Below are 72,089 nucleotides of genomic sequence, written 5' to 3' on the forward strand. Positions count from 1 at the left end.
CCAAAGCACTTGGTTTATGTTACCTTCATTGCTCATTATTCCACTTCTAAAAAAACAAAAAAACCACAACCCTGTTTTAACAGTGGTTTTCTTCTTACTGTAGTTATTTCCTATACAGACAGGTTCCTAAAGTGCAAAAGCATATGAACACACCGGTATCAATCACACCTTACCCCTGCCACTTGTTATGGAAGAATATGGGCACATATCTGGCCAGCTCTTTTTTGCAGCTTTCTTCAGGGGTGAAGTGCAGAGCTGGTTTACATGATTGTCAGCATATGCAGAAGGCAAAGGACGCAAAGCAACCTTTAATTATATTTTTATTCTTTTGCTTAAAGTTTTAAAAAAACCAGAAAAATTGGATCTCATCTGGATGAAATAATGTAAGTAATTCACAATAAACTCTGATAAGTTTTATTCTATTAATTAGGTAGACTGTATCATTACTTGTGCTGTGAATATCCTTGATCTACATAAACTTATCTTAGATCATAAATCTTGTACCATCACAAACAGAAGAAAAAAAAATGAGACAAATAAGGGAAAATATATGTTCTAAATGATGAACAGTAACATCCAATTTTGAACTCATAGTGCTTTCAGGATCATTTCCTCGAGTATTCCCTTGTATTTTAAAAATTCTTTCCAACATAGAAAGTTAACTGTGGAGACCTTAAGCATACTTCATTGCATTCACAATATTAAGAAAAAGAGTTAGTTCTTTTTCCAAACCAGGAAGCTTGGTTTGTCCTTAGGCTTGGTATAGGCTATTTTTTTTTTTTTTTTTTTGCTGAATAGTAATAAATGGGGTAGAGTAAAACTTTTTTTTTTTAAATACAATGTAGTTAATGCTTCTTGCAGGAAGGTCTGGTATGGAAGTACTAAAAGGTGTCCAGATTCTGCCAGAGCTGCATTTCTTGTTTGTTTGCCCTAACATCAGTATTTATTTGCTCTCTTGATAACATTAGGAGACTTCATGACATTTCTGAGGAGGAAAGATTTCCTTATTTCACCTCTACTTACTTAGCTATCCATGACTCAGATCCATCTTCACTGTCAGAAAGAGACTTGTTTTCCCTGCCATTCCCAAAAATCTAGTTTCTCTGTGGATAACAACCAGACATGGTGCTTTTGTAAGGACAGTACAGAGTGCCTTTTTCCGTCTTCCATGTGTATGCTGAGAAACCTCTCTTCCTGAAGGAGGTGGTACGAAACCACTGAGACTACATAGTCCATGAAGCTCTGATCCTCAATTGACATCTTTCACTTAATTCCCAAGAGACTGAATTTAGTTCAGTAAGTACCTATAAAAAATGAATGGCATCAGTGTTTGCACAGAAGAGTTCTATAAATGAAAAGGAAGGACTTGATATCAACCCATATTTATCCAGATTTCAAATAAATTAAAACATTCCACTGTATTCAGCTTTCTGGTGTCAGATCTAATTACAGAGTTACTTTCTTCACATCACAATAAAAATGATAATTGTTTCAATCCAAGGAGTTGGGATACTTAAAAAACAATTTCTTTAATAGCGTTACACATTTAAATAAATCAAAACTGTTAATTTAATTCAGGCAGTGACAATATAAAAAAGTTATCATTGTGGCAGTCTTTCAGAAAAAGAAATTTTGCAACCGGATGTGCAATTCGACTTATCTTTTCATATCTACTTTCATTGTCTCTTACTTCTTAAAATATATGTCTCCTGCTATAAATTTGCTCATTAGGTGTATGTAAGATATCTGATGTTAAGATGATAAGAATCTATAATGATAATAAACGTAAATGATAGATTAGGATGGAGTTTTTCTCCTAGTAGATAATTGTCTCATTAGTCCATCTATACCATTTCTATATACATTGACTGTAGTCAGAATGATCACCATTAAAACTCTCGATTTCTCTAAATACAGTAGTTTTCAGTTTACAGGAATGTTTTTTCATCTTGTAGCTCATTTTTAATAGGAAGAATTGGGAAGTGTTCCAAAATTAAACTATCTATGTCTGTCTGTCTAAACTGTAACCATAAATCATTATCTGAAATAATGACTATAATTTTAAGGTCAAAAGCTGTATCCTTGCTATAATATATCATGTCAATGATTATAGATTACAAATTAATGGACAAATTGAGGTAGAAATTGGAAGAACAGAAGGAAGTGTTTAAAAATACTACAGTAAGTGATACTCTGTATCAGTAAAATGGAGGAAAACCTGATTTAAAGACTATTATTTGCATTAATACAACACTAAAAATGTGTTCCACAATCTGCAAATAGTGGTATTCTGGTAAAATGAACACTTTGAATATACCTATGTTAAAGAAATCGCTTTTTTGGTAAATTGGGAGTTATACTACTTGGTTAATTTTCCTTCATCACCATTTTGTCTCTGATCCCCATCTCTGTTCCTTCTAATGCCACGTGCTGAAAGCAAAGCAATCACTGGACTCTGGGGAAGAGCTCCCTTTGTTACCCTGTCTAGCTGATACTAGACGAGTGAGGGTTTCGTTCGTTTGGTGCTTCTAATTGCCAATATGTTAAAAAGCTATTTATCATTATTTCAGTAACACTGTTGCCTGAAAACAATTTTTTTTAAAAAAAGAAATAGTCAAGTATAATTATAATCTGCATTTTACATAAATGCTGTGAAGCATGTGTATGTATGACACATGGAACCCTAGAGTATCCAGTATATAAATTTATAGATGAAGATAAAAGTACAAGGAGATAAATATTCAGAATATATATGTGGTAGACCAAACAAATTATTTACCATCAATGCATTAAAATTATTTTCTAGCAGTGGCTTTTCAACAGAAGCAAGTCCTGTTTTGACATCAACATATATTTTTAATGTAATACAAAACTGTAGCGGCTATCCTAACCAGCTTGATATAAATGCATTTTTAGGGAGAAATATTTTCAGCAGCTTAGATATCTTACAGTTGTTCACCCAGCCTTCGGGTTACTGGGGTGTACAGACTAACAACATTAATAAATATTTTCTTGATGTCAATAAATGCTTTACAGCTGAATTGAATAGGGTCAGACAAAACCTAGTATCTCTTCCTGACAATGGCCAAGAGGATGCCCTGTCTGTGTGAAATATAATCTGCTTTTGTTGCTTTTAAGTATATGGCCTACTACATTTGTGTGATACCCTCAGAGTAACAACTGCTGTCTTCTTCACCCTGGGAGGCTACGACACAGGAAGAAAGCGTTTTTCCCAGTATTGCATACTGGGGGGTGGCTGGTAGGCTGGAAGTTAGAAACAGTATGTATTACTGCCACTGGCTCACAATATATGAATATACCAGTGGAAAACCTACCCAGCTGTCCAGCTAGATAGTGTTGCTTCATACTACGATCCTCTCTTTGAGAGTTTAGGCATAGAAAAGATGCTGTGACAATTTTTAACAGAGTGATTAATGTGTGGACTTAAGTGTCTGTGATATAGTCAGTAGTCAAGGGGACAACATTTTAAAAAGACTACAGGTTTGCTATTTTGCATTTCTTATGCCATTTCTTTACCATTGTTCCAAGTTACAGATGAGTGTTGTGGTACTGTAGAAAGCAGGGCAACAAATACTGAATGTTTAAAGAGATGCTTTGCATAATGGAGATTGGCACCAAAAGGAAGCGAGATGAAACAAATTCAGTGGCAATGGTTCCAAGCTGGCTGATGGCTTACATGATGGTATGGGTTGAATCTCTTTAGCCAGTATGTCTCAAATGAATAGCGATATAAAAGATTTGAAAATATTAGAGGAGGGAAGAGTTTGTTTCGTGTAATGTTAGTAATTTTAAAAAATACCTATTCTAGCATTACTAATTCAGTATAGCTTTCTAGGGCAGCAGTGTTGGACAATAATGAAACAAAGGCTGTGACTTTCGTACCTTTAAAAAACAGAGGCTTAGAAACAACAGTTCTGCAAGAGAATTTAGATGGGTTTGGGCTAAAGATTTTTTCTAGAGATTGTAAATGCAATCATAGTATGTATTTCAAAAATATTGGAAAGGAATGCAATTTTTCTAAATTTTGCGTTATTATAACATATAAAAATCCCTTTACAGAAACAACAATTTACTTAAGTCTGGAAATCTGGTTACTAGTGCCTATCCTGTGAAAGGTTTTCTCATGACCTGATTTTGATCTTACATTTAATTCCGTGTTAGAGCAGGAAGACTAATTCTCTTTTAGCTAAAACTCAAATCAGGGGAAAGATACTCTGCAGTAGTGGAAGAGAGCTCTCTTTAAAATACTTTAATATATTATAGGACTGGTTTGCAACTAGTTACTGCCCAGGGAGTGCACAGGTAGGAGCTGGATATGCTTGTGTTGGGTTGATTTCAGTGCCTGGTGCTTGAGTTGAAAGGACACAACAGGAGTTGGCCTCACTGTTGATAATCTCCATTTTGAAGTGTGCATTGTGTATAATTCTTTGAAGGATTTTTGAGTTTTACTGTTTTAGTAGAGGTAGTACGCACGCATTCACTCAGATGGTAAAAAAATGTAAGACTACTCAATTCAAAAGACTAGCTTAAAGCTTGTCAGTCATACTTAAAAGACAAGATGTTTGGGAAGATGAGAGACAAAGAGGATGTATTTCTGTATTAAATGTCTTTGGCATATGTCAGACTACAGTAGGAAAAACAAGGCTGTACTAATGTATATGTCTGTGCCCGGTGCATGAGTATACTTGGAGCATGTTCTGCACGAGGGTGAAAAAAGGTACTTGAATGCTTAATGCAGAAGTATTTGAAGGAAGATGAGACTGTGGAAGAATTTTACCTGTTTATTTTAGTTAAAATCAGTAATTTTGGAAGTCTATTATAGTTCATAACAGCTCAGTTTATTATAGTACTTTTCTAGTTTATTTTACTCCTACATTCAACCCTTCTTTTGTTTACTGAGGAATACAAAGAGTTTTTTCTTCCACTTTTATGTTCTTCTGATTTGAAATTCCATTGAAACTTAATTTTCTTTGCCTCTCGTATTCTGTTTGGTTTCTTCTGATGTTAACCACTTTTTTCAATTATCAACTTAATGAATATATTTCCTAATTAGCAGTGGCAGAACCTTAAATGCTACATATTTCTAAAGTGTTTAGAAACTTTCAGCATAATCCTAAATCTTACTGTAGTGTAGTAAACTTAAAACACCTTTCAATTATGTAAATATTGTTCAAAATGTAAGCAGACTGCCTTTTGTATAACATACAAGAGAAACAGCATGCATGAGAAAAACAAACTTATTACAATCCAAAAAGTTTTTCTTTCTGAGATGGATTTAACATATACAGTTTTCAAATAACACTTGCTTGGAATACTTATCTTGATAGAAGATAAGCCGATTGATTTCTGCCTTACTTCTAAACCAGACAAATTTTGTAAGGATGTCCTTTTGTGAGAAAATACTCCATTTTATTTTTATTTCACTAGGACATGAATGTTGAGTTGCTCATGGAAAAAATACAATAACCATCTATTTCTGTGGTATTTGTCAAATCTACATTATCATGCTTCAAAATGAAAACAAGTCACATATCTAAAAGTGGGGGCTTTGTTCTTATTTAATTAGCTATCGTATAATATCGACAATTTATAAAATCCCAGGCATGTTTGTGAACTGTTGAATTTCAGTGGGAAACTTCTAGAACTGGTGGTGATTAAGGAAAAAAACCTGAATTATCCAGAGTAGGCCTTGTTTCTGTTTTGTCCAAAAACCTGGCAGGGATGTGATAGAAAATGAAGTGATGACTGGCAATACCAAAACCAATTAGCTCAAAACTGGAGTTTTCATGAATGAATGAAGCATGACTTGTGCATTTCAGTGAGTATAAAGGGGCGTATCTGGAATTCACTACTGTTAGATTTAATTCTGTGATAAGACTAATCTAAGAGTTTCAGGGAGGGAGGAGAAAGTAGCTTTTGTAACACTACTTTTTTGAGGCTACTTTGTTAAGGCATCTGAAGTCTTGCTTCAAAATCGTGTGCAGAAAGGAGCTAATTGATGTGGAATTGTATCTCTTCTGGGATCTTCCTGTAACCTAACAAGCTGGCACCTAGCTGCTCAAACTAACCTGGCATCATCCTTACGTGGGTAAGAATAAGCTACCATGGAAAAGAAATGATAAAAACATTGTAATGTTGAGGCTGAATGTTGTCGTAAATCTGACATGCCTCATCTGTGAGTCAGAGGAACATCCCCACTGCAGGCAGACCCCTAACACTCAGCATATCAAGGGGCAGAAATGGGAGTGATGATGTAAATCAGTTCTGTAGCAGCCTGTAAAAATATTTGATGCCGTATCTGGAAAGTGAAAGTCTCCTATTGACCTCTGTTTCACCTGCCTGCAGCAGTTTTGATGGGTTTACCAAGATCTCCAGACCCACCCAAATCCTTAACCCTGGATGATTTACCAGCTTGCTAAACTGACGCTTTCACCAAGTGTGGTGTCATTGAGGTAACTGGCATGGGGATTACTGAGGTCTGGGAGCCAGAGTATGGGTTTATGTCCTTCGTTTCAAATGTTGTTAAGTGAATAAGGAATGGGAGAGAGACCTATAAATACACTTGATATTTTTCAGGTATATCCCCTTTTATTCTGAAGAAATATGCACAAGACATTCCTGTGACAAATTCCTGATACAAACAAGTTTGTATAAAGTTTTATTTGAGGGTGAAGTGGAGATCTCGTTGTTTGGTTTTTTGTTGGTTTTTTTCCTTTGGTTTTGGGTTGTTCCTCATCTCCCTGTACTACAAAATTATTTAACGTGTTCCTAAATCTTTTTAGAAAAATCTCAACAAAGTTACTCCCTAGAAAAAAGGAGGATCTGTCTCTCTTTGGCATGTTATTCTGAGTTTTACTATCCCATAGTACTTACAAAGAATTTATAAGCTGAGATGCTCAAATGATCAGTGAGTTTAAGCAAGTGTGTTAATGACTTTCAAGCAACAGAATAATGCAGAAAATGAAGTGTCTTTTCCCCCTTCTTTGTGAAGCAAACATTGAATATGACAGAGCAACCCAGGAGTGTGTTGGTTGTCATATCACTCTGATTCTTGGAGAAAGCTAATAGTCAACGACTCCTCAACATCTTCTCTTCCCAGCTAGTGAAAAAGGAGGAAGAAAATTCTTCTCTCCTGTCCTCATGTTCCTAAAGCTCACATTTTCTTTTTTTAATGATCACTGTCCAGAGATACAGTTTAATCCTCATCTGAAACTTAGTGTAACTGAGCCCAAGAGCAATTTTGTCATAATTTGTTTAAATTAATTAAATTAGATTTTTAGGAATATTTGGATATGTAAACATTTAAAAATTTTCATTTTTACAAGTCTTTTTTTTTTTTTTTATTTCTTGGCTTTAACTTTGGGCTCATGGGAGAGTGACAAAAGAGAGTGAGGTAGCATACTTTTAATTTTAAGCAAGCTGTTGTTATTAATTAAATCTAACCTAGATTTTGGTTGTTTTCTAATTGTTTTGGCTCAGGCCAATGTAAATTGAAACTAAAATGTCTTTTTGTGAATCCGATGCAAATTAGCAAGGCCTTGAATGGTATCACTTCTTTAGAATTTCATTTATTGTTTTTAATGGAGACAATGCTTTCTTTGGTTTGTTTTGTCCCTTCCCTCCCCACTCTCCTTTTTCCATTATAACCCCCCTAAGGTACAGTTCAACTTTGTGATTCTCCATCTTTCAGTGAAGACAAAAACCTGTGGTTCTGGATATTTATGATTGTTAAAAATCCCATTGCAACTTTTTCCTGCAAGTAGATGTGTTACCTTTGGAGTCCTGTCTTAATACCAGTTTAAGTAATTACAGTTGGTCCTTCTAGAGCCTATTTACAAACTTAAATAGATAATGAATTCTTCATTTCTTGTTCTAAACATGAATGCCTCTACTTTGTGCTGTAGACTCATTATTTCTTGAAATGATTTCTTCTGTCTATTCTGAGCTTTGTTCCATCCATTTGTAAATATGTGTATGATTTCCCTATTTCATTAATATATTTCACATAAAAATTGATCACATACAAATACCTATGAAATTAACTAGAAAACATGAAATACCATTCAGGTGGAAACCAAGTACACAAATAACAAGCAAAAAGCCCAATGAAAAAATTTTGATTAATCTGTTCTGGTGCTGAAAATACATTTTCATATAATGATTAGAAGAAAGCCATTTCAGGTTCCTTTGGAACATTACACTAAAGATCTGTTTTAACCGCATTTATCTTGAATTAATTACATCAGAGATGTGATTTGTGCAGTTCAGCATTACTTAGATCCTTATTCTTTTCCTTGTTTTTTGTGCATCTTTGGTCAATTTCTAACTAAATCCATTTTTGTACTCAAGTCACAATTTTTTCATGAACTTGTGAAACTGTGAAGTGGGATTATTATTGTTTTATTTCATTCCACTTTATCTATCCCAAACAAAGCCTTTTTTGAGTTGCATACGTTTGTACATTTTTATGTAGCAGCTGATGTAGCATCTGTGCAAGTTGGTTGTACCTTCCAGAGGCAGTAGTAATGCACACGTAATCCAAGTCCTATTCAATTGCAGAGGCTAAAGAAAATTGAAAACGCTTTTAATTACAGCAAAGAGAATCTTAGTAATTTTTTAATTCCCCCAAATTTGTTGAAAATAACATATTTGTTTTTTCTTCTGGTCATTTAACAAATTCATATATATAAGTAACTCAAGAACTACGTTTTCATCTATGATTTGAACTTGTTCATAATAAGGTACCTATAGTCATATTGCTCACAACTTTGAACTCATGAGAATGGAAGTTCCTGGTAAGCTATAGATTTGAGGGATGGTGGACAGCATGTGGGAGCTGGTGTGATTACACATTGTTGGGAGTAATGTGAGGAATTTGACTATATCATCCCACCAGGTCAGTCTTATTGTTCATATGAATACTTTGATTTGTCTCTGGTGTATTTTTTAATCAAGCAGCTGGTGTGTTTAAAAATAGCAAAACATTCATGAGGTTTTCATAATACATAGTATCCTATTGGTGATTACTTAAATAGCAATCTACAGCCATCTCAGTTCTTCCTAAATCTATTACTTCTCCTATTTTTGTTCAAGTTCTCAAATCTGGAAATGGGTCATAGCTCTAAGTTTGAAATGGATGTTTACTTGATTTTTTTCATTTAGGGAATGTTAACGGATAGATTCTTTGTATGTTTAATTCAGCTGACATATATCCTCTGTTAAAATGAGAAATTCACCCTTCAAGTGAGGAAATCTTTGTATGAAGGGACTACTGAATGTCTGCACAGCCGTGGTACTACTCTTTCATAGTTACCCTCTGTGACACAGCAGAACGTGCTAACGGGATGAGTGGCATATTGCAGTGTGTGCATGTTCTGCAGATTTAGTATTAAAATTGATCATTAATTATCTTTAAAGTTAAGCAAATTGTTTTAAAGGAAATTCTAGAATCTTTCATGTTGGCGTTTGGAGAGAAAGTGGTTGTACTGCAGCACAGAAGCTTTACAAGACCCACTGGACCATATTGTTTATATCTGTTTTGCAGCATGGTAGGTGCAGGAGTTAGTTTTCATTTGAACTGGTCTTGGCTGAGCATGCAGTAGCTTTATGAGGGTTTCAGATACTGTATTCTCTAATATGTCTGACTTCAGGCGTTTGACGAAGTTTGCCTGTCACTGTAGGAGAGATGTCAAAACAATCCAGTAAGAAGAGACTGAAATGCTAGAATAAGCTGAATGTTTAAATGTATTATTAAAGGACATTTGTTATTGAAGTTGCATGACAGACATCCAAATAAAATGAGTTTAGTTGGGATTATTTGAATGAATTTCATCTTTGCAGTGTCTTTGACTATTGCAACTTCTTGCAGTCCAGCAAAACTGAGTTGCCACTATTGTGGTCCATACTGTTATGTAGAATAGTACATAGGTTATTGACAAATATTTTATCCATGTCTGCTCCTTGAAATAAGGTTAGCACACTGGGAGGAGTGGTTACTGTTCTCTCCTCTTCGAATTTAGACAACCGAACTCTGTTCCCCAACTTCCACAGAGGATGAGGACTTCCAAATTTGGAAGGAGACCTTGGTCTGAGCCGCAGCCATCAGGACCTCCAACAATTAGATTGCCTCTTTTCTACCCAGCTGGAAAGAGAGTTTAAAACGTGCTTGGTTCCTGTTCACATCTATTCTTTATACTGAGGCAGCAGACAAAGGGGCTGGTGTGACAGGGACTTGAGCCATTGGACTTGAGTCACCGATTAGCTCATTTCACATCAGCCATGTGGCTTTTAGACAGAAGTCTGGAGCCAAATATCTCCCAATTACCTGGAGTAAATTGCTTCATAGCTTGTTACCAAAATTCTGAGCAAGGTTTTGGCTGCTGCCTGATATTTAATTAAACTCCATGCATCTGATAACTTCTCTGCATGATGTGGCAAATAGCAAATGCTTAGATAAAAGTTGGTTTCAAAATATGGAGAGGAAAAAAAACCCCAAACTTGAAAATGTGTTGCTTTATTGCAGAGGAAGAGAGGTTTTTGCTATATAAAAGCTTAAATAGAATCTGAAGCAAACTTGCATTTTTTTGCAGTTAGAGAGTAAAAGAACAGAAATAGTGATGTTATGATTCCAGGCATGATTCAGACACATTTTAACTCCATGCAAGTATCTCTCCAATCTGACATCTTATGCATTTGTGTCTCAGTCATCAGACTTTAGGAAATAATTTCTTATTTATGATCCTAGCATCTAATAGCTACCTACCTGCTGGAGAAAACACAGAACAAAAAGGCAATTTTCATCTCAGAGTTGATGGTCCTGCTGTAAGACAAAAGATAATAATTAGAGGAAAGGAAGAAACAAGAATAAGCTGCTGTTGGTCAGCAAAAGGAGCAGTAAAGTTAATGGCAGACGTCCTGGAAAGGGAGATGGGTTATGAAATATTTTCGAAGATGCTTATGGGGAATTTCTGTTCTGTGAGAGTCTAACACAGAAGTCAGCATTAATATTTATGTGAGAAAATTTAAAAAGTGGATATGAGAGGCTGGCATCGTGGGGATGAGGCAAGTTAATGAGATCTCATCTGTGAGTGTGAGATAATCGTGTGTGTGGGAAGGGTATGGCGAGGAAAGCACTGACTGGAAATAGCCTTGACCCAGAAGACTTAAGTTCCTAAAGTTTGATGTGATAGAAAGGGGACGTGTGTGGTGCCTCCAAGGAGAGGGTTTATACTAAAATGTGTTCTTTTGCTATGACTAATAGGCAGAAATTATTACCAAGTTATATTTTATGCAAAGGTATAATGCTATGTGACTTGTAATCTGAGGCATCTCACTCTTGTATGCAATCTGTAGGAGGTTTAGCAGCTCATTAAGACTGAAGACTGTTACAGGCTCTTATGACTTCTGAAATCTTCCTGTATGTTTGGATTTCCAATTACTTAAAAAAAAAAAAAGTGACACTGAATGAAATTTCAGGTCTTTGTGCATGTGATTTAGAGTACTGTGAATATCACAAATTACAACATAAATTGTATCTTGCAATGACAGTCTTTCTTATTTCTTTCTGTTGTTTATCCTAAAGCACAAGCTCAGAAACACTAGTAAATAAAATAAATTCTACTTCAAGTTACTTATGCAAGTTGAAATATGTTCCCTAAAGAGGGTCACAGAGGCACAAACTGTCAGAACTGCATGTCTTGCTGACAATCTCAAACCGTTAGTTAAAGTGTAAATGTATATTTGTCATTCACTGACTGTTATGAGGCAAGGCAGATATCAAGTACATTTTGTCTAAAAAAAGAAAAAAACAAAGATAAAAGATGTTTGATGACAGATGAATATTACTGACGTGTCATAATTCTAAATTAGGAACTTGCAAAGAACAGAGCATGTGGCGTTGTCCCACAGCTAAGTAATACCACATATGGCCATCCACCTATGTTAATGGTGTTACTCGGAGAGGGGATAACAATCTATGTGTTGTCAGTGGCTCTTAGAGGTTTAATTCAAGATTCTAAGATTTATTTTATTTTTTTTCAAGTGTATGTTCATTCATAACATTCATATGTTCAGTCAGTCATGCATAAAAAGTCAGGGCAAAAGGAAAGGGAGGATTATATAAGAACATTAAGAAAAGCAGTTTTATCTTCTGAAACATTAAGCTTGTACAGTTCCATATTTCTTACTGTTATACATATATATGAGTATGTATGTAGAATAGGTATGAGTTCATTTTGCATTTGGCTTTATTTGTATCTATTTACTTAAATTTTGATCCTACATACAGCAGGTAAGAATCAGAAATTAACTGTGCAAATGAGACAGCACAACAAAGTATGAAGTTCCTTGGGTTCTGGAGGCAAAAAAGTTGAATATAGAAAAGGTAAAGTCTAAAAGCTAATAGCCATTACCTTAAGGTAAGAAGATGGATAAGTGAGGAAGCCCTTTCTTACTTCAGCTTTGTAATGCACTTTTGTGGTTTTGAAGAAAACTTCTTCAATCTGTTCTTTCATTTTTTTTCTACAAGTAAAACACTTCTTGAGTACATACTTGCATACTCAAAGGTTCTTGGACAACCTTGTAGTAAAATGGCCAGCATATTTTGAACATGTTAACTACCTATTACAACTAATATTCCATACTAACAGGATACCAAACACTGTAAAAAAAACCCTAACCAAACAGAAACCAAACACCACCCACACCCCCAACAACTAACAACAAATGCCTCAAACCAGCAGTTCATGTTGATGCTATCACAGGATAGTGCTGCTTGTTCTTAGCTTTTTTACTGGTTTTCTTATGGCATCTTAGCGGGCAGGAATAGAAATAGCATCTAGTTCTCATGGAAGTTCCAGAGACTTTAGGAGGTCTTAGGTTGTAGATAAAAATAATTACTTCTGTTCCACAGACAAGCAAATCAAGGAGCATAAAAATGAATTTACTAGCTAAAAGTTGCCAAGCAGGTCAATAATGGATTAAAGGCACCTGTGTCCTGTACAATTATGTATGATATTTTCCTTAAAATTGGCCATTAAGCTATGCACATGCCTTTTAAAAACAAAACCTAAAGGAAGTATGTTTCTAACACATTTTTTCCATCTTCAGCTCAAGATGGGTCCATCTGCGCAACATGCCCTGTGTCAAACTTCTTTAGTTTGGATGGAGAATAATTAGCATGTTTCTCTCTCTTTGCCCTTTCTTCCTTTTGGATCAGTACAGCATTTATTAACTCTAATTAACCTTGCACTAGGATGACAAGTGTAATGAGAATCTTGAATAACATTTAATGATAACAGAAACACAAAAATGAATGTTTGCTTGCTTGCCAGATGGAGTTTTACCACTGTCTTACTTCTCTGACTCACAAAAACAAATACGTGATTTCTGCAACTCCTGGGTATATGTACAAAAGTGCCATTGGTGGTAAACAACTCTGTAAAAGCAAGACTGAAGAAATACAGTATTTTTTTCTGAATATTTAGATGTGCTTTAATACAGACAAGCAAAATAAACTCCAAAAAGACTCCTTTTAACTGTCTTTGGGAGAAAATAATAAGGTGCAGACAATAGGTCTATATTAAAATGGAGCGTTTCAGTACCTGTGAATAACTACTACATTGCGAACAAAATTAAATTCTAAGTGTAATCTCCTTGGCTAAGTTTCTAGATAATCATGCTATGAAATCTATCGCCACTCCTAAATATATATATACACACACACTCTCCTGTACCACTTCAGACTGTTTGGATATTTGTCTGTCTCTCCAACTTTCTTTGTCAGTGCACATGCTTTAGGACAGACAGGACTATTTTGTTTTCCCAGATTAGAAATGTGTTAAACTACGCTGAAAGACCTTAGTATTGACAAGTGTTCATACCTGCAATGGCAAATACTGTAACACTAGCATCTCTCTCAGTGGTTGCTTCCTGACCAGGTTGCATTTCCTGAACTATTAATTTGTTATGAAGGTAGAGGAGTATATAAACAAAAGTTACCATGTGGTTGCCATTAAAGGGAGCCTGATGTCTCTTCACTAGCTGATACCTGCTTTTGACACATTTCTTCGCTAGGGAGTCTGTTCTGGATACACTGTCTGCAGAGAGATCAGTGCCACTAATGCCAGTGAAAGTTGCAGGCATGAACTGAAGAAGTACTAGTTTGCCTTTGTCTTAATGCATTGCAGTTCCATCTGGAGAAATATCTCCCAATTAAGGACTTGACCTATTAGGACAATAAAGTATTAACAGGGACTACTTGTTCAACTGAACTTGAATGAAGTGTCCTTGTGGCTGCAAAAGGTGGGATGAAGGCACTTCAACATAGGCATCTAGTGCTTTTTTAGATTCCCCACAGTGTATGTGATGTATGGATGGTCTGGTGCAACATAGGGCCTTAGATCTTTCAAGCTGAAGCTGAAGACCATATAGTGTACTTCAGGACATTTAAAACGACATCTGACTGCTCAGTGTCACATGTATATGAGAGTATGTATATTGATGTATGGCTAGGATCCCCAAAGTGCAGGTAATAATATTTCTGCCTAGATCTTTTACTGAACTGATCTTGGAGCAGATCTCCAAGAGAGGCGATTTTATTACGTTCATTTTAAAGGCTGGGAAACAGAGGACGTGGTCTCTATGCAGGCCCGTAGCAGAGTCAGAAATAAAACACACATTTAAGTATTGGCTCAGTGCTTTCATCGCCCTCTCCGTTGCCATGTCCCCTGCGACGTGGTTTGTGTCTTCAGGAGCTCGACTTGAAAATTCCAGCCCATAAGGATAATACCACAGTGTATTAGAAACTTGGTCATCTCTACTGTATTTTATGATGCTGTCACATTATGCTAGAGAAATCTATTTAAATCAAAAGGTGCTGTGTGGACCATGACTAGCCTGAGGCTGGCAATCCATAGCAGTGGATTATTTTTCTACACTAGACGGGAAGCGACTACTAATCATTGAAGTAACTGTTCCTGTCTCTTGCCTATCACTCAGATAAATTATTCCCCTCTTCTCTTTTCCCACAAGAGATACATCTTCAGCAATAAACCAAATATTTTGAAGTTTATCTGAAGAACTACCAATCTATCTGATTCCACTGAACCTGTATAAAGAATAATTCAGATTACATCCTCACTTGTGCACTCCTGCACTTGCTTTGGTAAGAATACTGAAAACCAAGGATGCAAGAACAGGGCAAGGCATTTAATGCAATTTGAACATAACATTTATGTCTGGGGAAAACCATTTTTAAGAGTTGGGATTTTTGCAAAATAATTTTCAAAGGTGTATGTTCATTTCAGGTGTTTTTTGCGGTGGGGGTGGGGTTGGTTTTGTTTTACGGGAAAGATATGAAGTTCCACATAGTGAACTGTGTCCGTTGACTGAAACTTAGGACCTTTGTAACTTGTTTTAAATGCTTCTGTGCTTAGAAACCTGCAAAGATTTACTGTACCTATGCTGCCTTCTTCATATAAATATACTAGTCTTTAGAAATTACTGCAATTGTATAAAATCTGATTTATGAGCCTTGATGTTGAACACTGTAATGGAAGATCTGTGATCTGCATTCACTTTGTATGAATACAAGGACTACAGATGCTGCAAAGCATTGATGAATAGGCCTCATATTTTCTAATGCTACAGAATACAGCCAGATGCTGTATATAAATGCGAAGAAAAAGTATAGTGAAAAAACCCACAATAATCCTATATAATGTGCAATAGAATGATACATATATTTGTTACTTGGAACGTGTATTTTCACCTTTTTAGATGAAAATTGGTATCACCAGTAGTCTTTCTAGCTTTAACACTGATGTAAAATGTCAGATGCACAACATACAAAGGTATGGAAAAGTACCCAAAGTGCCTCTTTTTCACAAGATTTCCTATGATTTACCTTGACACAGTACTTTTGTTTGAGCATCAGATGGCACTTAATAATTTCTACTGCTATTAAGCACCCTACCGAAGCTTTTACAGATTTAGCAACACCTCCATAGCAGTTTCTTTCTTGTTAAGTGGTTTACAGTGGAAAGAATTGGGTGAGAATAAACCACCTCCTCAGGAATAAGAAAAAGTGAAAGATAAGGGAGGGGGGAAATCCACAGCTGAAGTGAAATAGCTAGAAAGGAGAGGGACAAAGTTTCTGCCAGAAGGCCTGTGTTGGAAAGTTACTTTAATGAATGACTGACTCAGAAGGCAGAGCTCGATGCTTTTCTCTGACTTCAAGTGATGAGCATCCCAAAATTGCTTACAAAAGAAGTGTATTCACTGTGATAGATGGGGGAAAAAAACAAATCAACCACCACCACCACCATTCTGGTCCATGGCAGCTGGATCAAATGTCTGACAGACAAGCCACAGGGCCATAGATATTCAGAAACAGCTCAGACACACTTGGGTGAAAATTATTGAGTAATTTTAGTAGGAAAAGGAGGTGAAGAATTTTATGCTCTCTTAAGAGCTTTTATGTAAAAACTGTCTATCAGGAAAAATAACAATTATTATATTACAGGCTTTCTGTTATTGAAGGAAAAAAAAATTGAAAGCAGTTATAGATGTGAAGTACAGCCAAATTTCAGCTTTTTCCAGTCATGAAGTCAGAGACTTGCCTTGATCTGAGATGGAATAAAATAGGATTCCTGTGTCACTGACATTCTTACCAAAACCAAAAAATCCCTTCATACCAACAGGTGTATATAATTTTTATCAGGAAGCAAATATTCTTCCTAACAGAGTTTTACTGTTGGCTATAGATGTAACATTTAGTTTATTTTAAAATTGTTTGAAATACTTGACTGCTGCACAATAACTCTAACATTGCTCTAGCTATTGGCAGAATCCAGTGTGAAGTACCTGAGCAATGTTAACTTCCTAATGTGAAGCTGACGTGTAGATTATAATTTAGATTTCTGATTTCCATTCAGAAAGACTGATATGTTCAATTATGTTCTTTGTTTTCATATTGTATTTAGGATAATGTTAGAATAAGAATCATCTCCTTAGGAGCTGCATATAGACAAGGCTGTCATAGGTGAAAAAAACAAATAGGGAACTATCTAACTTCTACTCCCCTACCTGGAGTGTGCTGCCCCTCACCTGGATCAAAGGAGAGTGGCAATCATGGGATACCTACTGTGTCACTTGGATGATTCAGGGAACCAACACGAGTCAAATGTGGCTCTCCTGTCCCCTTCCTTTTTTGAGGAGAGTAGTAAGGCAGGGTTGGAGGGACTTGGACCTTTGAGCCTTCAGATGTGAGAGAAACAAGAGGGACTTCAAAGATGGTTTAGATGTACTGGTTTATGTCTGCAGGTGAAAAAGTCTCCAAAGAATGTTGGAGAAAACTAGTTGTTGCTGTTCTTTCTCTCACCTTCTTTTATAAGAGAAATACAGACATTTTCACCCACCTAAGAATCCAATAGTTTCAAATTTTTCTTTTGTCCCCCTCTAATGACAAATGTATTACTCATCATAATCATTCCTACTTGGTCACAGACTCTTTTTTACTCCTGCTTCAGTTCTAACAAGTCAGCCTACACACAGTTGGTTTTTCCTTCATATATCAGAGGTAGAAATTCAGAGATGGAATAATCTGCTTCCACGAAGCAGTCTCCTTTAGTCACCTGCATCCCCTCATCCCTTTGTATGAGCCTGACATGCACTAGGCAGGCACCAAGCTCTGCACAGGATTGCTCTGAAGGAATCTGCAATTCAATATAAAGAATCACATTAAATGGCATAATACAACAATAAGAAGTTTAAGGAGGAATAAGCTCTGGACTGGCAATCTAGGTTATTTTTTTAGAATTAATGATCACAAAGTGACTACTTTTGAGTCGCTATAGTAAAAATAAACTCTACTACTGCCTGCTTTGTTTTCTAAATCCCTTTGATTAAGTGGTTAAGCCTGTTTTAAAGCAGTCTGCCACCAACATGTAACAGGACTTGAATATTTTTGGTTCTGAGGGTCAGGAAAACATTTTACTTGATACCACAAATAAGATGTTTGTCCTCAGTAACAAATTATTCCCAGAGAAGGTACAAAAATGCCCTTCTGGTGTTAAGGCAAATTACCTTAATGTAAAATTGCCTTCCATAATCTGGAAAGCAATGTAACATGGTTAGTTTATGAAGAATAAACTGAACTCATGAACACAGAAATGCGTTGAAGATCTCCTCTAAGATCTAATGACAATGTACAGCTCTCTGGTGAGAGGTTGTGCTTCAGGCACAATTTCCATCACATTTGCAGCATTCAGCCTGAATTGCTACCGTACGAAAAAGAAGATGACAACAGTTATGAGTTATCACGTGAAAATGGTCAATACTGGTAAATTTTACTGCCTACTGTCAAAAGAGGGATGCGGCTGCTCTCTGGGGACCTGATTTTACTCCGGGAGATCAGTAGGCTCTCTTTATTTGAAATAAAAGTACATTGCTTGAAAAGTGCCTGAGGCATCACAGACTTCCAAGAGCAAATGGAAAACACTGTTGTTCCATGTTCGGTGTGTGCAGTTGCTCTCAGGCTATAAAGTATGAAGGGGGCGGGGGGGGATGTGGGTGGAAATTCCACTGTATTCACTAAGTTCAGCAGCTCTTGGGAAATAGATTCCACGAATGTTACAACACTACGTCTGGGATCAAATGTACTGTAGTTGTGACTTCCAGATCAGACACCCAAACTGACTGCCAACCCTTCTCATCAGTCAGCAGTAATGGTTAACAAAGAAAAGAAATCTAGGGTTAGGATTTTTAATAAATTGATATTGATGGCATTATAATGCTATTTGTAAACTAGGCTGCCTCTGGAACACAGCTTTCAGCTCTGTTTATTTTATTTCTAAAAAGACTATAGGGAAAATAGAAGGGGTTCAGAGATTAGCAATAAGAATGCTTAGAGAAGTGGAAAAACTACCATATGAAGTAAGATTGAAAAGACAGGAGCAGTTTACTGCAGAATAGAGATGAACAAGATGGGACATGAAAAATAACCAAGTAAAAAAGATGGTGCATAAAAATGAATTTATAGAGAAGCTAGGGCAAGCTTTCTGCTTAGCTTCTGATATAATATTGGAGGAAGGCAGTGTTCAGAGAAATTGAAAGACAGCAAATTTAAAATCGACAGAAGGAATTATTTTTTTCGGCCAACAATAAGCTAACAAAAGTCATTGCCACAGTGTATTATTGGAGTCAAGAGCTCAGTCAGATTAGAAAAGGAAATGGATGTTTGTATAGATTATAACAACAGCCAGAGTTACTAGGGTTTTAAAAATAATCAGGGATCTAGAAATGATATAAATTCTCATGCTTCAGGGCAAAAGACAATGATAGTAGCTAGAAATATTATTTTTTATGGACAGCACACCTTTTAACTGTGCACTGTGAGGGTTCTTGAATTTTCCCCTGAAGCATCAGAGGCCAGCTGTTGGGAGGCAGGTGGTCAGAAGGACCTCTAATATTTCCTAAGAACAGTTTTAATGTCTAGTTTCAAAAGGGTATGTTGGAAAATATTTGTTCTGCTTGTCTGAACTACTTGTCTGGAATGCTCAAAAATAGTTTTATTATTTTGTAGGCCCAGGGCCAACACACAAGAGTTTTATTTATATATCATAGAATGGTTTGGGTTGAAAGGGACCTTAAAGACTATCTTGTTCCAATCCTCCTGCCACGGGCAGGGACACCTTCCACTAGACCAGGTTGCTCAAAGCCCCGTCCAACCTGGCCTTGAACACTGCCAGGGAGGGGGCAGCCACAGCTTCTCTGGGAAACCTGTGCCAGGGCCTCACCACCCTTGTGTATGTGTGTGTATATATATATGTATATAAGCTGAGAAGCTGTACAGCCTAGCACATAGCTATATTTGTAACCTAGTTGAAGCAGAAACAGATATACAAGAACGTGTACCCCAAGAAATGGTTGGGATGGCTATCAAATACATGAGAAAACTGTAAGGTCAATTGGCAAAACTGTAAAGCAAGATGCTAGAATATGTTTTGGTTTTACTATTGTTCCCAATTAATGGGTACATTGTTCCTTATTCTCTGCTAAGGTTGTGATGTTTTGATGTTTGCCCCAATGTGCTGAAAGGAAGAAGCCTGTGTGATAATTCTAGTTTTCCACTACACATGTCTTTGCAGCTTCAGAGGCTCTAGTTTTCCAGCATAGATGGAAGTGATACATACCAATAAAAATGTGTGCCATCCAAATTCATTATTTAAAAACAACAACAACAAAAAAACCAACCCAAAACTCCTCACTTTAACAAAATAGATTTTATTTTACGTTACAGAAAAATTTTCCTTAACTAAATCTGTGGACTCATTTTTATGACTTGGGATAACTTGGTCAGCAAGAAAATTAAGAGATTTGAAGGCAAGTGTTACATGGAGCAGGTTTACAAAAATGCAGCAACATTTATACTTTAGGTTCCTATGAAAGTTATCTTGCTGAATACATATCTCTATAGTTATATGTATGTATGATTGGAATTCCTGTATTTTTCACAGCTATTTAATTTCTCCTGTTGCAGAATATAATCTTATGCAGGAATTTGTAGAACAATGTATCTTCTCTTGAAAAGGGATTCCGTGAAGGAATCAAAATAACAGTGTAGTTCAATGGATTAAATAAATAATCAGAATATCAAAACTACTGAATCTGATAACCTAGGCATTCCCTTAGTATTCTCCCGATTACTTTATTCACTTACAAGATTAGAAGTAATGCCCGATTTACCCCTTAATCTTCATGAAGGCTCTCTCCCAGACGACTAGCTTTTAAGTCAAAATCTCTTTTCTCAAATTCCCTGCTTTATTTCAGGGGTCTTACGATAACACTGGAAACAAACAGCTCGCTAACTAAACAAAATCTGGCTTTGATCTTGCTTCCACAGGCAAGCAGATACGTCCCTTCTCGATCCTTATAGACAAGGCCATTATGCACAGAGTTCCTATTCCTACAATGTAATCTTCACTTATTTGGGGCTAATTAGTGGTTTAAATTAAGGTTCTGCTTATTTTCTTTAATAGCACTAGTTACCGAGCCACCTATCTGCTAGGTTAAGATTCTTCCTAATAAATAGTGAAAATTTCATTAACGATATAGCTATCTAGCTGATTTTCATTAACAACAGGAAAAAGACTTTGTTTTACCATACCAGATAGTACATCACTGATACTAATTTTTTGTCTTAATTAAAACGCAACTCTGTTTACTGGAAAATACTTTAAGTCATCAGAGAGGTCCCTTCTTCACTGTAGAGACTGGTTTTCTTTGTGTGTTAGATGAAACCTGGCAATCACTGGTGTTTGCTTTCCCATGAGGCAGCTGCTGTGAAGTGTTTAAGTGTGTTTGGTAATGGTGGGTATATGTAAAATCAAAAGCTTTTGTTTCTCTAGGAGCCAATTTGTTGAAATTTGTGAAGTTACTGCATCTAAGGTAACCTGATTTCTGATGAATAGAGCCCCTAGTTACTGTATTTCCTCTTAGAATTCCCCAAAAGGTGTTATATTCTTATCCCACTTTGCTTCAGATGGGACACTGAAAGATCTTAAGGTTAGAAATACTTCAACCTAAGAGCAGTAAAGTTAAATTAAAAATGACATTTCTGAGCCTAACAGCTTGTGTGATACATTGAAAGAGGGACATTGCAAGAAAAAAATACAGGAGGGCCATTTATATTTTATGTTATTATTGAAAGCTAAAAGTAATGTGAACAATACGGATTTTATTCTGCTAGTAATCATGCAAAATTTAGTAGCGTGCAGTATGTACACATGTGGAGTTTTGATGGAATCAGAAAGACAAACCCCTGGTTCAAGCTCTGAACCACCTAGGAAAATAGAAATTGCACATGTGGGTGAGCTGCTTTGTGTGGTTCCATAATTTGAGATCTCATTAGTGGACCTTTTTTTGGTAATCCAAATCTATTGTTTTACTTTGTTACTGTTCAGTTCATTCAGATACAGATTTGAGTACTGTTGAGGCATAACTAAGATATATTTTTATTTTTAATATTTTACAGTCTATTGTTTTCTAGCCTTTCCCTTTACTAAAACTAACTGTAATACTACTCCCCACACCTCTTTGTCATGTATTACCATTTTCTGCATGTTGTTTTGAAATTCTATTGTCAATCTGTCCCTGATGGAAAATTATAAATGGTTAGAAAATGATTAGTAGCATGCTTAAGCATCACCTGCCTTCCCAGCTAATTAAATAGCTTGGTTCTGACCTGCTTTTCGTTTGGTGAGAACAGCAGGGTGGCTTCAGAACAAAAAATAATGAACTTCAAACTATTGCATCTGAGCACTACAGACAGCTAAAGCCACTACTTGAGACTGAAATTCAACTATTTAGTGTCTGTGCATCTTTCTTGGGAAATAAAAAATACAAAAAAGAAACCCTAGATTAAGTTTTTTAATAGTTTTTGTTGGTTTGGGGGGTTGTGTTTTGTTTTTTTTTTTTTTTTTAAGAATTCTAAGTCTATGGGTTGTAGTTTTAGAACAGGTATGCCACTAATTTTCAAGGATTAGCAGAGAGGGCAAAGGAGAGCAGCATTACCCAGTTTAAAGATGAAAAATGCAGCTGAACAAAGAGTTCATTAATATTGCCTATAGAGACTACATTATTTAAGAGAGTACCCCTGAAAACAACTGTGCTAATGTACATTAAAAAAACAGAAATCTTTTGTAGCTTTTTTGTAAGACTCTAATATTCGCCTTTCCTAGTGAACCAGTGAAAATTGGGAGCTGTTGCTCCCTATTGTTGCTGTTGCTCCCTACTGTTGCTCACTAGTATGCCATAGATGGTAAGTACAAAATAAATCGGGCTAACAGTCTTTATGTCAAAAGATGATTTTACTGATTTTGTTCCTGCTTTTAGGTCACATAATGTATTCTCCTGACTTACTGAGAGTGCACACTATGCTATCCAGAGGTAAACAAGCTGAGTTCATTAGGTGATGGAATCACTCCGATTTCTTGTAATTTTGTTGCTTGGATCCTGCTTGCTTAAGTGCTCTTTTTAAGCTTAATGGAGACACTTTGCTATTTTAATTACTAACATCTACGTATGTTTTATTCACATGCAGAATTTTCTACCAGTAAATTCTTCTCTACTTAATAAATAATATAATTAATTTACTAATAAGCAGACCTATAAATGGAGAATTCTCTTTCCATGCTACATAAAACCCCCTTTCCAGTCCTCAATCCACTTATATTTCTTATTTCCCACCATTAAACTTCATGAAGCCTTTCCAACTTTTCTATAATGTAGCATATGCTAGTAGGATGAAACAGAAGGAAAAATACTGTTGTAAAATATACCTTATATAGCAGTTGTTAATGTCTGAGTGAGACTGAGATAGCAAGACTACAAATAAGGTGAGGGAAGGTCATGACATTTCGTGTTAGTGCCACGTAAAGGCCATTATATACTTTTTCTTAGCTGGAATATGGGTTTAGTAAGCACCCATGTCAGTGGTAAAACCCACTCACATTTCCCATTTGTACTAGGATGAATGCAGAAATCTCCTCGGGAACCTGAGCAATCTCCCTCATTAAAACTTCATCAAACGCCCTGTTTCCATGAAGAGGATCATTTTTGTCAAACCAAAGGATCATTTTTGTTAACCAGTATTTGTGGGGAGCAAAAAATGTTTCATTGGAAAGTTTCTATCTCTAGAACTTAATTAAAAATAAATATACTTAAGCCTCAACTAAAATGGATGGTTTCACGCATTTCACATCTAAAGCATCCAATAAACATCTAATCCCTCGAACAGTTCCTCACTGTAGGTAAGAATTATTGTCCTTGTTTCACGAGTGAAGAAACAGGAACAGGGGGATTATACAATTCATTCAAGGTCACACTCAGAGTCTGTGTCAGAGCCAACAGTGCAAAGCCTTGTTTCGTAATCCATTATCATCATCACACGACCAACTTCTCTTCACACTACTCAAAGGCTTGAAAAAGTATGCTATGGAAAAATCTAATTTTCTTAGCCTCTTTTTTTTTTTTTTTTAATTTCTGTACGTAAGAAGTTAATGAATCGCTTGGATTATGTGGTTCCATAGATGAGCTTTATAAAGGATTCGGAAGCTGTTTGCAGTGCCTACTGTCAAACAGTGCCTTGAGAGCTGTGCCCTACCATGCCCTACCCATCATTTCTGAAGTGTTCATCTTGGCCTAGAACCATGGTTGTTCCTAATTACTGAGGTTTTGTGAAAGCAGGTTCTAAATTTTAAAACCCCTTCACTCAGCTTGGCCTTTAAAACTAGTTAAGAAATTATGCTTTTACAAACCAATGTCTCTGAAAAACAGACCATATTTATGTATTTAAGTATAATCTGTCAGAAACAGGAAAAAACACACTAGCCACATACCTATCTTAATCCTTTATATAATTTAAAATATTGTGTGGAAAATAAGGTTTGATCCTGCCTATTGTTCCATCTTGTAATGATACCTAGAAATGCTATTCTGGTTTGGTGAAGATGTGTACTTGACATGGCTTTCTGTGGTGAATTTTCCTGAGAGTATTAAAAAAAGAAAAAGAAAACCTAACTTTAAAATGTATTTCAGGCTTAGTTTTATTCTTTAAAAGAAATTATTTATTCAATATCCTTTTAGTTCCACTGGATTCAAGTCTTACACAATTGACAACTTTGGAGCCTAATTAAGTTGCAGTCAGGGGCTATTTTAACTTGTCTTAATGTCTCTGATTACATGGAACATATTTGTAGAGTAAAGCGTATTTCTGATTTAAAGGGTGTAATGGAACAAATAGGTATTATATAGTATTCCTCCTCAAGGTAAACTGGGATGGATAATTTAATTTCCAAGGCGACAAATTATCTTATCATGAGTGAACAGGCAATTTCTTCCCTGCTATAAACTAAGTAGGTACAGACAGCTCTAACCAGATGAAATCATTATCCTTTTTAAAGCAGAAGCATTGAATAGAAGTAATTTTCTCAGCCTTAGTTTCACAGTAGAAAGTAACTCTCATAAACACTGTGCACTGTGGTCTTAGGTAAGAGCAACAAGTTTAACCCTTTCAATGGGAAAAGATAAACAGGACTATAGAGGATGAAAGGGAAAAAAAATCGTATCTATAAAATTGCATATATAAATAAAGGTAGAAATAGTTAAAAAATCAAAGAATATATTCATCATGTATTTTGAATGTTCATAGAGATCAGAGTAATCTGTATGAATTCTACTGAAAAAGGACAAAACTGATTTTTACAAAACTGCAGTATGTTGCTAGGTTGCATATTTATATTTGAAGTGTAAAGGTGATATGCAGTCACGTGTATGCCAGTTAACCCTCCTCTGGTTCTTTGCAGTTCATTTTATGTTATAGTAATAATGCATATGTGCACAGGTACACGTATACATAGATTCATAAGCTGCCCTGCTCTGCTTGCTACTTGGAACAAAAATCGAGACATTCATAAGTTTGTCAATTTACTTGGGCTGGAATTAAAAAGGAAAATAATGTTTCTCACATATTGAGAGAATGGGAATGTTTTACAGAACTTTAAGTGCTGAGGAAATAACACAAACTTCATGCCCTTTGGAGGTGCTTTGGCCCATTTTTTGTAAGAAGTGATTCCTAGTTAGAAAATTAGTTCAGAAAGAAGAGAACCCTGGACAAGGTCTACCTGACAAAACTCAAGCTTTCATTCTTCTTTTTTTTTAAGAAAGTGATCTAAATCTGGAGGCTGAGGTATCTCCCACTCTCGATCTCTAGCCCTGCAACTGTTGTGTTCCACTCTTGCACAGGGGTATAGCCTCCTCAGGATGGATAAAGGCACTGGCTTTATCCCAGCCTTGTTGGTAGCAATGGTATCTTCCTGAATTTGGGGAAACGGGACACAAGGTGAGGATGGTTTACAACAGATTTCTTTCCTCTCCATTTATACAAAAAATGGAAATTATCTCCTCCTCTTCGCAGAATTCTTTTTGAACATGTTCATGACTATCTTGACAATATTATCTCTTTAGGTGTTGAAGTCATTGCTGCATATTGAATTCAGTAGTGTTTATTATCTTACTGGTAGACACAAACATAACAAGGAATTACCAGGGTTTCTACAAAGTGATGTCAGAAGTAGGTCCCCAGGTCTGTTGTTTTAGACATGAAAGTTACCTAAGTGTTTTGTAGATCTGAATTTCCACCTATCTCAACTTTTTTCCAAGAAAGTTACTTGCTGTTGGAGTGTTTTATTTTTCCCTTCCTCTCTCCAGATTTAAGTGGGGATGGGACAAGCATTGTGATTCCCTCCTTGGTTTGCTACTGGGAGATGGGGGATCATCCCCATATTTGTGTAAAATATTAATTCTGAGCAGTCTAATACAGCTTTTCTAATAATTCTAAACTAGGTCTTTCTGCTTAAGAATGCGTTCATTAGTTTTGATATTATCAGAACAGATTTTCTGAGTGCTTGGCATTGTCAGATGCATTTAGTTGTTTATATATTTGTCACCTATTTGAGTAAAACTTAAAAGAGAAAAAAAGTAATGTGCTTAGGATTATGGGGCATTTCATTTAATGTGCATAAAGTAACATAAATAGCACTACAATAATCTTTTATGGATTCTAATTGCAAACAATAGATATGCGTAAATTAGTATTGCTCTTATTTAATTTTTCTTCTTTTTTAAAAAAAAAGGTGCACTTAGTGTACATTTTTTTTGCGGTATATTTACTGGGAGCAAAGAACATTACAACAAGAAACACTAACACGAAATACAGGAATCTGTTCTTACATAGTCTATGTGTTGTGTAGATAAACCTTGATCACATTGTTCGGGTTGCAGACCCCAGGCAATGGAACTGGGGCAGATAGTTGCATAGAGCAGAGACCTCTTTACAGCCTTTTGTATTCCCCCCCCCCCCCCCCCCCCCCCCCCAACTGAAAATACATTTCTCTTGTAGGTTCATGATAGGTTTGTTCAAGAAAGATGACAAATTAGTTTTGGATAGTGTTTTACATAAAAATGAAAAAAAAAACCAAAAAGCACGGTGTAAAGCCAAAATGAAGGTAAGGGTTTTTTCTGTCTTGAAGCCTCTGAGCAGAAAACTGTGGCATTGATTGATGCAATACTATGAGCATTCTGTGTAATTATTTTTTATCCCTTTTACTTAAAAAAAAAAAAAAAAATCAGAATTGGCAATATCTGCATGATGCAAAAACAGATTGGTGAATTGGCACTGCTAATCAAAGAACTAAAGTTTCTTCTGCACAAGTAAAATGTCACATCCTGTCTTTTAACCATAATAACATCTTAAAGTTCATGTTTACTAAAATTTCAGTTACACATTGTTCTGATTTGGGCTGGGGGAGAATACTTGTACTTAACCACTAATACAATAAAAAACACTATGTGGAAGTTTGTAGTAGCCTTTATAGTAGCTTGGACCAACAGCAGTAAAGACCAGTACTGATCACTGCTGATGGTCGTTTTCATAGTAGGTCTGTTTTAAAGTCATTTATAAGTTATCAACATCGGCTGAAAATCAGCATGCTGAAAATTTACTGAGATCACTTAGTCAAAACAGCAAACTAGGAAATGCAGAGATGCTTTGCAAAAAATGCAGTTTGCAGGTGATTGAAGTATATGAGATCACTCTTGAAAAATTTTGAGATGATTGTAAGACAAAAAAAAAGTGTCACTTCAAACATCCAAGTGGCTGACCAGACATTTTTTAAATGCGTGTTGTTTGAATGTTTGTTTTAAACTATTTTAAGGTCTGAAAAAGACCACATTTCAAAATATCGTGGATGTATTTTTTATGAGTTGAATAAGCTTACTTATATTTTGGGTGGGGAACAAGCTGAGGAGGTAGGGAAGGAAAGGGTTGACCTGACAAGGACTTCTTTTTTTTTAACCTTAATAAGGAACAGCAGTCATTTCTGTTAACAATGAACTATATTTCTGTTACTTGTTTTGCCTTAAAAAGTTGAATTATTTTGTTTTACTGTGTTGTCAAGAACAGCTGGGGAAATTAGATGGCATCCTTTCATCTGTCACAGATTCCCTGGGAAATGCTAAGCCAGACATGTACGCAAAGGTTTTTTCCTTGCCTTGAACACCTGATAGCTGTGTGGGAGGACTGCTTGAGCGTTCTCTACTGCAGCTGGTGTCCAGGAGAGCTGTGCTTAATGACCTGCAGATATAAAATGGTAACGCACATGGGAAGAAGGGATTCTAGTTCACTTATTTTAGGCACCCATGATGAATTTGTATTTTTTACCTTAAACTCTTTGCCCAGTGGCTCCTTGTTTTGAGAGAGATTGTAGTGATTACAGCTGGCATCTGAGTAGTTATGCAGTTGCCAGTTGGTTTAATGAAGACACCCTGGTCAGGATCCACAGGTATTTGATGGGAACGTGTTGAAGTGAAAGCTGACATTGGAAGTGAGGCCTGCCTGGTCTTCTGCCAGCCCAGATAGATATCATCCAAGACACAACCACAGCAGTCTCCTGAGCACCCTGATGCCACATCCAGCCCACAGCCCAGGGCTCGGCTGCCTGCCAGGCAGGCTGTCACCAAAATGAGCCACCACCGGGTCCCCCCTGCCTGCACTTCAGGTTATTTAAAAACAAACAAACAAACAAATCCTTTTAGATTACCCTAGGGTACGTAAGAAAGCTTCTGGAGCTAACGGCTGCCTCCTCAAGCTCTCCCAGAAGCCGGTTAAGTGGTCCAGCCGTGGAATTCTCTGAAGTGTTTCTGTGAGAGTAGGATGCATCACCCAGTTCGTCTGAAACTGAGGTGTTACACAGACATGCTTAAAAGATTGCATTCTCTGTTTCAGTATTCCTTTTTCCTACCATTTGCCTATGTTGAGAATGTCAAAACTTGACCATCTTTTGAGAAGAATTGTTTTTTTTCCAGATACAGACTTCCTATAGGACAGAAATTCCAGTTCCCTCATAGCATTAATAAAAGTTGTTGGAAGAAAAACACATGTTAATGTTGATGAAGCAGTCAAATACTACAGAAATCAGGACTTAATTTTACTAACCTCATATCTGCAGTAATGCAGGATATCACAAACAATACTGAATAGAAAGCAGGAAAATGGGAGAGCTTCTCCTTATGTGTGTACCACCCATCCTCTGTGCTGAAGGAGAGGGTACCCATAGGAGAATGCAAGTAAAGCCTGAACCTGAAACCACATGCACGTTTTAGTAGAAAGGGGTATTTATTTATGTGCAATTTTAATTCTGATGTTTCCTATCTCATAGCATATTGATTTTTTTCAACAGCAAAAAGTTTGTTTAATGTATTTGTGTCTGTAATTGCATTTAGGCTAAACACTGGCTAATGTGAATATGTGGGGGGGGCTGGGGGAGACAGGTTGTGCCCCTGTAATAGGTATGCAGAGAATCCAGTCTGGATAATTATATGTCCACATAATTTAAGGTTAATAGTTATCATTTACTCAGTGAGGTTTCAATGAATTTTTAACGAAGGTCATTGATGCTCAGTTTATCAAGTGGATTAGTCATGTTCCCACCAAAAGGGTGGAGGTCATAAGTAGCTCTAACACTGATTACCAGGACCCCGGGGCTTCGTTTGTCTGCTTTACTTGATATGTCTCCTGTGAACAGTCAGTCCAATCTGAGACTTTATTTTCAGTGAATTTTCTGACATCATCCATTTTGGTAGTCTTTATTAATTTATATTATTCCACTAATGAAGTTTCACCAAGAGCAACTGAAATGTTCTAATTATTTTGCACCAGATTTTGATCATCTTCTGCGCCTGTGTAATTACCTCAGATTTACTCCTCTGTAATTGAGATCATAATTTGACCCAATATGTTAATGACTTTAAAGTAATATAAAAAATGATGAAACCATTTAATGAATATTTTCAAATGGGGTCACCTACTTGCTCATACACTCAGACAAAAGGGTATCTGATTTGTTTGATATAGGTCATCTAGGGAATGTCCATGGGCAAAGGCCAACTTTAGTGTCCCTAACTGCTGTCACAAAGGATGTTTCATAGAGAGATAATATATGAAAGAGAAGAATAAGCAACTTCTTGTTGGCAACAATGCAATCAAAATTCAACCTGGAATAGTATTTTGGCAGCTGGAATTTATTTCAAGCAGAATAAGGCTGCCAGATCCCACCAGTTCACAGTAAATGACAGCAATGGCAAAAAGCAGGGAAGATTGCCGTGGGGGGTAAAAGGACATGAAACACATACACTCTTGAGATGTACAGGTACTGACATACCTGCTATCTGTTCCAGGTATTAAAAATGATCCATTTCTAGTGGGTAATCGTAACCGTCAGTGACAGCAGTGCTGTTCACAGGTGTATTCTGTAACCTGCCTGGTGCAGCAAAGGCTGCCATGGGTTTTAACTCGATAACAAAGTGCTGCTGCACTGAAAGACAAAGGCCTTGGACCGGTAATATGCCACTTTCTTCCACCTCCAGAGAGGTGAAATATGTTTTGAGTTCTGGTCGCTGCACTCTGGATTATTTCCTTTCTTTTTCCAATGACAGTTCAGTATAATACCATAAAACTACTCTGGGAAGGAAGAGGTAGAATTTAAGAACTTCCCTTTCCATCCAAATAACCCAGTGTTACCTGTGGTTACATTCCTTTCTGCTATTCTCCTTTGTACCAGGAATATTGCACTCAAGGGAGGACAACCTCTGTTTTCAGCTGAACCAGACCATCCACTTGTTCTAACTCCTACTAAACTGGATAAAATAAGATTAGAGGTCTTCTTTGGGGTAGGTAGAGATGTTATATCTGCTGCCTTTTGTGTAAACACCTACCATTGGGGAACCTTTGAGGGACTTTGTTTCAAGAAAGCTTAATCTGATTATATGCGAAGATACCGAAACTGTGATGTATATGATTACTTAATTTAAATTGAAGTAGCTTATCACATTCTTGGTAAATAGAACAATAGTAGTGAATTTTATATGAAAAAAGAGGTACTTACTCAGTTTAGGAATCTGTACAGTGAAGTATATTTATTAAGGAGGAAGAGTTTATGTTGCAAATTTGGACTTCAGCTCCTGCCATCAAGTCCTGCTCTCTATGCGAAAGCACTGTTTCAGTTTTGCTGTGACTTGCCAAGAGTCAGACAGGAAGAAAATCTTTTACTGAACTGAGAGCTCAATCTGGGGTTTTTATAGGTCCCAATCCAGGCCTTTTCCAAAGACTTGCGGGTCTGTTGCCCTTCTGCTCTCACATGTGCCTCCTGATGCCCCAGAGAAAACAGAATTGTTGTGTTTTCTTCCTTTTCTTCACCCTCCATCTTTTTTTTTTTTTTTTTTGTGTTCAGATGTTTCAAATTAGATTTAATATGAGTTCACAGGCTAGTAGTCCTTCTCAGTAAACCCAATCTAGTTTCTCCAGACAAGCTCCTGCTTTTTTTTTCTCTCTCTGCTACTTGCTTTTACCCTATAGCTGTGCGCTTTCTGTTATGGCTCTACAGGTTACTTTGGATAGCTCAAGAAATTAAATCAGTTGTTTTCTTTAACACAAATATAATTTTTGTCTTATTGTATGTTTCCTAGAAGACTGAAGTAGAAATTTCAGTAGCTGGGGAGGGGAAGTGTTAGGAAGGTGTCTAGTAGCTTAAAATCCTTCAATTTAATTGATTGCAAATTAGAAAACAGAATAAAAAGGAGGCATGTTGGTTAATCTTTGCAAAGGTTGGTGCTGAATTTCTGCTACCCTGCTAGACCCACAGGATTATTTCACAGGCATCAGTAGTTGGGGTGATCTATTCTCTAGAACAACAGGGCTTGTCTGTTCACTGTAACAATTTAATGAAGTCATAAATGAGTCTGAGGTGGATCACTGTTATCCTTACTGATCTGATGAGACTGAGCTGTTTCCTTCATCTTACTTATGTCTCTCGTTCCTGTTCAAGTATGTGAGGCTCTGTGATTAAATTGCAGGCTTGGGAGTCTGACAATTTGTGTTGTATTCCCAGTTCTGCCACAAAGTTGACATAGCTGGATGTATGGCTTAGCTCACAGACATCTTTTCTTATAAATATATGAGCATTACGATGTATGCAATTGCATACCTCTTTTATGCACATAAACATAACAGTGACCATATACGTAAATGAGATATTTGCAGATGCAAATAGCTACTTATGCATATAACAGACCAACAGAAACACAGTTGTAGTAATTATACCCACAAACCATATGAATGAATGAACAGGCACGTTATGAAAATCAGACTGCTGGCTACACTGTTCGCTTATACCATTTCTAAGACCAAAAGCATATTGTTAATATTCCTATCCATGATGAGACACGGCTTATTACCATTTGTAATGAGCTTTAAGATAATAAAATGGGAGGTGCTAAAGATCAGCAACTCTTTAATCTGTGCCTGGAGGTTAATTTATTTCATAGATTCCTCCCTTTGGATGATCCTGAAAATTTACTAATTTTTACTCAGTTCACACTTGCAGACCACTGTATCACAGTGCTGGTTAACCTGATGTGGGTGGTTTTCCCCCAGTCCCAAAAACAAAAAACAAGAGTGAGGAGATAAAATGAAGTTACTCTTTTAGTGCTTTTAAAACCTTCTGCAAGCCGTGCTGCACTCTAGCAGGCAGGATGCAACTGGATATGGAGGCCTTTTGTTTGTTTTGTAACTTTGCTGCCATCCCTCAGGCACTTCATGTACAGCCTAGTCGGCATGATAAAGTAGCAACAGGGGAGAAAGTGAAGGCAAAAGCAGGATGTCAGGAAGAGCTCTTTAAAGTCGATGTTCAGGTGGCTGAAAAATCGAACATCCTGCTTGGGGTTTGTCTGTCAGGGAAGAACCAAAACCAGAGCACCCTGCCTAGCAAACTGCGAAGCACTGCCAAATGAATCCTAAGTCTAGCTTAACTGCACGTGGGAGATTTGTGCACGAGAAGAGGGTGTCGATCCAGGAGGTTTAAACCACCTATTTGCCAAGTTGTGTATTCTAAATAGGTACGATTTGCGAGGCAGTACGTCCAGAACATCATTCCTTCTCTCAGATAGCCGATGTACTGCTGTGTCCTACCAGAGAGAGTGATTGAGGATCGGTTATGGCTCGGTTGTTTCCACCCAGCTCGTTTCTTTCAATAGTTGCAATGGAAAGCTAAATATCTTTTTATCAAATGTTCACTCAATAATGTCAAATTACAAGCAAATGTAAAAGCAATTATCCAGGAGAAGATAAGGTATCTGAAACATAAGTATTTGTTTAATACCATGAATTTTTAATTATGTATTCTTAATTCTTTCTGATTAGGGCTGTGTTTCAGGACAGGTGACCTTCCAATACACCCTGAGTATCTGGCCTGGTAACTTCTCAGACTGGAGGATGTGGTAAATTTTTGAGCAACTCTCTTTACAGAAATGGCGGGACAGAGGGATGTGCGCTTGGATCTTTTCCTGAGAGAAACTGGGATTCATCCAGGTCGCTACAACCAGAGCAAATTTTTCCCAGGTACTGTAAGACAGACATAGCTGTAATGATTTCCTTAATTACTAAGGTCAACAGTGTTTTACACTGAATGATTTTGAAACTTTCAGAAGATGTTTCTTCAGTTTGGATTTGAAAGCTTTTTAGCTGGAGCTGTGCAAGTGGTAATAGTTCACTTTTTTCCTAATCAATTTAGTTCAAGATGAATAAATATAGACTTTCTAAACTAAGATATAAATATCTGAAAGCTGGAAAAGATACTTTGTCCAGTTTTCTTGAGCTCTTCTTTAAAGGAAAACTAACCTGAAAGCTAGTACAATAATAAATCTTCCATATGTACAAAAATCCCTAAGTCATTTATTTGTAGTCTAAAAGTTGACCTTAACGTGGATCTTTTTCAATATTTGACCTTTGTTTTAATTAATTTTTGCAAGACGATAGCTCAGATATACTATATTTGCTGTAATATAAAGTATTTCAGTTGCGTGGAAGTCATTGAAAAGACCATTATAATATTTTGAATAATCTTAAATCCTGTTATAAGAAAGTTTTGAGAGTGCTGAGTTTGTCTTTACTTTGATTTTTTGTGGTTTTTTTTCTTAGTTTTCCATACTGTGAGTGAACCTCTGCTGTTTGCACTAACTATGTAGATGCAGTCTTATTATTTTAGTATCACAAACAGAATGCTGTTTCAGCTGATAAAGTGGGAAGCATTACTGGGACCAGGGTGTTTGCTTCCTCATATTAGTTTGAACAGGGACACTAATAAGTGTTCGCTATAAATAGCATGAGAGGCAAAAATGTTCAAAAAAATTGGTAAAGATATAGCTGAAACAAGTAATAAGACTATAGTTCCTCAGTTAATCTCCAGGGAACAGCTCTTTCATTTAACTTTGGAATATTCAGATGAATTTTAAATTGTGTATAACCATATCTCCACAAAATGCATCCTACTCATTGATGCTAATGGAGTCATTTAGAAGTCTGAGAATCTGAGCTTTATCTGATAACTTTATAGACGTAGTTTGACTTGAGGTTTATGACTCACATTAGAAGTTGGACAGCTACTAAAAATAAATCTGTAATCCTGTGATAGGAAATCTTCAGAAATTTAGGAGATTCAGATAAGCTGTGCACTGGCTCTCGACTCATCTGAACTCTAGTGAATCTTGCTGGTCTGGAAATCTCTATGGAAATCTGAGGAAGTTAAGGAACTGTCTCTGATATTGAAAGCACAGAAGATGGAGGAAAGTCTGAAGTCAGTCCTGCCACTGACTTACTGAGTGACCTTGGGTAAGTGTCCAGATGCTCGGGTTAAATCTGAGCAGAAATTAATTGTCCTTCACTGTCACCTTTTTTCTTTTGCAAGCTAATGGAAACCAGTGTTTTCAACAGACAATTTGCATAAACATACCACAAACTGCTATCTTGGTGGTAGGACCGAGAAACTCAGTGCATATTTTATTTGGGTGCTTAAAAACCTCAAATTGATATCTCATATGGTTTTGCATAGTAGGTCCTCAGTATTCAAAGGGCCTCGTGAGGCTTACTGTCATAATAACGGTGGTAACATCAGCAGTAGCAGGTTAGAATGATTAGGAGAAACACCTTTGTGCTATATTTATTTATTTAAGTTTTAATTCTAATTTAATCAGAAATTGAAGAATTGTTTCAAAAAATGACAACAAACAAACCACAAAAAAAAAAAAAAAATCCCATAACTGAATTTTTTAACATCGTACTATAGATTCAGTTTAGGATTCACTTTGAGTTTTATGCATGTGCATGCAAGTCCTTAGGCTACAAGAACCAGTGTATGTCTCTCCTGGATAAAACAAACTGAAATGGAAAAGGAAAACAATGTTATTTTTTTAAGGACCTTTTGTTGACATATATGTTTATTGGAATATTTGATAATGAAGAAATTAAGTGAGCAATACATATCAAATTGTTTCTTTCTGAGAACTATTTAGTTTTAAGATTTATGTTTTATTAGGAATCAGTAAAAAGTCTGAGTACGAGCAAGAAATAAACAGCATTATATGAATCTAGGAGAAACTTAATGACAGAAAGGAATCTCAGATTTTGTGAATTGTGTCTATTTTGCACCAAATAATAAATAAACCAAAACTGTGGGTCCTAAACCCACTAACTGTACTCCATGAAATTCATAAGCAACTCCCAGTTCTACAGCTTGAGAAAATCTCTAGCACAAATACAAAAGTCTTGTTTATATAATTTTGTGAGGTGATGCAATTAAGGTGAAGTGTACTTAGTATAAAGATTACAAATATGCTTCTCTGTGTACATGACACTTCTAAAGGACTGTAACAAGGTGGCTTAAGTATCAGACACAGCACCTCTTTGTATTGAAGCAATAATTGGCTTAAGAGGCAGACAACGTTAGTGAACATTTGTCTGTGCTCCTTGGAAAATGTCTTCAGTCCTGGCAAATGTATTCGCTCTGCGATTCATTTTGTAGGTATTAAGCACAGTGCCATTTGCCTACCAAACCATGATCTCCTTAAGCAGATTACAGTTTATTGCTCCAAACATCAGCATCTGAAGGGGAAGGAACATTGCTGTGATGTCATCCCAGCATGTAGTGACATTTTGAATGCTTGATGACATTTCCTTTTGTAAATAGACAAGGGAAGTCAGTAGGTGCAGCATTGCTTTACCTTTTGTGAAATGTCACTGCGCTGAGGAAGGCGAAAGAACTCCTATGTATTATTTTATTGTTTCTGGGAAACAGAAGGAAATTACACCAAAAGGCTCATAGTACCTATGTATTTCTTACATTATTTGCCAAGGTTGCTCTAAAGAAATACCAGTGAACATCAACTGCATGCATTGTTAGTTTTTATAATAAATAGCTCTCTTACTTAAATTCATGCCTCTTTACACTTCTAATGCTCCTGACTTTAGCTCGTAGAAAACACATCTTTTACAACCTTACCATCTGTCCTCCAGGATTTACTTTAAAAATGTTATTCTCCCAACACTTAAAAATTTTCCTTTCCTTATCTCTTTTGTTTGCTTTCTAGCATTCGAACTTGATATATTGTTGATCATTAGAATAATGGTTTCAATTTTGGTCCCCGCTCTTTTATTATCATTTGAGTCTCCTGGCTCTCACTTGCCTTCAGTCATCTTGCACCCTGGTATTCACTGAGAAGAGTAATGTCATTGTGGCGCTCAGCCCTAGCAATTTTTCCTCTACTGTAGACATCCTGGGACTTCTGGATTACAGATCACAGAAAAGGAAACACAATTATTCTGAGTATAGTCATCCACAAGAGAAAACACGTATGATCTGCAGTGTTACCTTTTTCTCTGGAAAGCTGACCCCAAATAGATCTGTGAATCCCACAGAAATTTGAGTTTAATGTAAAAATGCTTCAGGAATAGTTTGGTGCAATATTTTGTTCCTAAAATACTTCTCCTGAATGCCATCTATCTTTCCAGTCTGAGCTGCAACCAGCTGGTTTTCATCCAGCTCTCTGTTTCTGCCAGCTATTGAGAACAGTTGGCACCATCTCCGTCTATCTCCTATGAAAAAGCAGCATAGGAAAAGATATAATCAGTATGTTAATAATAATATTTATAACCCAGGCTCATTAGAAGATCATTCCCAGCAGTTTTCCATCAAAATTGAACTGAACCCACAGACTATTTTGACCTCACAGGACCTTGTGTATTTGGTTATTTAAGAAATACGTAACAAATTTTGTCTTCTAAGATCAGTCTAAAGATTAGCTAATGCAAGGATGAAATATCCTGTGTTTGCTATATCAACCTCCATTTGGAACAGCAGCACGCCACTGCAAGCCAGGCCAGCGCTCCCCACCCAGTGGGCTCTGATGGCTCATCCAGCACCCTTTCTGTCTCACTGGTGCTCCCTCAGGGTCTCCCAAACCTTCTTTTGCCTTCCTGAGCACCTCGTGCTGATCTGCTATGCAAACTTTCTTGTTTTGAGCTCTTTCATCACTGTGATGCTGTTGAACACCACCTGGACAGAGCAGCAATGAGATGCTCCTGCAGATATCTCTGCACTTCTCATCTCTTGCAGGTAGACCCTATGTCATTACGATTAATACTTTGATTTCATGGTTTTCTTCTATATTCACAGGTCTTCTCCTGTACAGTCAATCAAAGGGCCACCAGCACCCTTTTCCAGTGACCTTTCTTTGTCTGCCTAATCTCCATGCCACAAAGTTTTCTTTTACCAACATGTTATCTCTGATTGTTTTTGACAGACCAGCATAGAGCTCTCCCACTTTTCATCTCTTCCTCATCCTACAACACACAGCAGGTGTCCAGTGTGATGAATTTGGTAGGCAAGTTGCATCTTGGTCTTCCCATTCTCTACTGACTCCAGGAAATCCCTTCCTCTGTACCCAAAGGCTGGATCCCCACCATTTTTTCTTCTGTTTTCTTGATCACTTTATAAAAGTGGAAGTGCCAGTCCATCTGCCTAAATGAAACTTGTCATGCAAGAATTACACCTCTGGGAAGTGTGTATGTGTAGTGGGGAGGAGCTTTGGTCAAAAGCAGAGCCAGGTCTTAGGAGTCTTCTTCCTGTTAATTGTATTGTGGATGGTAGAAAACTTTTTTAAGATGTCTCAAGAAGAAATTGTTCAACACCACTCACAGAAGATGCAGGAAAGAAATCTCTGGATTATAATACAGCACAGCTTGGGAGACTCGCTATGATTAGCACAATTTATCCTCATCATGTTAGAGTGACTGTGCCATCAATATTTAAAAGGGCACAAATCATCTTCCAAAGATGCGATTCTGTGAGTAAATTTTGCACCCACTCACTTTGAGTGGGTTGCAAATATATTCACATGTTCTTCATCACAACTGAGCAGCAGCAGCAGCAGCAGCAGCATGTATTCCTTTTAAAGGAAGCTGGGATGAAAAAAGCTGCCTCTAAAAAAGGCAGATTAATCTCTTGGAAACTCCCCACTGGAACGTTGTAACATTAACTGGCAGTTTCCCCTGATCCAGGTAATTTATTCATGAAACTTATGGAGGTTAATCAAAAGTTCATATAATTGTAATAAACAGAATACATAATGGACTAATCATGCAATTCAAGGCATTTTGTAATTTATTTGAAATATCAGATAAAAATAACTAAGAGGTGTGCCAGGAAGCCAGCAAATAATTTGGAAACTGATGAGCCTGGCATACCTGCTGAACTATGAATAGATAACATAGTGTCTAAAAGTATATAGATAAATATAATAAAGTAGGAAGTATTCCACAGGCTTATACTTTTTTGAAGGCTTTAAAATTGATTTTAAAACTCACATTGCCACCTCTTGTACAATCTGGTTTCCAGTTTAGCCCTTCAGCATCACAGCTCTAAGGAGTCCTCTGGCTGGGACCTGAGAGGACTCAGGAAAAGGGGCTCCATTTGCCCCTTCTAAAGATGGAGCAAGCATATTCATCAGATGGCATTCAGAAACAGTGTATTACTATAACCAATTTATTCTTGCTTTAAAATTAAAATTAGAGAGAATATTAACTTTTGAACATGAATGCATGTTTGTTGAAAAAGCATTCTGATTTTGACTCCTCTTGGGGTAGAAAATAAGCTTGTGTGTTAATGCCTGTTTATTATGACTTTATGGTAAGTGCACATGAGGATTTGGGACTATACCCACCTTACTAAGTGCACCCAGACTAGCCAAATGTGAATGCAAATCAGCTGCTAGTATGCCAACTATGTGAACGTAAAATACGCATTCATTTGTTATTTGCTTTTTCTTTTCCCAAGAAGGATTTGTTAAAGATTAATAAGGACAGACGCTCTGCTATAAAAACACTCTTAGGTTCAGGGTTCAGTGTAAGGTGACTTGTGGTTGTAGCTTTTTTTAATGAGAGGGAAGAAAAAAAGAATATATAGCCACACAAAGCATGTATTTTCTCATAAATACATAGATAAAATAGCTGTAGATACAAAATATCTATAAAATAGATAAGTGCACATATGTACAGATGTGTACTGAGTACTGATGGGTGACTGAACACTGGCACAGATTGCCCGGAGAAGCTGTGCAATATCCATCACCGGAGATACTCAGAAGCCATCTGGAGATGGTCCTGGGCAGCCTGCTCTGGGTCACCCTGCTTGAGCAGGGGAGTTGGACAAGATGACCTCCAGAGGTCCCTTCCAACCTCAGCCATTCTGTGATCTGGTGAAATTCTCATATATGAGAAAAATACATGCTTTAGTGAGGGAAAAACAGTATTTAAAAATGTCTTATGTGTTTTGCTTATACCAAAAGTGTAATTTTATACTTGGCTTCTTGATAATGATTTGATTTCAAACAAAAAAGTCTTCATTTTGCATAGAACATTGTATAGCTGGGCACTGAAAGTCAAGACATGAAAAAATTAAGTAGTCTGATATGTTGCAGAAGAAACATGTTTTCTGAAAAATAAAACGTCTGAAATAAAATGTCCCGTTCTGAAAACAAAAACCCAAACAAACGGTGTCAGCTACAGAGAGGGTGAGGAGATATAATCCAGTTTCCTGAAAAATTCTAATTTTCTCAGGATACAAAGTTGAACAGCCTAATAAGGAGATCATACAAAAAGAAATATTAAACATTTCACAGGAAGGCATTTTTCAGGCCTTGGTTGGAAGACTTTCAACTCAACAGTTGCTTTAATCAGTTTAGTCAATTATATTCAGGGGAATCACTTCAAAAGCACAAGAAAATTTCATGTTATGCCTTGTAAGTGATGAATAACTTCTAGACTCTGTTCCCTTCTTAAACCTATACAAAAAAGATGAAAAGATTAGCACTTCCCATAGCACATCCACTTTCCAGGACTGCCTTGAAAGCAGCAAGGAAAGCATGGTAGATTTTAAAACTAAAGAGGCTATTGTGCAGAAATTAATTGATGGCCTTGTTTTGACTGTGTGATAGCAGCAGAAGTAATGAGTATAGACCTTGTTTCAGCGTTTCGCTTTCCAGCACCTGGCAGAAAAGTCGGTGAGCTGAATCCTAGCAGGTAAATTATTTTTTTGGAAGCAGGCAGGCTTTTTGAAGCAAGAGGGTAAACTCCTCTCTCAGGCGATCTTTTTTTCTTTCTAATAGGCACTTTTCCTTTCAGGCAATCAAATCTTTTTCCATTCTGTGCACAAGCTTCTTCCTTTCAGGCAGGTAAACTTTTTCCTCCCCCCTTATTTCCCCCTGGTAAGCAAACATAACCTAAAAGAAAAGGACAGATTAAAGCTGTTTGCCCATAAAACTCTGCCACCTTCCTATACTAGGAATTTGTCTTGTGACCTATTTTCTTAACAGTGTTTGCTATTGAGCAAGGACAAAACCCAAATGTCATTTCATGACATAATCCACTGTCAAAATTGGCACTAGCCAGCAGGCCTGCTGGTGGTCGCTCACAGATAACAACTGTGGAGCAGGCATAGCAAATGAATTTTTTCCACAGAATATGGTAAGTCAGGGTTGAAGACTATTGGGAAAGAAGGGTGGGAGAACTTGTGCTGCCTCTGTCATGTCTCATATATTCTTGAGACTTAAGTTTCCAGTACTTGTCAATGACTTGTCAAGCTGGCATTCTTCAAAACAACGTCATTAATTGGTGTCACATAAACATGCTGTGTGTATTTTTTACAGTACCAGTAGTGGGTTTATTACTTACCCACTTCTCCATTACCAGTATTAATAAACACATATACCAGCTTTGTAATGCAGTGGTCTTAAGTGCAATTAAGTTTCTGAGTAGTGACTACTGCTTTGGAACCTTTATGCTTAAAAAATTGTAATATTTAAGTGTTAAAGTTTGGAATTTGGAAAATAATATTCCTTTTGTAGACTAATATCCACCTTTTGACTAAGACCACAGTTTACAGGTTTATTCTTTTGTAGAGTCCTAAACGCATACATCCTTCTGTTTATAAAATACATTGTGCGGTAACGGTAAATAAAAATCCCTCCCCATATTGTGCCAAGCAAGAGCTCCTTGCAATATCAAAAGCTTTGCAAGCTTGTTTTACCAGACTTCATTGTAAATCATATCAGGATAGTATGGAAAGATGTCTGTGTGTTTAGGAGCACTAAAAGAAGGCTAGGTTAAAATACTTAAGTTGACATCCATTGCAAGAATCTGAAAATTAAATGCAAATGTCTGGACTTGGTTTTGAAATTTATATAACTTAGAGTGAAACTCTATTCATTAAATTTTTGTATTTAATGGGAGAAAGAAGACAACTTTTTTTTTTAACTCAATGTTGTTTTCTCGGCATTTGAAGTACTCTTAGGCTATTTATTAACATTTGTTCCTGAAAGCTCCTTTTTCTACAGAATGTGTAAATGCCTCCAATTTCATAGGCACAATCAGCTGAACACAGATATTCCCTTGATAGGAGATACATGCCCTATCTCATCTGCAGACGTTGATAGATGTCACTTAGTATCATGTCTCCATTTTCACGTTCACACAAAAAGAGCACAAAAACTAATTTGCTTTTTGGCTTTCTTGACTGGCATCTTCTTTGCAGCTATGCACCTCATCTTATTAATATTGCAGCATGCCTGATTTAACATGCAAGGTGACTGTAGGATACCTCCCCGTGCTGAGCAGATGGGAGAGGTGCCAGACCCGATGGACACGATTGAGTTTGTGCAGGATGTCATGATTATCATCACTGCAGTGCTACAGAGGACAGCGAGGCAGCAGTGTAAAGGCCCAGGGTAACTTGCTGGTTGTCAGCCACACAGCAGAATATTTTCACTGTACTTCTGAGCGCATGGAAGATGTAGTACATTTTCTGAATACCATGCATATTTAATTGAGCTTCTTGCCCAGTGAGTCTAACATGTCATATCAGCTCTTGTTCAGTGCCTTTACACAAATCTCAGATGTTAGTTCTGTTTTTTCCTTTGCATTTTATTCTCCTGCAATAACTGCCTATTGCTTTTAGTCATGTGCTGCAATATCTGCTATGGATGCAACAGGTGAAAATAAACAATGCTATGGCTTTTGCAGATGTTAGATAATGTCTCATGTGGGCCTAGTACCTGGAGATAATTATACCTTTTAGTAGATTTACACTGCCCATTTTATTTCCTGTCACCTGGGGAATAATTATATGCTACCTACCTGCCTTTTCGTACTGTTTTATCAACTATTTCTTTTATTTATGTACAGTGGAACTGTTGGGACCAGTAACTTTTATTTCCTCCATTTATCAAAATATTTAACTAGCATACTCCAAGGTGAGTCATCATTAAATAATGGTTCAGGGCACTGCTGAGGTTAAGTCTAAATCATTATAGTTGTTTCTCTTCCTCCAAACCCCCCAAATCTCCCTTCTGGCAGTGCAAAAACCTTGACAGCTATGGGCTTAGGTCACACCATTTAGTATCAAGGAACTGTCAGATCTTGTTTTCTTTTTGCTATTCTGCTCATTAGTCAAAGCAGATTCTTTGCTGCAGCAGGTCTGCATACTGCATCCTAACCCAGTACGTCCTCATGAGTGTGATCCCAGGATGATCCACCATACAGGGTGAAAATATCAGTGCTCTGTCACAGTAAACCAACTGTAACATCTTCCTGCGTTCACTTACACAGCCTGGCAGTTTTGCAAGTAGCCATGTTAAAGCAGCAGCCTTCAATTTCTCTTTTAGCTTTTTTCTTTTTGGTAATGTACCTTGAGGAATTAGGTTTTTTCCCCAACCCAAATATGTGTGTATCAATGCTCTCAATGGATGGCCAGCACTTGACAGTGTGTTCTTTGTGGATGACTTAAATGAATCAAAGACTCATCCATAATTAAAGAGTAAATAGAGAAAATTTCAGTTATAGAAAAATATTTTTCTATTTCCTTCATAATCTATTTGTAAAATATATGTGGAATTGAACTACAGTGTTTTATTGTAACTTATGTAGTTGCCACATATTAGAAACACTGCAATAAATTGCTGAAATGTGTCAGTCTTCCACAGAGAAAAGTACGCACCTGTTACATTTTAATTTTTGTTTTATAAAAGACTGAACAGATTATTGGGGTGTAAATAAGTAGATACATTTTGCATACAGAAATATTACTAAGAACATTGCAACACAAAGTCAACACAGGTATGCTAGGAAATGTCATAACCTTGAATGTTATTCAGAGTACATTCAAAATCAGCCCCTGATGCATCTTAATTGTGAGGGTGTGAATGCAACATACTGTTTTTCCTCTTGACCCTTGATTCATTCAGAATACTGAATGGACTATCGAAAACTGAATACAGTATAGGAAACCGAATAGGCAGTTGTCTACTAGTTTGTGTTTCTTTCTGAGTCATCTCAGCCCTGCTCTACTGCATTTGTGAGCATCTGAGCAGCCCTAGTGGGTCACTGTTACCTAAGGCTCAGGCCATGCTTATTCCAGCTTTCCTTCATCTTTCAGGCCCTGGACAGGCATTCGAGATGCCGTGGTGGAGCTTTGGCAGTGCTTTCTGGGCATTACTTGGGAGGACTTCAGCGTGCTTGCTCAGAGCTGGTGCTCATCATCACCATTCCTTACCCTTTTGTTGCTTCTATCACTGCTTGGGTCAGAATGCTCCAAAGACATCATTCATTTTTGTCATCATAGTTCTCTCGTAAGGAAGGGTCTCCCCATTTTATGGGTGAGGAACCTAGGCTAGCAACTTTAAGGCCAAAACAACTCCTTTTAGGGTTGCAACTTGAAAAAAAATTTTTCTAGTATTTCATTATATCTTGTTAAATTTTTGAATACTTGGATCTGCTAATCATACCTCATGGTGAGCATCTAGGATCAGATGAACACCCTGTTAGTGATCATTATGAAAAGATGACTCAGTAAAATGAGAATTTAAGGGGAAATGTAGGAATCTGCTTAGAGAACTACGGTCTCTCTTTTTGCAGTGCACTTACTTGTTAAACACATTAGAAGGTACACATGTGTTCCTATAAACACTGCAGTTCAACTACGCGGTTACCCTTGGCTTGTGCCCTGACCATCCAAAAAGTGGAGGAAAATAATGGCTGAAAGTCTCACTGCCTAAAAGCATTCCCCACGTATGAGGAACTACCTGCTCTGAATGCAGTTAAGCAGTCTGGTTTTTCTCTATCTTTACCCATTGTTTGTCATGCAAGATTCATTTTACAATGCATTACAGTAATCCTGAGGTAGCAGATAAAGAACCAAAGTTTTACAACACTGTCTTGAACAGGCTTTGCTTTCTGTTGAGCAGAATTGATGTTCAGCAGAGGAACATCTTGATCTATGATTCCTGTTGTAGTATGGAGCAAGTAAGATGCACTAGCACTGTATTTTTAAAAATGGCATTTTGTTTTTAAAATCACTGAAAATAATTCTGATTATAGCCACACAGTTGGACAGGACTAATGAAGAAATGTATACTATGAAGTAAATGAATTTTATAAGGACCGGTAAACACCTCAAAATTGGAACTATGTATTCTAATAAATAGTAATAATAGGATATCGTTTCAAAAATACTGATTTCCAATAATTTATAGTAGAAAACTATTACAGTAATCTGTTTTCATTCTAATAGCAACAAACTCAAACTTGTATGCTTAGTTTTTGCATAATATATAAATAATGTTCTTCTTTCAATTTATTTTAAAGTATCTGAGGTGACATTCATGTCCTTAGGTTTATCCTGTCTACAGAGGCCCCCATAGAGCAGACAGGGAAAAATAAGCGGTTTCATAACATGATTCATCTTATCCTGAGGAAGGTGCCTGAAGTAGGTCAGATGAATCACCTCAGCAAAGTGACTGCAGCTCTCCCTTAACTGCACAGGTGGCAAGCTCAGCAAAGTTGTGGACATCTACTAAATTGCCATCTAAAATCAGGAAGATAAACCCTACTCTTAGTGTCTGTATATGTGTGGGGTTTTAGGCTTATTTTTTTCTTTTTTTCATTTAAATTGCTGTTCACTGCATCTAAATGATTTCTCTTCCCAGTTGTATATCACAGGAAGATGTTGTCTAGGATATCAAAGTGGCCTCAGATATCCTTTTGTATAAACACCAGCACTACATTAAATTGGTTTTGATCACAGCATGATATATATGAGGAAATTATAAAATCCAAGTGCTTTCATATTTAGGGAAAAAGAGGGAAAGAGGAAGGGAGAAGCTGCATAGTCAGGGCTTATTTTTAATATTTTTTCAGAATCTGTACTAATCAACAGATGCAGGTGGGCTACCTGGCCCTGGAAAGTTCCCATACAAATCCACAGATGTCCTCAAATGATCAAAGGGCAGCCTTAAAAAGTAGGCTGGCAAATTTAAAGCAATCCATGTCCATTCAACATTTGTGCAGTAACCATATTTGATAAATATGGTAATGCCATCCCTGGCAAATCCATTATACCTGCTTTGCTCACCTTTCCTCCCATGCTCCTGCTGATAGACATTTATGGTTTGGGAGGAGTACTGATACCAATTAAAAAGTAAATATGAAAAATAATATAGACTTGATTGAATAAAATCTTTGACATAAACATGAAAAGAGTGTGTATATTCTTACCAATTATTGGTCCCACATAAAGCAGTGCTGGTTAAATATGTAATTTTTTTCTTTCACAAGTATCTGAAACTCTTATTTCCATTGCTGATCTACTAAATTGCAAAGTGTCAGTGAAATGAAAGTGGGATTAGAATTATCCCCTAGTACTACTGTTGTGGTGGTGGACTGTTTCAGGCTAACCTATTTTGAGAAATTATTGTTGCAAGAAGAAACAGAGTGACCTTTAAAATTGCTTTTCTGACTCTAATAATCCCAAAGATCAATGATCTTTAAACTAACATACTCCAGATTTTGAAACATCCTTTTCAGGATTTCAAATAATGTTATAGAAAAAAAACGCAACCCAAACCTATAAACAGAGGGTGGAAATTCCAGGCAGCAAGTAGTGATCGTGGATAGCAAATCCTCAAAGAAATTATTTCTATAGGGTGCTGCATCCTAAATTGAGCTGCAGAGCAGATATAGTTATTACTAAGAGGCCAGGTAAAGCATAACAGATATGCAGAAAACAGTATAGACTAATACATGTGGCAAAGGGATTTAGCAACATCCTGTGTACTGAGTCACGCTTGGAGCTTGAAACTGAAACGTACGTGCAAGATCCATAAGATTGTCGGGTTTTTTTTCCCCTCTAGATTCCTTTCTAAGAAAAATTAGATTTTTTTTCTGACTATTGGCTCCCCAGCACTTCTAGTTCAAACCATCCTCTACTTTCAGCCATAAATTAAATTACATATACAGTTTAGAGTAACTCTTCAGCGACACCTTTAGAATAAAAAAGCATGCTTACATTTGCTTATACTTTCAAGTGTTCCTTGAAGAATCTTTTTAGGGAGATACTCACCTTCATCAAAGGTAGCAGAAAGGATGGTTAGATCTAAGAAAGTTTTTCAACTAAACAGGTCATTCCTTCTCCTCCTAAATGAGATAGCTACATCACACATCTGGTGAATGTGACCTTTCTCAAGAAGACCAACAATCTGCCCACAGGCTCCTTTCCAGTACTTATGGCACCAGCTGAAATACACAGGGTCATTCTTTGAAAGTTTAGCAATTTATGTAACTTTATAAAGAGACTACTGTGAAATCCATAATTTTAATTATAAGAAAGGTAGCTGTAAATTTGCATCTCTTATGCAATGTTACATTCAAAATGTTTGCGGTAAGTAAGGCCAAGAGTTTGTTGCTAGCATAATTGAAATCATCAGAATCTAATCATTGTTAGTCCAGAAAAAGACAGAACAATAACGCAGTTAGGATTTTTACATGCACATTTCTTGCTTTCTAGCCCTTTTCCTGGTGCTATGCTCCCCCTTTCCCAGCTCCTCAGGAACCTCACGCTGGTGCTGGCAGTGGGGGTATCATGATGAGTTGGCAGCATCTGGAGTCCTTCACAAGGAGGAATACCAGGTGGTTTATGTCAATGGTTTCTTCTTTCTTCTCCCCTCCAGGATCCACTCAGAGTCATTTTAGTATATTTGCTAATGTGCTTTTACACCTTTCTCTTCCTTCATTTGTCTGCATCTCCATGTAACATTTGAATTTACTATAAATGTTGCCTTGTACTCTTGTTAGATACTAGTTCTTTTTTTCTCTTTGTTGCCCCTAAAACTGGATTTGTCCAGCTCAGGTCTGCATTTCTTTAACTGACCACAGATGAGTTGTTTAGGGACGTGAGGTCTCTGTGCCTGTGCCCCATCTTTCCCCTCCCATGCCTGTGCTCCTCTGCCCCACATCCTGTGTCCCCCCCATCCCCAGGCTGCTGCAGACCTACCAGACCTGTGTTCCTTCGCACTGCCTCAGGGCGTTAGAGCCCTAAGTATCCCATGCTATACAGAGTAACTGCTTGTTACTGTGACGTCTGTATAAGCCTATGGCTGTACCGCGCAAAGATAAACAAAAGTAAAATAAGCACCCAGTCAATTAGAGAAATTGCTGTCACAGCTCAACCAAGTAAAGCAAAGCTGCAGTAGGTCAAGAGAAGTTCAGCCAGAGCAGATCTGACAACCCTCAGTCCTGAGGCCTCGCAAATTCAGTCCGAAGCTTATGACTTGGTTCCAGCTACAGCAATACTGTACTGTAGGCTGCGTGGTTACAGCAGCGTGATACTTTACTTACTGTTGCTAAAATGGTTTCTGTTAAAATGTTGTTTTTTAATTAATTTTACCACAGAGTAGTATCTGCAATGCTATAAAATATATGTACCACAGAAAATAATTAACATATCTTAATGCTTTGATCATTTAATTTTGTCAAAACAGACATGATCAAAGCAACCTCTGTAGTTTGGAGGTGGTTTTACATTATAGTAAAGAATCTGGGCATGTATGTCTTAGTTATTCTTATAGTCACAAAGAATGTACATTAAAGCTAAGTCAGTCATAAATTTAGATTTACGATTAAGCACCCAAATGAAAGTAGCATGATCTTCAGAGTCTGAGTAGGCTGTTCCTATGATATCCTATCTCAGTGTCTTAGGTGACTCTGGGCTTATTTTGTGTCGTGGCTGACAACTGTATTCCCAGTTGTGGGTCATGACTTGACCGTTAATGATAGTATTCCCAGTCAGAGGTTACACAAATCTCAAAGTAATTGCTTTTGCAGTTACTCTTCCAAAATTATTAACATATTTTTTGGCTGTTCTGAAATACTAATCCTGGTTTTCCAATAAAAACTAAGTAATTTTGAAGTGAGCAGTGGATTCAGGGCTGAAGGTACACAACTACTGAAGCTAGTTAATGACAATTAATTTTCATTTGATGTTTTTATGAGGATTTAATATTAAAAACTATGGAAAATTGTGTAGATATAATTAGGAAGCAAAACCCCATCATTCTTGTAAATGCAATGCAGATGATATTTACACTTTTTCAACCTACTGTCGTTTAGTAAAGTGACATACCTTTTATAAAATCATTAGCATTTTCCTGCCGAGTTACCTGTGTCTGCTTATATTCCCATCCATGGATCGTTTAGTCTGCTTACTCTAGATGGACAAGCGCTGCCCTGTACCTTCAATAGGTTGTCTTAAAAATGGCGGCAACCTTATCTGTGCATAAGGAGGAGATTATGACCCAGCTGTCATGTACCCATAGAAATTGTCTGTCTCACCCTTTCTGTGTCAAGAGACTTTTGGCAGGAACATAATATTCCCTTCAAAATCAGTTTGTTCCTTTGCCTTTTTTTTTCATATATTCCATTTATCTGATTCTCCTTCTTCCAAACAGTCTTCAGCCCTGCAGACTGATTAGATCCTAATTCTTTTGGCATGCTGTCAACTTGTCCTAGTCAGAATAACTATTAGGCGTTTGCTTTCACTACTCCTCTGCAATTTTGTTTCCCTTTCTGTGCTTCGTGTCTTTTCTTTGTGATTTTCACCTATTTTGCCTGAAGCTGTCTTCTGACAATATGTTACCACCTCTCTCTGTGGATTTGTTCTTTGCCTGCCCAAGTAATTTATTTATGTGTTAGCTTCCTCTTCACCATTATCCAGGCTGTTTGACTTTCTGTGTATTGCTTTTCATAGTGCCTCAAATCCCTAGTATGTTATTAACAATTTGAAACAGGAGGGCTTTTGTAGCTTTTAATGCAACAACTTAATCATGCTGGTGGAGTGTTTTTAAATGACTGAAATTCCTCGTGCACGCACACTGAGATAACACCTTGCATGTGCCCGTAACAGCTGTGGAACTGAACATAGACTTCAGTAAGACTTTTTTTTTTTTTTCCCTTGGCAGTTAAATGACGTATTTAGATTACATGCCAAAATGAATAAAAATCAGTCCTCAGATAGTTGTGTTCTATATTTTCATTGTATGTGTTGGAGGGGGAAAAGAACACAAAACAAATCAGGAAAAAAAAAAAAAAAAGAGACATTCTGTTCAATTGAAACAACCCTTCAAAGCCTGGTACTTGGATGTGACAGAAATTTCATCCCATGGCTTGTTCCTAAACTTCAGAAATAAATGGAGAATCATATACAATTCAGGATAGGGTTTCTGTTCCTTTTCATTAGTTCTTCTGTAGAAAGAAAGTGTGATGAAGGCAGACAGTAGAAATTCAACAGCAGAAAGATCAAAACAACCCCATCTTTGTTCTCCCTACACCTCACAGAAAGCTAAAATGCTAACATGTTGGATGGAATTGCTCACTCTGACATACATAATATGTTGATGGCATGCTCTGTTTTCCTAGAAAACTGGTGGACACTGAATTTCTTAGACTTCTGTAACCATAAACTCTAGTTACTAGCTATCATCTGTGGGTTTTTTGTTTTGATTTCTTTTTTAAATTTTTTGGGGGAGTCTGATTTCATGTATGCTACCTTTCTAGTAAAAACCCTCTAAGTAACCACACATGGGACCATAAGTTCAAACAATATTAGTGAGTTTTGTATGGGCTTTTTCCAGCTTACCCATGAAGTGATTCCTCTGGGCAAGAGACTCTGTTTCCAATCTTGGTAAGGAAAATGAACAAAAAGTAATTTTATCTTTCTGTATTTTGTTTTGCCTCTGTGGAATAGGCCTGAAAAGACAGGGAAGGCTTGACCCTGAGGCAGACGCTGGCCCAAAGTTGTAGATCATGAGACTGAACTCCTTAGAAGGCAACGACCTGGATCAGGCAAGAAGTGTTTCCCACAGTTTTGTGAAAAACATTTTTATGAATACTGTGTGAATATTTTTCTGCCGTATTGATTTTACTGATCAGGTTTTGAAAGATTATGTCCATGGTTGTTGTATAAAAGGATGGAGGTAACTTTTATCACTTTCAGTCTCCCTTTAGGGGATCTCTGTAGCTATCTAAACAGCAGGAGTAGCAGCCAAGTGCCCAGCCTTTCATCTTGGAGTCTCCAGAGAGCCTTGACCATTTGTCTTGAATATAGACTTCACTAAAATCAGCTATATCTTTGTCACCTCCAGGCTGGGCCCTAATGTACTTTCTGCAGAGCTTATTGCATGGTGAACGTTAAATTAGAACTCTATAAACTTAATTTGCTTCCAGTGCTTCATTTGCTTCCAAGTGTAATTCTTGATATTGATTTTAACTTATATTTAACTTTTATGGTGGTAGTCACGCGTACTTAAGAGGCTGCGACTTCTTCGCTGCTGTGAAACCTGACCTGAGTATTAGATTTTAGCTATTGGAGACAGCAATATTCCTTTTCTCTGCAAGACATATAAAGTATTAACCTAGTAGAAACCATATTTAAAAGCTTTCAAGACATTCTGCATAGCCTGTCTTCTGATGTTTATGTCATGGGACTGGAAGACATCTGTAGAATGGCAGCCATTACTGGCCTGATCTCATATTTATTTGTTTATTCCTTTTTAAGACTTAGTTTTTATTCTTGAGAAGTGTCTTTTAATATGTTTTCTCATGAATACACGTGTATTTTGCCACACACCAGAGACATCAAGCAAAATCCAACCCTGTTTTCTGTTCGTTCTGTCATTGCTGCTCTTGATGACAGTGTCAAGAGAACAATTGTAATGAGGTCTGCAAGTACTCTTTAACGACTGTCATCCATGGGCTTTAACTTTTCTAGAAAATTTTGGAAGTTTCTTTATATTGCAAATGCTTATGCTTTGGTTTTTCTCTTAACATCAAATTTTGCAAAAAAAATTAACCTTATATAGACATAGTTTGCTTTTGATAAGATCTCTTACAGTTACTTTGTACATAGCTGACTCCACTCAAGGACTTTTTGTGTAATCATCATTCTTCAAACTCAAATTTAATTTTCTATTTTTATTATGCAAACCACTGTGTGACCTTTAGGTGCCACCTGGTGTTGAGCTTCAGCTGCAGCAGAAGAGTACAGTGCACAAAGGGCGCAGATTCCCTTTGACTTTCTGGACCACAAGAAAGGATTTAGTAACCCTTGAGTCAGGTAGAATGCATGGATGTCGCAAATATGTGGTATCCTCATGCATAGAATAAGAGCAGTCATTCTTCATTCAGTCACGTGTACATGCTATCAGTCAAGAAATTCCAGGTTTTATTTTGAACTTTCCTAGGGTTTTCTGAGATGTATGACTCCCATGAGAGTCAGACCTTCAAAATTCCCCAGTAGTTGAATTTTTAAATTACGTGTGTACTTCAGATGGAGTTATTACCAACCAGTAAATGTTTTAATTTTTTTCATTAATTTTGAACGTCAGTAGTGTTAGACCTATTGTCTTATAACACAGTCTTGCTTAAAATGACATAAGGAAACCTGAACATAGAGACTGGAATACAGTTGTGATTTATGATTTAAAGATTAATAAATAAATCACAGGTAAGCTTTTCATGATAAAGCAAGTGAAAACTGTTTCTACTAGAGAAAGCAGATATTGAATAAATGTGTGTAAATACAGAAATTACGGAAGAGACCCAATTTGGAGAATAATGACAACATTAAAGTTAATATATTTTTTCTGTAGAATGTGAAATTGTTGTAGCCATAAATTATCAGCAGAGCGATTCCATGTTTCCTTCAAAAGTGGTCCTCCAACCAGCCATCCTTCAGGCTGCCAGGAAAAATGGGGGAGGAAGGCTAGAAAACTTCCTGCCTACCCTGTCTAATATTATTGATGAAAATTCTATATTCCTTGGGCATTGTTTCATTTCCGTAAGTTGTCATTTTAAAGGAGAATCTTTCTTTTGTTAGTAATTTTTCAGCTAGCATTATGCTACTGTAGTAGTGGTTGATTTCTGGGAGGCAGGAAGATTTCCAGCTGAATAGTGCCTTCTCCTTTCCTGAAACACAAAGGAGTGTCCCCATCCGTTGCAGTGACTGTTCTTAATTTGTGCTAACTGATAAGATTTCTAGCATGTGGCTGCATGAAACGTAGTAAGTAGAAATGAAAAGCATATTCAATACTTAATAACGTTAAGACAGCCAGTACTTCACCAGAAAAAATATCCATCTCTCACAAGAAGACTCAAGCCATTATAGAAAAAGCAGCAGAGAGAAAATGTAATTAAAGCTCTATAACAGCTTCTTTTCTGACAATGTTTTCAGTTTTCTGCAACTTTGACATTTTCTATCTTTATTCTCTTCTCAAAATTACTTTTTTATTATGGCAAGCATTAAGTAGTGATAAGGAATTGAAATCTGCTAATAAAGGGAATGAATAGAGTAATGGTAAAAAATAACAAAGTAATGGGAAGATACAAAAGTACATAAAATACTGTAACATTGTTTTGGAGAATGCTGTGGTGGTTTTCTCTTGCTTATAACACTTTGTGTTTTGCTTAAAATGTCCTTGTGACCATTGATTCACTCTTTTCCAAATGACTGGACAGGTTTTCAGCTGTTGCTAATCAACATAGTTCAGTGATGTTAATCCAGTTTTTTGCTGCCACAAGAGCTATCTTTAGAAAACAAATATTATGCATAGATTAGAAAACCAAACTACTAACCCAGTACTGAAGTAGCAACATCTGTATTGCCACCTACCCAGCCAACAGATTTTTAAATTTGGGATTTTTCTATTAAGTGGTGTGCTGAGATTCTTATCCAGGCAATAAAACCAAGCAAATAAATTCTGCAAAACAAGACTGCCGAAGCACACTAAAGCAATTTTTTTTTTTTGGAACATGCCTCTCATTAACTAATCGAGAGATAGTTGGAATACTGCAAACTATTATATGGGGTAAAAGGTTTATAAAACAAGATAACCCTTTGGGGGTTCAAGCCTTGCCTGAAAAATTATGATTATGCCATTTCAGGGAAAGCACTTGCCAAAACATCAGCTGAAACAGGAAGCTCCAGCTCATTGTAACTGTAGCTCTAGCTGCTTGCGCGACTCCTGAATGAAAGCAAGCTGTAAGTGATAGTTCCAGTCTGCGGGTGGATTTCTCCTGCTACATAGAAGCCATGTAGTTAATGAGGACAGCTGATAGAGCCTTGAGCCAGGTGGAGCTTACTATAAATACATAAATATGAGAAAAATGTAGAAAAATAAACAGGTTTTGATAAAACAGACAAGAATTCTCTGCACATAATTGAAAGTATACTTTAATGATGGCTCCTAATGAAACAGCTTTAAATTAAGTCTGGATAAACTCTATCTACCAGGAGTGAGAGGGCACCAAAAAGTGTGCTGGGCTGAGGAGACTTGATCATTTTATGTTAGTATTCTGCCTTGTGTCTGCCTGCCATTACTGCTTTTTTGTCAAATTACTTAAGCTGAAAGTACCTATCAAATGCCAAACAGATGTTCTGTGACTGAGAAGAGGAGTATAAATGTTTCTCCTGACAAGTCCTCTATTGAGAGGTAGGTCACACTCAGAAGTTTGAGGACTTCTGGTTTGTTGTTTGCATTGTGGTGTGAGAGATTAGATGGGCAGCTATCAGCACTGATTTTCGTATATAGCGCATCTTCCTTACCTGACCTTTATATTATATTTCTAAAAATCAGGTATTGTATTACTTCTGTATCACCCAAAGTTGTCTGAGCCTTGGTAAGTGCTTGCCAAAATGAAACTGCTTAGTTTGCTTTAGCCTATTTTCTACTGGACATAAATGGGTATTTGTGAAGCATCTGCAATAAAATCAAAGACGACATTGCTAGACCCTTCATATCTATGAACCATTCTTATTTGCTTATTTGTATTGATACAGCATAAGTATGGGAGATAACGTCTTTGTTATCATCAGTTATGTACATTAGAACTCCTCACATGACTTACAGGACACAGTACCAGATAGCTACAAATGGAAATACTAGAAGCCCACACAATTCTTACAGTCCAATGCAACAGATAAGCATTAGATGTAATAAAGAATTACGAATGAATACAACACAAAGGACACAATAGGATCTAACTGTGGGAAAAATAGATATAAAGTGTATGCAATAAGCAGAGGAATAGCAAGGGACATGGTAGACTAGACCTTAACTGTAGCAGTTTTCTACAAAGGAGATACTCCATTGAGACCTACTGAGAAGATGGTTTTGAATCACCTTTGACACAAGACCCAATTTTTAAGATCAATGCAATCTTAAGATTTAATGTAGTTATGTACAAAGAGTGACATAACTGAAAAGCAAGGAAAATGCAATTATGCCTGCTAAAATGAATCACTTTAGTTAAAGAAATTTTGTGTATTTTTAAAAGCAGAGAATGTAAAAATTTGGTTTTGAAATTATTGCTAAAAAAAATAAATCTCAGCAAGGGAACAAATGCTACTGATCTCCTGAAAATGTCATTTTACTCATCCGTAACATTTGGTTTAAAAACAAAAACAAAATCCAAACTTTATGTTCCTTAACATGATAACTTGGCTAAAAAGACAGCTCCTAATAAAATAGCAATTTGCAAGGAAATTCTTCCCCTCCTTTCCAGAATTAAGTTTAAGTGGTTTTACATGACTCATTTACTAATACTATTTGTTAGTGAAGGTGGTGAAAGCAAAGGTTGTATAAACAATTTGCTCTTGATCATTTTTGATGTTGAAGTACTTCTCTAAGAGCCATTTAAAACTGCCAGCTCTGTGTGTTCCTCCATTTTCTCATTTTTCAGGAGTATGAGTGGATAATGAAACTACATAATGAAAAAAAAAATCCACAATGTTAACAGTTAGAATTGCTTATTGCAAATGCAAACTGGAAACATGTTGTCCAATTGATTTATTGTTGTAAATATATGCAGTGGAAAGCGTAAGTGTTTCTACTACGTAAATTACCTCCTTCCTATGAGGTTTTCTTCTGTGGCGCTACCCCTGATATATTACTATGCATTCGAGCCACCAGCTCCATTGAAGTCCATTAGAAATTCCACTTCATATAATACATTTCACTATTGTAGCAAAAGTCTTTACTCCCAAGAGTGAGCACTGTAATACATTTTTATGATGTAATTGTCCACAGCCTGGAGAGCACCTGTTAGCTAAATCTGATTTAGTACATTGCTGCTACCACTGGTAAAATACAACACTGTATCGTAAAGTAGTTAGGAAGCAAAGTAAGAAGTTGATTTGCGTCTGTCTATGTGTGTGCGAGATTTAACAATAGTATACTTCGTGATTTTTTTTTTTTTCTCCTATTGAAAATCTCTTTCTGCATGTAGCAAGGACACAAAGATACATTTTTGGTTTGCATGCAGTATACAACACAAGACTTTCTATCAAAAGGAAATGATAAAATAATGTCAGTGATGGTAGCTAATTGAGGCATACTAATACTATTGCTGTCAAAATCCATTCAACAATTTTGTTATTTTATCTAGTGCCTTTTTAGGAAACTTAGACTCTGAAAGTTTTGCTAGTAAGTATTTCTAAAGATTACTGTGTACAGCTGGAATAATTGCATTCGCTATTTCATCATATATATGCATTTCAATTCCTGAGGTAACTTCATAACATAGTCTAATGTTTTTTGAAATCATTCAAGGTCCATTCTGTTAAGTTCTTTTAAATTGTGATGCTCAAATAAAAAACTTCACATCATGTATTCTGAGTTGTCACATATTTAGGACATATGGGCATATGTCATTTGAGTGCAGAGATATCAAAATAATTATTTGTCAGTCTGGAATACCACTGGTTTTTTAAAAGGAAAATGCTTCTGGTGGGGAATCCTTCAGACAACATATTAGACAGAGCTCTTTCAGGACAGAATATGGCATTCCTGTTCATGTGTTTTCACACATAAAAAATAGTTACTCTCTCCCAGCTTGTGTTTATATAAAAAGATGTTAAGAAACACCAAGCAACCTCTGATTATGCAGCTAAAAAAACCCAAGACAATTGTATGTCATAGTTTTATCAAGTTCCTAAATAAAGAGAATTAAGTTTATGTATTTGAAAACTTAAATTACCATTTTTCCTAAGCCTCTTGATCCTTACGACCTTGTTTGTGCTAAATATGGGACTATCTGCAAGGGATGGCACAATTTTATACTCGTATAGGCTTAAATTAAATGCCAAAGAGCTTCAAAAGCCATTTTAATTGCCAAAATGAAAAGATGACACACATCAAAGAATCTTTATTTTTTTCATGCTGATGCCTACATAGCTTTTTTAATATCTATTTAAAGCTGTTAGGCTTCATCCTTATTATGGAGTCTCTGTATTGTCTTATTTTTTAAAGACTGCGACATCACAGTTTCAGAAGGAAACAGAAATCAAGAATGAAATTGCCGTGTTCTGACTTTGAATCACAGCAATATTTGAGTTTACATGATGCTTTTCCATTCCTGTTTTTCTTCCTTTGTCTCTAAGGCTATATATTCCTTGAATTGAAAACTCAGTGGTGTTTTCTGCTCAAGCCCTCAGTCTAACCCAGGGTGTACCCCAAAATGGAGCATGTTTAGGCACTCACCACCTGCACAGTCTCAGTGTATCTTACCCATGGTACTGCAGGTAACTTGCTTAGCAACAGTATGTAAATGGAAATTTGTAAAAAATTATACAAATGGCAGATTTGATAATCTCCACCAGAGTCTCCTGAAGCTATGCCATTAACTGGTAAACAAAGAAGGTGTATTTGAATTCCCAGCATGCTACAGTTACAAGAGAGATCCTTCTGAAACTGGTGAAGTAATGCCCAAGTTCTTCAGAAATGTCAACAATACCAAATACTCTTCTGAAAGCTTTTCATCTTCCTTCGAAATTTAGGATCATAGTCTGTGTGTGTATGTGTGTATATGCATAAATACATACAAATTTGCAAAAATGCTATATATTATTGCAAGGTATGTAATTATGAATATTCAAACAGTACTTAGGACAAAGGGAAGGAACAGAATCCCCCAAGTGATTTAATTTTCAGAGTTCTTGTTAGTCACAGTTCCTATCAGTTATAACTGGAGTGATTAGCTACTCCTCAAAAAAAAATCTATATTATGTTAAACTTTAATACTCCTTGAGTTTAGGTTCTCCTTTTTGGCATTCATTTCTGAAATGAATGTTAGAAATGTTACTTTGCATGTGATTTTATTTCTTAAGAATTTTTTGTTTTGTTATAAGAGAAGTTTTCATTCTTCTGTAGAAACCTGTTGTGGATTCTGTTTGTTAGATTATGTGAATAAGACTGACATGCTATTAATCTTACAGTAGTTGATGTCCATGTAATCCTGCATGTTTTTGTCCATAGTGAATTAACGCTGTAAAGTGTCAACTCACAACAAGGTCTTAAAAACTTTTCCATTTCAAAGAGGCAACCTATCAGAAATCAGAAGACCTGTTCAGGGAAGCCAACTGAACTGAATTTTTCAAAGGTTCAAAGATGGAGGAGGTTTGAATAAAGTTTCAGTCAAAGGTGTAAAAATACAAATCCAGGGCAAACACTACAAATCATAAGTAGGTAAATTAAAAAAAAAGAAAAAATAGAAGAAAACAGAAAACCTTTAAAACTGTTCAAAGAAAGTGACTAGCCAAAGAATCTTAGAATCATAGAATCATTCAGGTTGGAAAAGACCCTTGGGATCATCGAGTCCAACCATCAGTCCTACTCTACAAAGTTCTTCCCTACACCATATCCCCCAACATCTCATCTAAACGACCCTTAAACACATCCAGGGATGGTGACTCCACCACCTCCCTGGGCAGCCTATTCCACTGTCTGACCACTCTTTCTGTGAAAATTTTTTTCCTAATAATGTCCTAATCTTAGGTGGTTCAGAGAGAAATTAAGAATTACCAAAAGTCAAGCTAGCAAAGCACTATTTAACAAGTACCAAAGTTACCTTGTCTAATAAAAGAACCAGGAAAAAAGCACTAAAGCCTTTGTAACGACGAGAAAGAGGTTGAATTTATGTACTGACCAAAGCCTAAATGAAATATTTTAAATAGGAGAGTAATATTGACTATTAGCTCAAGTAGAACGGTTAATGGAAAAAGAGTATGGCAACTATCCAGCATAGATCTAAGCCATGTTCAAAGGTCTAGACAACTATAACATAAAATTGTAGGTGTTATAACAAAAAATTTTAATAAAAATAATGAATTTCTATATTTACAGAAAGGAGAAAGCATGGTCCAGCCAGCTGCAGGTTTTTAAGCCTGATCTCCAAAGAATACAGAGCCTTACAGCTTTTTACAGTAAAAGGAAAGTGAGATAAAATTCTCCATCAGTTTATGAAATGTCATCTTTCTTTAATGGTGGCTGGTTTACTAAATAAAGAAAGTGCTGTAGATGCCATTTATCCTGATCTTAGCAAAGTTTCTAATTTGGTAACTACATGATAAATTATTAGTAAACCTGGAGAAAAAGGTTGTTATGGCAAGAACTTTATTATGGGTAAAAAATTAGACACAGTAGTAGCTTTTGTTGAAAGGGAAATTAGTGGAGTGGGGAGATCATTAATATCATTAATGATATTCTTCCAGGAACAGCCTTAGGACTTATCTCTAAAAAAAAAAAATAAAAAGAAAATGTATCAATAATTTTCAGCACAAAAGTCAATGCCCTTCCAGTCACATGTATAATATATTGTGAGATATCTTCTTAATCTACTCAAGGGATCAGGAAGGATTTAATTTGTTGTTTATTTATTTGGTTTCTTTTAGTCTTTTTCTCTTGAAGTTCAGGAAATTTGAGAAGAAACAAGAAAACTGAGAGGAGCTTAACCATGGAGGAATCAATCCTTCCTTAGACCCTCTTGGATCACTGCCTTAAGACTTTGTGATGTAGTTTACATTAAAAATATTTCTTCTTACATTTTGAAATTTATAATGAGGTAATTTCGGGTGTCAGTATTAATAATTTACTGTCCTATGTGGACTTAAAACTCAGATCTTTTAAACCTGATGGAGATTAATACACTTGAGATGGTATGATGCTTTAATGCTTCAAAATTTGTACATAGTGGATTGGACAGCTGATAACAGTTATAAAGAAAGTCTTGAATGATCAAAACGAATGCATGATGGTACTGCAGGAACACAGTCCATTTTCCTTTTCACTTCAAGATCATTAAGAACATGGGGGGAAAAAATCTTTCTGTCTAAAAACAGTGGAATGGGTGAGTAGTTTGATTTTTTTCCCCAAACGCTTACATTCAGCATGTGTTTAGATGTTAAAAGGGTCAGCTTGACTTTTTCAATCTTTAAGGCAGATTTTGTAAAGTAAATATTCTGCAAGCTTTCATGCCCTGTATTGTGAATTCCATTCTGATGGGAAAAAGATGAGTTATGTGTTACAAAATAACAAGTAACAAAATTATTTGTTTTAATTACTTTTATTTCTGTAATTGCCAGAGCATTACAGATGTGTTCACAGTCTCCACATATAAAATGGATGGAAACAATACATGGTAAGTATATTAATGAACTGATGAAAAAGAGAAGACATAATTAACAATATCAAGGGAGCAGGAAGAGATATCTTCAGGTGCTGGGCTAGCTAAACACATGCTGAACTGACTAATTGAAGGCTGATGAATTTTAGCATGTTATTGTTAATGAAGCATAAAGGTATGCTGAGAAATGTGTATTCTCTCCCTCTCAGAAAAAAAAAAAAGAAAAAAAAAGTAACGATGACTGGAAGAAGAAACTGTGGAGGAGGCTGAAATGGTGAATGGTGTGAAGATGTATGTCAAAGAAAGTGAGTATAGTAATAGTGGGAATACGGGACTGTCCCTCAGAGGGCAGGTGAAAGTCGAAGGAAACATACCTAGCAGCATTAAAACATGTTGCCAGGAGCAATGTGTATAACATCTGCATATAATGAAATTTAATTTTCTGTGCAAATTATTCACACAACCTCTGATTTCCATTTCACCTCTAATTACGATTGCTAGAGATTCGCTTTCAAAAACAAAGAATAGCAAGTGAAGAGGATACTTCTGCCAGGTGCCTTTTTGTAATGACAAGGATTCAGATCATTAACTTTTGCATTGGATTTGGCTTTCCCATACACAGGGTTTCTCAATCCATTCCACCAGCTTTTCAATAACAAGAAGTTACGATCTTTATGACATGAATGTATCTAAAGTCCAATGTGTCAGGAAAGCAACGCACAGGATATTTAACCAGGGAAAAGTCCTTACTGTCTTAGCTTTTCTGGCCAGGTGAATTGAGGAAAAGGAAAAATTACATGCGTTTAGTCTAGAGTGCTTCTTCCTGGAGATGTTAGGCTGGCATTACATATCCTTAGGAGAAAATTATGGTCTGCGAGGGAGAGCTTTTGATGAAGAAAACATTGAATCTGCAATTCTCTATTCTTCAAAGTTGAACTGTGGCTTCATATGGCAGTATTGTACAGGAAATAGTGCTGATTCACATTACCACAAGAAAAGCACTCATAAAAACCCTGATTCCTAAGTGCCTTTTCAGTGCACCTCAAGGTGGCAGCTCCATTATGCACACTCCCCATGTGAACTGTGGCCTTGTCCCTTTTTCAACTAATTTGCTCCTGGGGAAAACTGCTATTACAAAATGTCTTTGTGAAGCAGTATAAAGAGGATTATTTCTTGTTCCCTCTTCAGCTGCTTGAGCACAGATACCTTGAAACCTAGTCAAAACCGTGTACAGAAATATCGTATTTGCTTTTGCTCTCCTCTATCAAAGTTAACCAATTTACTGAAGTTAAGGAGGAAAATTAATCAAAATCTTCTAAAAGGAAAGTATGAGCTGAAATTGAATTTGAACTCTACTTTGGTGGGCCATTTCTGTTAGACAGTAAAAACTCCTGAATAAAATTACCGTGCCTGTGGACAAATTTACAAACAACCTTGCTGCTGCTTTGGGACCGGTTCCCCCCGCTCCTCACCCCCCCGGCCACCATCTTGTGGGGCCACCGCCCCTGGGCGCGCTGGTCATGTACCTGCTTCCCCTTACAGGGGTGCTGGGCCCCGGGCCCATCGGGCTGACCTACATTGCGGAGCAGGGACGTGGGGCGATGGCAGCGAGAGGCGCCGCCACCTTCCAGGGCTGAGGGAGCTTTTTCTGGGAGCTCTGAGCTGGGGCTGTGGGTGATGCGTTACAGCAACCGTCTGCAGAGGGTCCGGCTTCATGCAAAGTTTGGGTTGTGTCAGCCTCTGCCTTGTGTCGTCCTGCTACCGAGGGTCCCAAAATAACCAGCCCGGCCTCACAGTGCTGGGTGATAGGCTTATTAACCCTGACTTATGTACCTTAGAAAAAAAAAAGTGTGAACCTATGTGTTAAATAAGCAGCGTTCAAAATAATCCTCGATCACAAGGGTATGTGTTTGTATGCACGATAAAAGATTTTCATCATCAGGATGATGACACTTTATTGTCAATTATGTATCTTTCTGCTTAGCTGCATTCCCGCTGAATTTTGTTTTAATACAGAAATGAGCTATAATCAATAACTTGTCAAATTATTCATTCCTAATGGACTAGCCGAAGGATTTTGACATTACTCTCTGAATAAATTATCTGAAATACATATTTCCATTATTTGACCAGCTCTCTAGATTATTAAATAATGTTCTGTGAATAATTTATTCAACATTTTTCTGTCAATCTTTGAATAATTTACTCATGAATACGTTATTTTTATTATTCAACCAGCTATATTTCCAGCATCTGTGGCAATGTCTTTGTTGTGTGAAAGCATGGAGATCTCTGGAAGGAGAGATAAACTTTTAACTAGCATAACTTAACTTCTTTGTAATAAGCATTCAGTACCTTATTTTATATACCCAAGTGCATAATTAAATGAATCCATTTTCATCTCTCTCTCTTGATTTAACAAGTAGTTTCTACAACAGTCTTTAACTCTATGATCCCTACTACTTTTATTGAAAATCTTGCACTGTTGCTATCTTGCCTGTGCTTGTTTTTTCAAGTCTTCAATAACATTCAGAAAAACTTCAATTACTTTAATTTGTGTGCTGAAGATATATAATGAGGAAAAGATTTACACTGCTTGCCAGGTTCTGTTAACCCAGGTATTTTGAACATAGTATCTACATAAATATATACTGAATAAACACAGGTCTTTGATATACAAACACAAGTGAAAGGAATGAGCTTTTAAAAACGCAGTCCCGACAGAGGAAGAAAAGTGCAAGGAAAGACTGAAAAGGCAGGCCAACAAAAAATGTGTTGTGGATTATCTTTATCTATTTACCAGATAGTTTTTCATTCAAGTGGCAGAAAATGTTCCAAGCAGCTGTGCTGGAGCAATGATGAAGTGAAATGATTTGAAGATGAACAATCCTGCCCCCTCCTACAGCATCCATTCTGCAGTTCCATTCTTGGAGGTGGGAGCACGAGGTGAAATCAGGGAGCTCATGACTGTGGCATAGTGCCACCTATTCCTCTGCCCTCCTGAGTCTGAGTGGGAAGCTAAGAGGTGCTTTGGTTACCCTGCAGCTCAGACAGCATTTTATTATTTCACTCCCTAGCCATTTGGGCTGGAAAGTAATTTTGAATATGTGATACATGGTTCTTACAAATTTGTAGCATGGACAGATATAGCTAGTAAAGGCAAACTGGATGGCAGGGGTAGTATCTGAAAGCCAAATCTAGATGTGGTTTCAGTTCCAGCTTGGCAATTACTGTGAAAATAATCTGGTGCGGAAGCCAGAGCCAGCACAGTTTACCTTCTACAAATTGTGATATCCTGGACGTGAATGAGATGAGCAATATATCTTCATATCTAGCAGAAAGTTCTAGTGAGTTTGAAACTGTATCCTCTGGTCAATACATGCATAAGGAGGCATAGAATGAATTTAAGCCTGTCCTAATTCCACCTCATTCCCACATTGAAGAAGGCGGGTCTCAGAAAGATTTAGCTTGCTGACTGCCAAAAACCAGAATTTTGGCTAACTGCCAAAGGTGATTCTTGGAATTATTTAACCTAATTAGTACTTTCACTTCTGACAGCAAAGGTCCTTGATTTTCAGGCCTGCTCAGAAGCAAGCCTGGTTTGAACAGGTGGGTACCTAAAGACAGAACTAAAAAGGCATTGCAGGCTTTCAGGGTCATGTTTGCAATTCTGAACAGTACTGCATACCGCTTTGTTACTAGAATGGTAATATTGCCTCACGTCTCTTTTAGATTAAAGAACTAAGGACTGACCCAAGAAGTATGACTCACTTGCATTTTGAAGTAGGTCCACTGTTGAAGGTGACTGGAGCCAAACCTGAGGCTGCTGCTGTGCATTTGAGCCTGATAGCAGGTCTGTATTTTCTTCTAACATGTAAGGGATGTGCTGTGACCATTGCTTGGCTTAGTTTGAGGGATATACTCAAGGAAAGGGCTGGAGATCTAGACTGGTATTGCCAGGTTTGAACCTTTATACCTGCTGTTAAGGAGGTTGGCCTAACCATTTCATATGGGCTGATCTATCCAGAGAAAGAAGAAGCAGGAGGTATATTTGAGAGAAACAAGGGAGACTGTCAAGGTTATTTCTATTTTAATCCATTGGCAGGCTAATATAAACCGTGTAAAAATTCAGGAATCAAGAACTGCTGCAGAACAGGCTAAAATTTCAACAGCCATAGGCTCAGTGAACAGGCAAGCACCCTGATACGTGCTATGGAGGGCAACACAAAGTGTGGAAAACAAGGCCAGTTATGCATGACAGAGTGAAATGAAAAATCTCCTTATGGCCTATGCTGCAGCTACCCACAGAAAAATGAAGCAGAAACAAAAGATAAGCCCTGTTGTTGTAGTTTCACCATACAGATGAATCTTGGAATCTGCTCATCATTAACTTGTGTGTAATAACTGAAAGGAACATATTTTTATTGACCAAGTGAGATTTGCTTTTATATTCTCTGTTCCCATTAATATGCATCTAATCCTGTAGAATTTTTCTTTTTTTTCTTCCTTCTGTTCCATTGTTTGGGTTTTTTACCTTTTCTTTAATTACATCCTAACTTTTCTCATACTAAAATACATAGTTCTTGTTTGGGCCTTGATTTGGTTTAGTTCTTTGTGTCCCAAAGGTCATAAAGGCCATTTATTCAGTTATTCATGCAACCGTTGGATAGAGAAGCTGTACACTTCAATTTAGTTCCAACTGCTTTCAAGTTAACAATTAAGTACTGCTATAAAGTCCAGTAAACTCAGGACCTCCAGCTTCTGTAAGGTTATCTATAGCATCAATTATGGGAAAGAAGTAAAAGAATTTTACCTACTTGGAAAAAAGTACTGTTCCAGAATGAAGTGAAGAAACAATTTTATGTTTTGTTTTTTTTTTTTTCCCCTCTAGTGACTATGGTCCTCTCTGGATAACAGTACCAAAAAAAAAAAAAAAAATCAACATTCTCTTTCTTACTGTTATTGTTCAGCTTTTAGCTACTATGACTTCAGTTATCTTCCTTATAAGGAAAACTATAAAAAAATCTAATCTTAATACTGGATTTTACAATGTTTGCTGAGCTGCTTTTAAAAATTTTTCTGAGCTTGTAAAAGTATAATTATCATATCCTAATAATTATAACAGACGACATTTCTCTTCCTCTTCACAGTGTTTGATCTAAACTGTAAATTTCTGATCTTCTTGTCAAAGACAGAGCTGTTTTCTTGGGAATATTTTGAACTTTGATGAAAGTTTTATGACACTTCCAACAAAACATGCTGCTCGTTAAAGTTTTATATACAGAGAGCTCTATCTGCATTGTTTTGGAATTGTAAATATCACATAATTGTCATCAACGAGTGGTTGATGAAATACCTGTTCCCAGAAGCTTATATCTGCAGACAGGAGTTTGCTGTCCCAGACGAATACGTGCTTTTGCTGTCCCAGAGTGCCAAGACATGGCTCTTTTCGTTCTGTTGTGGTGATGGTCCCAAAAGTCAAACAATGATGAAACTGGTGATTTATTTATAACATTTTGCAAGGCGTTTGCAGAGGAAACAAATTTTGTAGTCTTTAAATATCTTATTCATTCTTTCTCTTTGTCCCATGAGGTACCAGGAGATTAGTGTCCCATTAGTTTCCTTCATACAGTTTTAATGAGTCAAAACTTACACATCTGTCTTTGGATTGTAATGAGTAGCTATGGTTCCTCAGCTAGAAGAACATTAACTGCAGCATTGTTTTATCATAGGACATCTAGCTCAGACAACTGGCAGCTGATACAGCTGCTAATTTTCCTTAATATTTAAGCCTCAGGGAGTCTTCCTAAAACAAACAAACAAGAAGACTGTGAATGTGCATATATATATTTTTAAGATTATTTCAAAAACTTACTTGACACATTAGTTTCAAATCACTTGGTATTTCTTTTTGTTTCTCTGATAATTGTGGAGACAAAATGCCCCATTTAATGAAACACTGCTCCCTCTTGGAAGCACTTGGGTAATTTGACTCCCAGACAGCATGACTTTATCTTGTCTTTATGAAGACTTCATGAAGATATCAAGATGTTACTCAGACAAATTGTTTTTTTAAAGAGACAGTCTAATTAAAAATTGGAACATTATTATTTAATATTTTCTAATTAGAACGGATACCATTTTTCTTCCCTTCTAGCTGCATGAGGAATACCTGACTGTTTCCCTTCTGGCTTAGTGGGGTGTGCACACTCTCAGAGGAAGCAGATCTTCGCTCTCAAAGGCTAGGTATGCCATGCAAAGCTGAAAGTAGTGACTCAGGTAAGTTAAATAGAAGCTAGAATGTTTTTCCTCAGATGGAATGTATACTTTGCATATTGGCAAGTGTTTTTTTTCCTGATTCACCTCCTGAAGATGTGTTTTTTTCTTTATTAACAACATAGGGAACCAAGGGAAATTGTGTCTGAGTTTAGCTAAGTGACTAGAGTTAGGTGATGTGAATACCTCTTTCAGTCATAAAAGAACATAGATGTTCATTTAAATTGTGCTGGCAGAGTTACAAAACAATGATGATCACACTATAATTAGAATCCATATCATGAGAAAGTTATGTATACAAAAGTGTTAGAATGACAATAAACTTCACAAAGACAGATTTAATAAAATGAGGGAGCTCATCAAAAATGCCCTAAGGAAAAGTAAACTTGTTGGATATGGCATTTATTCTACTTAAGAAAACAGTGATAGTGTCTCAGGAGGTGGTGTATTACTGAGCAAATTGAGAAGAAGTTTATGTAGCTAAATAACTTACATAGCTAAATAACAAATTTCAAATGATTGAACTAAGAAGAGATCCTTCAAAAATCTGACCCACTATAGCCAATAAACAGGAAAATAAAGTAAATAGCAATGGTTAGTATGTACAAGGAACACAAAAAAGGCCAAAACAAATTTCCAGAGTGACTAAAGAAATGCATAAAATGAAACAATGCCTATCTTTAAATACATATATTAAAATAGATAGAAATGCTAGAATTGATGGATAAAAACCTATTTTGCAATAAAGGTGAAGTACTATCAGTGATTGTGTCAGAAAAGAGGAAACAAAACTGGTAGACCAGCAAGGACAGATACTAGGCATAAAGTAATTCTGACTGAACTCAGTCATGAAATATCTGAACATCCAACAAAATACCCAGTCTCTTACCAATCCAGAGGACTGAATAATTTTGGTTATGTATGTGTTTAAGAGGGTTTTTAACCTGAAAATAAATTTACAGCTGTCCCTGGTAAATTAATTAACGCTGAAACACAATCATAGAACATCTGTAAAATCATGGCGGAAAAAGGTCTAACCAGGACAGTGTTTTGGAAATTGAAACTGTGCTTCAGTAGCTGTTCTGTATTTCTTTGCGTTTGTGGTGGATATAGGAGAACTGAATGAATTTGACAAGAAGTGATGGAGGAAGTTAAACAGGCATGGCTGAAAAGTTAGTAAAAGCTCTGTAATGAACAGAGGCATGGGACACCTGACAATTTTTGAAAAAAAAATTGGTATTTCTGCATGAAGTTTGTTGTTACAACAGAAATATTGAGTGAGGTGCTGGAATTCAGAGTTATTCAATAATGTCATTAGTAACATGGAAAATGACATGGCGAGTATGCCTAAAACACAGTGTGGATAAACTCAGCCTGGCAAGAGCTGCAAACATACTTGGGGAATTAGAACTTTAAAGGACTATGACAAATTGGGGAAATGCTCTGAAGCGAGCCAACCAAACAGAAGATACTGCCTATAAAAAGATATGTGTACCCTTGTACAGTAGTAATTATCTTCAGATGTGAATGACAGGCGAAACAGGGTGGGTGAGTGTTCAAGGAGAAGAATCTTGGATTTATCATAGATCACAAGGCATGAGGTGTTGACCAGTGAAGGTATCTAGGTGAACCAAGCTGAGGGAAGGCAAACATAATTCAGAAGAACTCATTTAGCAACTAGAGGGGGTTGCACAATGGAAAACAGAGTCTGAATGTGAAGTAACTTCTAGACTTGCAAATTGACTCTTTCAGCTCAGTTATCTCACTGCCATTGTGGAAATCTCAAAAAATCCTTTGTTGAATGCAGCTTCAGGCAAAAAAACCAAACAAGATATTAGAATGCATAAAGGCAAAATGGGAAGAAATCCTAAGGAAAATATTATAATGAATGTCTGTAAATGAGTGGTGAACGTTTATTTGAGTTATTATGCTCATCTCTCTAAATACTGAAAATTATTTGACTCACTGAAACATTCTCTTTTATGAAAAGAGTTTGAAAAAATTGAGAGTACTATTTCAGAGAAGAAATAAACAGTACAGTTGGCAGAAAGGTGGCTTAGAATTCATTTGCTTATTTAAGCATTTAAATACTGAATTAGAATAAAAAAAATCTGTAACACAAATATTTTTGCAGTAAATACTGTGAAACTCATTTTAGAAACACAAATGGGTTTCCAAAAATTACAAATGCTCCTAGGAGTTGATGGCTTTCCTCATGATGGTCTGTAACCTAAAGAAGTAAACTCCTCCATGTTCTTTTCCTTAAATTTGGTGTATCAGAAGCATCCACTTATTAAGGAAAATGCTGAGACCTCTAAGTACTGAAAAATTCCTGCAGTTGAAATACCATAGCCCTTGATAACTAGAACTGTTTTGTATTTGGTAAAATTGAGGCCATAGAAATTTGAAAGGCAGATTTTTTAACCTTAGGTTATGAGACATAAAACTATTAATGAATGTCACACAGGAGTCTGCCTGAATCATGTTTATCTTCTGGATAGGTGATCTAGGCATTGCTATTGGTGATTATTATAGATATCTACTTTTAATTAAGCACAAATTTAAAAAAAAAGGTAAGTAAATAAAAATTTAAGGGTGCAGTGCAACATCATTCAAGGACTATAATACCAAACTATTCAGATTTTTTAAAGTAGTTATCCCTAGAGTGTAGCATGATTGAAAAAAAAAAAAAATTTGAGGAAGAATCATAGTGCACCTGTGAAGTGTTTTAAGTGTAACTTTGAACCTCTTTAAAAGAATCACTTCAGTGTAAACTTTTAACTGTGTATATAATATATATATGTATACATATATACATACATATGTGTATATATATAAAATATATATATTTGCAAAAATGTGTGCATTTATATATGCATAGACACACAATATTTTGTAATACAAATACAATTATATGAAGCTTGTAGTGGGGAAAAAAAAAAATCCTGATTTGTATTGCTAAATATAAATGCTGTATTTGCCATGTCCTTTCTTTTGTTATCTTTTTCTCTAACGCATGCTAGGAACAATCTTACATTTTTTCCATGCCCACAAGTCCCATCAATGGGAGTTAGGGATGGTTAGCTAATTCAGGTACAGCCTTGCTGCAAGCACAGTGCTGCTGCAGGCTTAAGAAGGCTTTATCCCTCAGTCTGAAGGGCTTACTGGAAAAGGAAATGAGGAGCTACTTAACTCATCCAGTTCACTGTTGTAATTAAAAAAATATGACGTTACAAAAAATCAAGTTGAAGTGCAATGAACTATGTTTGCTTGCCAAATGAAGCTAAAATAAACACTATCTACTTTATTTCAAAAGCCTGACACAACCTTTGTATTTAGTCTCTGTGACCTTTTCCGAACTCCTGGTGATCTTAGGTAAATGACTCTGTTATTTTACATCTACTGCTTCAGACATGATTGACTAAAACACAAAGATGCAAAAATGTTACTATAGAGACAATACCCCTCTGTGGATATTACATGATAGGTGTGTCCCAAATGAGAAAATTGTCCGTTTCATGAAAACGCAAGAAGTAAAAGAAGATGAAGTACCATGTCACAGCCTTTTAGCCCAGAACATGAAGTTTATAGACAACTACTATGTAGTTTACATAGATGAACTGCCAACATATGTAGAAGGTAGTCATAGCTGACGTCCTGAGTTGACTCATTGGAGCTAGGGCAGTAGTGCTGCAACGCTTCCAAAGCATTCTCTCAAGGAAATCCACATACGGGAGAGATCTGGGATGGAATGGTGATATAAACTGAAATCTGATACTCAAAAACTGCTCAAGTCTACATTTAGACATCAAAATAATGATTTTCATTTCAGAGATGCTGAATATCTGCTTGCCTAAATAGAAGGAACAATGTGAAATACCTCTGGAATCAAAACACTAATTTAGGCTTGCAAGTTTAGATGCATGTAAACAACTTCAGATATACAAAGAACTCAGTTTTGACATATAAAGGAAGAAACAAAGTAGGGATAGATATTCAACCTGTGCTTAAGAGCATGGCATCCAGTATAGACAGTGTATTTTCCTACCTATGTCTAATGCTTGGTATCTAGCAAGATACCCATTTGTAGTCCATATGACCCTCGCTCTACCCCCCACACTTTTATATATAAAGTGTGTATGTAAGACATTTTACATTCTGCTTCAACATAGAAACGTGGTTACTTTTTTTAGAAGATTCGTTATAAAGGTCAAGATTGAAAGTTGTCTCAGGGTGGAAAGTGAGACCACAAGTCAACTCATTGGAGTCTGGAAAAAACCATGACTGTGGCATGTTTATACTACACATTTGAATTTCACATCAATAGTTTTCCAAGTAGACATATTTACAAGACACAGTGCCAGGCAAATGTAGTCCTAGAGGCAGTGTAGATGCATTAGCTGTGTTAACTATTTTTGCAAAATTAGGTGTGATGCTGTGATCTCATGACCAGCAAGCTTTTGTCCCAAGGTAGTTCAGTTGGAATTAGATCACATGTCTCTGCCTTGTCCTCTACTCCAAGCACATACCTCACTGCACCTTCAGAGGGTCTGTGGAAGGATTTCTGGACATTCAATGATGCACCAACAATATTACTGGTAGGTGCTGCATGATGGCTTGTGAACACCTTATGAAAGGCAAAACTGTATGAAAGTGTACTTAGAAACAAGTGGATAAATTTGTTATAATCTCGGTATGATAAAATAGAAGCTATCACTTTGACAATTTTTAATGCAATTCAAAGTGAAGAAAACTTGTGGATGTATACTCATGTGGTCTAGGGACTAAGTTCCATATAATTCACCTTGCAATTTCACTGTTGAAAATTACTTTAAGTGAATTGCTGAAGGAAACTTGAGTCAGGGTTTGATCTGAAACAATTATAAGTCTTCTAATTCATGGAAGGGTCACAAAGGCTAAATCACTTCATTCCCCTCCCCCCCACCTTTTCTTTCCCCCAGCAATGTGATTCGTGTAGATGACTTCACGCCACAAGGGCACAGAGATTTGGAATCACTTGTTTCTATGCTGAGAGTCTAGAATTGCCGGATTCCTGCCATACTACAGATGCAAAGACCATGCTGAGGGATATACCGTGCAAAATGTGACTAAAGTAAACACATTTTTGTTTGTGTCTCTTGAAATTAGTTTATCTTTTAATATCGAGACTTGTTGTCACTGCTCTCTGCTGTGTACTTAATGTGCTGAAGAGATATTTAATGATCGCCCGTTTAAAGCTAGCTGGCTTGTGACAGATTCGTAGATGTTAGAATTGCAGCTGTAATTAATAGTAATTTCAAATAATTTGACTTGAATGTGCATTTGTGTATAGTATAGGACCCTGATTTTGGAAGTAGATCAGACCAGTTAGCATATTATGCTCATCTGTTTGTAGTGAAATGACCAAAACTCTGGCTATGCTGGAGCATGCCTCAGTTCCCACTTGAAATACATGTCTAATTTCCCTTTCAACTGGAGCCAGAAAATAAGGGCTAGGGAATGATACATGCTC

The sequence above is a fragment of the Strix aluco genome, chromosome 4 (genome assembly GCF_031877795.1).
Source record: "Strix aluco isolate bStrAlu1 chromosome 4, bStrAlu1.hap1, whole genome shotgun sequence".
NCBI classification, from domain to species: Eukaryota; Metazoa; Chordata; class Aves; order Strigiformes; family Strigidae; genus Strix; species Strix aluco.